This window comes from Giraffa tippelskirchi, chromosome 2 (genome assembly GCF_054371585.1).
Source record: "Giraffa tippelskirchi isolate mGirTip1 chromosome 2, T2T-mGirTip1v1.2.pri, whole genome shotgun sequence".
Taxonomy (NCBI): domain Eukaryota; kingdom Metazoa; phylum Chordata; class Mammalia; order Artiodactyla; family Giraffidae; genus Giraffa; species Giraffa tippelskirchi.
Window position 1 is genome coordinate 49,098,168 of NC_137276.1, and position 55,636 is coordinate 49,153,803.

Below are 55,636 nucleotides of genomic sequence, written 5' to 3' on the forward strand. Positions count from 1 at the left end.
AAATGGCAACCCACTCTAGTATTTTTGCCTGGAAAAAATCTCATATACAGAGGAGCCTGGTGGACTACAGTCCATGTGGCTGTAAAGAGTTGGACACAACTGAGCACAAGAAGTAGAGGAAGGGTAACAGAACTCTCCATTTTGTTCACCCCTATATTAGCCTCTGGTACCCATGCACATCCCACCTAGGTTGGACTAGAGTTGTAGAGTCCACTGGGTTGCCTGTTGGCTATTTGCCTGGGTTCAGCATCAGATTCAACTAAGATTCCATAAAGCAAGAGGCCTCCTCAAAGGTTGAATGCTGTATTAGCTACATCTGGGGAGCAGGATCCTTATACTGTAAAAGAATTCTTTTATACTTATAGTCATTTTTTCCAAACAGAATAAACTACTGATTTATTTAAATGGTTTTATTTTTTAAGTATTTATATGAAAAAATAATTGTAAATAATCAAATCAAAATCATAATGAAACTGAATATTTATTTGAATTTTTCCTGGTAATAGCACGCAACATAAGAAAAACAAACCAAGCTGTGAGATTTTGTTTTCAATATACTCATTTTTCAAAAAGTGAAAAGTTGGGTTCTCTATTTAATGGCAACAAGTGGGACTACCATTCAAAAAGCAATATTTTAAGAAATATATACTATGATTAACATGATGTGTTTTATATTGTAGAATGGATACATATCCAAATGCCAATCTGAATATAGAAGAAATATATGTGTTAAAACCACACTGGAAAACCAAATGTTCTTTTTTATAAAAAGCTTGACATAAAAAGGAACTTGCCAGTAAATTCAATGAACTTTCACGTATGGGTTATTTTCTTAAAATCCCCACCCACACCACCCCCACAAAAAAACTGTAGATTTGAGTAGAGCCATTACATGACAGCTCATTTCTGTACAACATGGAAACTGGTTACACAGTCAATGGTAACTTCCTAAAGTGCATCTTTTGAAGACTTGTTTAGTAAAATTGTAATATCAAATATAAAATACTTAACACAAGACATGTAATAACAAAGCTACATCATTATAAAGTTTTTAAAACTACTTTTAAAACTTTTTGATTCACCAAAGAATAAAGGTGTCAAATACAGTAGCTTCCTCATTCTCCAACAGTATGCATAACAAGCTTTTGTTATTTGGCAAGTCTTTTGGAGTCGAACAAAAATAACGCAGTCTAAACAGTATTTCTTCTGTTTTACGATTGTAATACGATTCCTTGTGCAGAACAGTTAGGCGCAGAGCAAGAGTTAGATTTTTGGAAGTTTTGGTGCATTAACTACAGGATTTGCCTCCTGTAAGTATCTCCTCCCTGCACTCTTGTAATCATAGGTGCAGCTGTGAGTTTCTGCATAGCGATGAGGTGCACAGAAGTTGTTTCCACATCTAAAGCACAAAAAAAGTTTATGTGAATAGTCACATTTCTATAAGAGCCTCCTCTCTTTGGAAGATCAAAGCTTGACTTCAGGTAGTCCAACAGGAGCCCTTTGGTTCTCTTTAGCAATTTCAGAATTGACATTTCCCTTCTACTTATAAACAAGCACAGGCACCCCTCCCCGCCCCCCGCCAAAAAGAACAATTGTCCATGAATGTGCAAGTGTATAATAAAGAATCTCCTCTGGAGTAAAAGAGGATGCAGACCTTTATGAAGTAGTAAAACTGAGAAAGCCAATAGACATGTGTACCACCTTCTTTCATATCTAGTAAGCCTAGGCAAACTGTGAATTTCTGAGAAATTCAGTCTAATAAGAAAATCAAATTATGTAAAACCTAACTATGCCATGAAAGGATTTTAAAGTATTTCAGCAACAAGGTAAGCTGTTTCCATTTGAACAGAATGCACTCTAAAAAGCAGCAGCTTTACTTAATGCCTGGCCTCAACCTAAGGACAGACACCATCCTTGGAGCATATTAATCAATACTACTAAATAGTTATTGGTAGTAAAAACTCATTATTTTTGTAAACATATTATTCATCTCTTTTGAAACAAAAGTGTATCATATAATTAACAGTACATTAACATTAAATTTAGTCAATTAAATTTAGTCAATTAAATTTATTCAATTTAAAATATAATCTTGGAAGAGGAGTTCTCCCAAGCTACATTCAAAGAAAAACCAAGTCTATCTATCATAAGACAAAGAGAACGCACTCTTCCACTGGTTTATATATCCTACTTTAGAGGGCAGGAGAGGATCTCAGGAGGTTGGAAATGCATAAGCTATCTATTTGCTCTTTACTTCAGCCAATAAGGAGTTCAGCTGAGGACTGCTATTTGAACATCATCTAAATGATATGAAGAGGCAATTTAAAGAACGTTTTCTATTGAATCCCTAAGCTGGCTCACCACAAAGAAAGCATCTCAACTTTTCAGCTAGCCAACCTGCCTGCATTCGTAGCTAGTAGCCAGTCCAGTTTTCTTTCCACAAAGAAAACAATGCTTTGTTGTTTTCTTCTTTGTTTGAATAGGGGCTTTTACAGGTGGGAGGTGATGAGTACATTCTCCTGTTCAGAGAAAGGACACCTTGATTAATACAGAAATAAAATTCTAAATGTGAAATACTATAAAACAAAACATTAAACACATTCCTGTCACAAGCAAACCTCTAAGCCATAAATATTAATTTGTGTTTTATATCTAAATTATTTACAGAGTCTGTAATAAAGATGAACTAGAACTGTTATTTCTCTTAAGACATGGTAATTTCTACTGACTAAGACATTTTTATACATACCAACACCTTTCTGATTATTTCTGAAAGCAATATGTATATTTGAAGTAGACTAAACTTTGACAGAGAATCAAGAAAAATGTCTGGCTCAAAACTGTATTTATGAAGTTTCTGAGGAACAACATAGTATATATTAAAATCACCCTGTTCTTTCACACCAAGAAGGAGCACGAGAATATCATAAAAGTGATCTCTTAGTAATAATTATACCATAGAAACTAAATGCATCAAACCATGAGCAAATTATTTAACTTTCAAACTTCAATTTGTTCATTTTTAAGATAACAGGACATGTATTTTTCTCCCTAAGTTTATAAGTGTTCAAAGGTCAACTCAGTTCTCACAATAAAAAGCATTCTGAATTTTTAAAATATTACAATTATATAAAATATAGTATTATCAATAGTGACTCATAGGGTGCACTGTTCAATTTCACAGTACTATAAGCGTTCCAAAAAATATTTACTAAATTCTGGGCTATAGCAACAGGTTGATTTTTTATCTTAAATATAAGAGCACATCTGCTATTATATGAGAAAGAATTAAATCAGTTTAATACTAAGTGAAATGCGTTTGAAACTGCACAAAACTCCAACAAACCCTACTCATGAGCAGAGAGGCTCAATGTCATCATCCATAGTTGTTACACTAAAAGTACAAGTACACAGTGCTTGGTGGCACCCAAAGGCCAAGAAGGAAGAAGCAAACAAAGCAAAAACAAAGGGAAGGAGTGAGAAGAAAAACAGTATAGAGTGTCAATGGAAATGGTACCCATTTTCTACTACCAAAAAAGGTTTGGGAGGCCTGGGCTTAATGCTATCTAGCAGCTAAAAGTAATCCTTCAAAGGTTCAAAAAGTTGGAATTAGTTAATTGGCAGTATGCCTTTTGCCACAATCCAGACTGGGTTCTGTATATACAAGCACAATAAAATTAATGCTTTATGACTAGTCTAAAATACACTCCCAGATCCTGCCCAAAAATAGAAAAAAAAAAAAAAAACTGCCCCAAACTGGAAACTAACTTATGACTCCTAATGGTGGTCAGGTACCAACTCAAGCTAATAAGCACTTTCTTCTTCAAGGGCACTTAAGAGTTATCAAGAACATTTCACAAAGGTGATGGGATACTTTCCTCTTCTTAAATAATAAAAATAAGACAGGCAGTTGCACAGGACACAGAAGAAAGGCACATACTACCAGATATCCTCTGAAGTTCATCTAATTGCAATTATCTTTGGAATTCAGGCTTAGGATATTGTTCCTTAAACAAAAGTTAAAAAAAAAAATCTGTTGACACAAATTTAGTTCAGTGTAGTCATATTTTCATGTTTTTCTTTCCTTGGGGTACTTAAGTTTCCCAACCCTTTATTCACTCAGGAACTCTTGTGAATGTGCAGAAACAGAGCACACAGTTGTGACCAGAATGAGGTGGCACAGAATCATAACTGCAGTCTTCTCCTATGACAATGGTTTCCATTTATCCTTCTCCCCACTAGAGAAAAAAAAATTTATTAGTCACATACCATGCTGGCAACCAGCCCCAATAGGTAAGTTCCCTCCTACAAAGAGGAAAATTTCAAATTCCATGGACTGACATTCAAGGACTTATGTGTCCAATGTGCCTTTATAACTTTACAGAATCATTTTCTATTATGTGCCACATCATTCCCACCCTGAATGATGCACCAGATCCATTTACAAGTGCCATCTCCTCTTCTAAAATGCTCAGTAACTTGGTTAACTTAGTAAAATTCTACTTATCCAGTAAGAAGATATCACCAATCATTAACTCTTCTCTGAAGCCTTCTCTCAAATATGTAATGAACATTTATGAAAAAAGAAAAAGTCAATAATGTCGATGTGAAGGGTTGCTTTTCAGAATGGGAGTAAAGATATTTGCATTAAGGCACTTGTTTGGCACTTCCTAGTTTAATATTTGATCTAACACGATGATCTATAAAAATTCACCCAACATAAAAGTCAGCCAGTAAAGTAACAAGGCAGTGTTTGTGATACAAGTCTGATAGTCATCTGCCTAAAAACGATAACTAAATCGATGAAGACGGGTACGATTTCCAAGAAAGACCTTACAGTGAAAAGCAAAGAGAACCAATGGAAAAACTTAAGTCAATTAAACAAAACTTATGCCAGAATTTTCACAAACTCTTCTAAGTAATTGAGAATGATACTGTTACTACTGTATGGCAGGAAGGAAATGGCAGTAAGTTACATAGCTCTAGTTTGGGGAATCACAAACTGCAGGTAGCAGTTGATGACTTGACCTAACTGAAATCATTCAAAAGAGTATATATGTGGGGACAAGCAGAGGGGCTGGTAAAACAAGTTCAAAAGAAACCTGACACAAAACCAAAAATCTACAAAAATGTAATAGCCCAGAATAAAAAAAGAAAGGAAAGAGAAAAACTCTTTTAAGAAGAAGGGCCATAATAATCAAGGTAAGTGTACAGAATCATCCACTGGATTGAAAATTATGAAGATCTTTTCAGCAACAGCAGTTTCAGAAGAAAGCACTGTAGCTTCTTGAATTAGAGTTTAGGGAGATAGAATAAGTACAACTCAAACTTCCAAGAGGCTGAGCTGTGCATTAGTACAAGACAGATTTAAATAGATGTCAAAAGAAAACTGACATCTATTTATGGCTTTCCAGGTGGCGCTAGTGGTAAAGAACCCACCTGCCAATGCAGGATATGTAAGAGATGCAGGTTCGATCCCTGGGTCAGGAAGATCCCCTGGAGAAGGGTATGGCAACACACACCAGTATTCTTGCCTGGAGAATCCCATAGACAGAGAAGCCTGGTGGGCTACAGTCCAGTGGGTCACAAAGAGTTGGACACAACTGAAGCAATTCAGCACACACGCACAAAGGAAAATAATTATAATATTAAAAGTAGATACTTAATCAAAAACAGCATGGCACTGGCATAAAGACAGACATAGACATCAATGGAACACAACAGGGAACTCTGAAATAAACCCTCACAAACATAATCAAATGACTTTTGACAAGGTGCTTTAATAAGACCATTCAATGGGGATAAGGACAGTTGTTTGTTTTTTTTTAACGAATGTAGCCTCAAAAACTGGATGAAAAATGAAAGTGAAAAGTCGCTCCGTTGTGTCAACTCTTTGTGACCCCGTGGACTATACAGTCCATGGAATTCTCCAGGCCAGAATACTGGAGTGGGCAGCCTTTCCCTTCTCCAGGGAATCTTCCCAACCCAAGGATCAAACCCAGGTCTCCCACATTGCAGGCAGATTCTTTACCAGCTGAGCTACAAGGGAAGCCCAAAAATACTGGAGTGAGCAGCCTATCTCTTCTCCAGCGGATCTCCCTGACCCAGGAATCGAACTGGGGTCTCCTGCATTGCAGGCAGATTCTTTACCAACTGAGCTATCAGGGAAGCCCCCAAAACTGAATATCCACATGGAAAAGAATGAAGTTGGACCCTTACATTACACCATATATAAAAATTAATTCAAATGTATTAAAGACCTAATCTAAGACCTAAAACTATAAAACTTCTAGAAGAAAATGGAAGGGAAAAGCTTCATTAACAGTGGATTTGGCAACAATTTGTTGAACACAATACCAGGCACAGGCAACAAAGAAAAAAAATAGACAAATTAAACTTTACGAAAATTAAAAACTGTTGAGCATCAAGACATAATCAACAGAGTAAAAAGGTGACCTATAGATGCGAGAAATATTTGCAAATCATACATAAGGAATTAATATCCAGAATATATGGAGACAAGAAAACCAAGAAACAAATTCAAAAATGGGCAAGGATTTTTTTTTTAATTTCCCGCCTCCAGGACAAGGAATTTGAACACACATTTTTCCAAAGAACTCCAAATAGCACAAGAGATACTCAACATAACTAATCATCAGGGAAATACCAACCTAAATCACAGTAAGATACCACCTCATATTTGTTAGGATGCCCACTATCAAAAAAAAACAGAAAATAAAAGTGTGGTGAGAAAGTAGAGAAATTGGAAACCTTGTACATTGCTGCTGGGAATGTGACATAGCACAGCTACTATGGAAAAGAATACAGTAATTCCTAAAAAAATTAAAAACAGAATACCATATGATCCAGCAATGCCACTTCTGGATATACACTCAAAAGAATTGCAATCAGAGTCTCAAAGAGATACTTGTACACTTGTGTTTGTAGTAACATTATTCACAGTAGCTAAAATGTGGAAGTGACACAAGTGTCCATCCATAGATGCATAGGTAAGCAAGATACTGTATATACATACAATGGAATATTATTCAGCTTAAAAAGTATGGGAATTTTGACACATGCTACAACATAGATGAACCTTGGGAACATTATGCTACATAAAGTAAGCCAGGCACAAAAAGACAAATACTGAATGATTTCACTTATGTGAGGTACTGAGAGTAGTTAAAATTATAGACAGAAAACAGAAGGTGGTTGCCAGGGTCTGAGGAGAGAGAGTAATGAGGAGTTAAAGTTTAATGGATACAGAGTTTCCATTCTGAAGATGAAATGAGTTCTGGAGATACATGGTGATATTGGTTAGCTAAAAATGCGAATGTACTTAATACCATTCAATTGTACACTTAAAAATGGTTAGGATAGTAAACTTTATTACAATAAAAAATTGAAAAAGTGGATATATTACAACTTTAGAACCTTGGGCTTTATACAGTAGCGGAAACAAACCTTAGTTATCTCTTTAAAGACATGATACTCACATGACAATCATAATAAATAATGTATCCTTTAGAACCTCGGGGCTACAAAGGTGGTACATATTTGTTAGAGTTTCCACCTCTGCTAACTGCTAAGTCACTTCAGTCGTGTCCGACCCTGTGCGACCCCATAGACGGCAGCCCACCAGGCTCCGCCATCCCTGGGATTCTCCAGGCAAGAACACTGGAGTGGATTGCCATTTCCTTCTCCAGTGCATGAAAGGGAAAAGTGAAAGTGAAGTTGCTCAGTCATGTCCGACTGTTAACGACCCCATGGACTGTAGCCTACCAGGCTCCTCCATCCATGGGGTTTTCCAGGCAAGAGTACTGGAGTGGGGTGCCATTGCCTTCTCTAGACTGGGTATTAGCACACAAAAGATAATAGTAATGGCTTCTTTGGAAGTATTTGGCCAGTATACCTTTAAGATAGTATTGGTAGAAGTAATGCTAATAATATAGTCATTTCTACTAGTATGCCTTGGAAACGGCTAGTCAAAGAGACCGTCCCTTTCTTTTATTCAGAAATAACCAGTTCATCAAATGGAGCTCTTACTATCCTTGATATTGGACCATGAGTTTAAGAAACACCTTTCTAGGGTGATTTCTCAAAACTCATCCTGTACCCAGCATGGCTCTAGAGTGGCCAGGGACTAGATAAATTGTGAAATACATGTTAATTTTTCATTCATCTTATCTTTTCACATAGACAATATCCTTTTCCAGACAATAGAGACCTCAATTTCAACTTTTGTTTTATTCTTCAAATATGCCCTACAGTCAGTTCTCTTAATCATTTTCTTCAGTGGAACAAAGTCTAAGGAAGTTTACTCTGTATATACCACAGAGAATGTTCTTCTCATTACTCTTTGAAAATTCAAATTCATAGTATGCATAATGCTATGATTATTAGCCTTATATTGTTTTCAAAATTATCTGTAGCTTACCTACTCTTTTCCCTGATGTTGTATTATTTCCATTCATTCCAATACCACGAGCAGACTACAATTAAAACACAAAACATCTATAGAGGTGAGTAAATGGAAAACAGAGGAGAGATCACCTAACATGAAATAATTATATTTTATGACAAAAATTTTGATGAACTTTCATTTTAAATTATTTAATCTATTTTTAAGTAAATTAACCTGGGACCTGGCTGTCACATCCATCAATATTGTACTTTTTCTTTATCTTCAAGAGAGTAAAAGTTGTCTATGGCCATATCACTCTGAACGTGCCTGATCCCATCTGATCTTGGAAGCTAAGCAAGGTCAGGTCTGGTTAGTACTTGGATGGAAGAGAGTAAAATTTCATGGCTTAAATAAAAGTTCTTATTAGGGAAAAACATTAATTAAAATATTTAGCATTTTTAAATATATGATAAATTGTTTAAAATTAAAATAATCTTAAGGCACTATAAAAAACTAGTATTAAATTACTCTCAAATTACAGTTCTAAATTTAGAACTAAAACATTATTTAAAATTCAACTGTCAAAAAATTTTCTATAAACTAGACAGACATTTTAAGAGGAAGTTATGAAAAGAATTCAACCTTAGACCTCTTTATTTAACATGTAAACAAAAAACAAAGTATTATGAATCACTACAAGGATAACTAATAGAACATATTGAAACGCAAATACTTACTAAAAAAAATTCTGTAGGTTCTAACTGAGGAGAACTTTTCCTACGGCTTTCTTCCTGAAAATGCTGGAGGTTTGTAGACAGCCCAATTCCAGAGGTCCGCAGCCTGCCTGCCCCACGTGCACTCTGTAAGCTGTCTCTGCTTGCGCTCCGAGCCAGCGAAGCAAGAAAACCTATATTATTTACAAAACCAAAAGGCTCTTTGGATGCCCTGTTAGCCATTTCTGTGATATCCCGAGCCTCAACTTTAGAAATAATATCAGGTCTTTTCCCAGGTGAATCAACTTTAACAGCTCGAAAGCGAGTAGTCCTAGAGAAAGAAGAATCAGTTATATTTCGAACATCCAATGACCGAAGCACGTTTTGTGAAGCAGAAGACTGGAGGCTCCCAGACTCAAAATATTTGGACTGTCTCTGTGGTTTCGCCAGAGAATTATGGAGTGACATTGGTGCAGAACAGTGAAGAGGTGATAAGAGTCTATTCTTGTGAGGACTTAATTCATGGTGGTTGAGAACTGAAGCCTCTACTGATTCACCATTCAACACTTTTGCAACATGTTTAAGATGCTGCTTTTTAGCTTTCAACCCTTTATCACCATTAATGAGAGAGAATTCTGGGTTTACCTTCCGTGTGCCTTCTACACCACTGCTCTGTTCATCAGCATTTCCTTCTGTAACGGAAGCAAATGAACCCACTTCAGGTAGAAGTGATTCTTCAGTTACACACTCTTCTGAAGTTGAAAATAAAACAGTGTCATCCTCATTGTTAGATGACAGATTTCCTGAAAAGTGCTTTGTCCGCCTAGGCAGGGATGATCCAAGATGGAGAATAGTATCAGCAAGCTCCTTGTCAGTTTCAAACTCCATATGAGGTATCTGAGATGGTAGTTTGAAGCCACTACTGGAATGAGACAGTGTGTAACTCTCCCAGTTATCATCTTCCTTAAGAAAATCACTAGTGATAGATGATATGGGTCTATCAGCAGGGGGCAGAGCTGCCAAACTTGAAACTGCATTGCTGGCCAAGTCAGGTAGATATGTGTTCCCAGGAGAAGATAAACAAGACTGCCCAATGTGGGGAAGAACTTTTAACAATCTATGGCGAGCAGCTGCTGTGGAACTACTAGAAGGTCGAGGAGCTATGGGTGGACGAGGTTTTACCTTGACAGCTTTCTTAGGCTAAAAGAAAGGAATGAATACATAATTCTTTACACAATCATTTTCTCTACCCATTAACAAAAATTATTGAAGTAAGAGAAGGTTACTTACATATTGGCATTTGGATTGCCTCAATCTAAAATATTTAAAAAGATTAAAATCTTAAGCTTATGATTGAGAAGAATTTTGCTATCTTTCTTCATTGAGTATAATTTCAGATAATGTTAAAGAAAACCAATTTTCTTTTTCATCACTATTGATTGTCAGTTTTGTTGATAAGAAAACTGATTATATTAGGTATGACACAGCTGACCTATTTCAGATCCCCAACAACTTTTCCTAGTAAAATGAGTGAAGTGTTTGGATAAGTAACTACTGCAGGAGAGAGTTAATAGATGACCTAAACTGTTACCCTTGAAAATGTCTGCTTGCAAGTCTGGCCCTTGGCTGGCTTCTAGAAATTTGTATTTCAAGAAGGTTCCTGCTACCCTAACTTGTAAGAGACACTCATTGTGCCTAACTTGTTTGTGCAAGCAATATGGTTTATGCTGAACATCGACTTTTCCTCTGGGAGTCTGGAATTTTGGTACTGCTAGGCAGAGGGTGCCTTCATTAAGAGCTCCTAATGAAATCCCTAGGCACAAAGTCTTTAATGAGCTTCCCTAGTAGACAACATTCCACATGTGCTGAAAAAACTCACTGACAACGTAATTATATACATCTTATGAGACTTCATTGGGAAAATTTGTACCTGATTTCCTCTACACCCATCACGCACCTTTTCCCTTTGCTGATTTTGCTTTGTACCCTTTTGCTAAAATAAATCTTAATCATGAGTAAAACAATATGCTAGTCCTATGAGTCCTTCAAGCAATTCATCAAATCTAGGAGTGGTCTAGGAGTTCCCAACATAGTTGATTTTAACAGAAGTGTCACAACAATTCATGATGTATGGTTAAAGTTGAAAATGAAAAATATGAAGCCTTAGCACTTATTTTTAAGATATGGGCTGATATGAGCATGACAAAGAATGGAATACCTGATGAAATACCAAAACTCCCAACCTAGAAATATAACAAAATGTAGATAATGTAATATCCAGCCAAAAATGTTTGACTTGCATCTAATCATGATGAAACAATAAGATAAATTCAAATTGAGGATATTCTACAAAACTAGCCAATTCTTCAAAACTATTGACATGAATGTTTAAAAAAAGGCTAAGAAATAATTCTACATAAAAAAGCAGACCAAGAAAACATTACAACTAAATACAACACATGATGCCTGATTGGATCTCAAACTGAAAAGAGAACAAAAAATCAAAATAAAACAAAATGCTACCAAATACATTATTGAGCAATGAAGAAATATGAATATAGATTATATAATGTGTATCAGTGATAAATTATGTGTATGATAACTGTATTGCAGTTATATAGGAGAAGACTCTATTCTTAGGAGTTATATACTGAATATTCAGGGGGAAATGTCATGATATTTGCAACTAACTCCCAAATGAATCAGGTAAAAAAAACAGAGAAAGCAAATGTGGAAAAAATGTTAATTGTTGAATCTAGGTAAAATTTCCATGGATGTTCACATGTATAACATTTCTGAAGGACTGAACATTTTTCAAAATAAAAAAGGCAAAGTAAGGGTTCAGACAAAGACTGAGAGATTTAATTGCCAAGAGTCATAAATGAAAAAAAAAAAGGCACTAAAAGATTCAGACAGAAGGAAAATAATCTTTAAAGGAAGCAAGTAATTGCAGGCAAGAATAAAGAGCAACAGAAAAGGTAAATATGTGGATAAATATAAATAATATTGGCAATATAAAACAACTTGAGGTGTTCAAAATACATGTAAATTAAAATGCATGACAGAAACGACACAAAATGTATAACTGGAGTTAGTGTTCTAAGATTCTAGCATTAAAAGGAAAGGGATAAAAATCATTTTTATTATACTATAGTCAAGAATGTACAAATAATATCTAGAGTAATCATTTGAAAAACCTAATAATAAATAACAGTTCAGTTCAGTTCAGTCGCTCAGTCGTATCCGACTCTTTGCGACCCCATGAATTGCAGCACGCCAGGCCTCTCTGTCCATATATATATATAAAGGATAAAAACTGAAAAACAAAAAGTCGACTAAAGAAAGGAAAAAAGAGAGGAAAAAGAAACAAAACAGGTGGTTAAATAGAAAACAAATAGTAAGATGATAAAAATCCACATGTATTGGTAATTATATTAAATGTTACAGAATGAAAAACTTAAGCTTGTCAGTTTGGATAAAAAATAATAAAAAATCCATCATCCACTGATGATAAGAAAAATTCTTAAATACAGAAACATAGAAGGAGTGAAAGTAATAAAATAGAAAGGATATACGATAGAAATATAAATCAAAAGAAAGCCAGCTTAGCTATACTAATTAGACAAAATAGCTTTTAAGACAAGTGCATTACAAGACAAACATTTTTATAATAATAAATAACAATATTTATAATAATACAAACTACAAGAAAGATACCATAATTCCTTGGATATCATACAAATCTGTACTAGATCATTTCACCTAGTTTGACAGTTTCAAAATATGTAAAGTAAAAATACACATACTAAAAGAAGAAACACACAAATTCACAATCAAAGGGGAGATTTCTAATAAACTTCTCTCAATAACTGATGGAAAACAGACACACACACAAATTAGAAAGGCTCCAGAAGACTGAACAACACAAATGACACTTATCTAACTGATATATACACAACACCACACACACACAAACACACACACATATAGTGACAGACTACAGTCTTTCCAAGTGGCATTTACCAACATGCTTAGTCACAAATCAATCTTCAACTTATTTCAAAGGTATGAAATCATTTAGAGTATGTTCTCTGACTACAGTGATATTAAACTACAAATGAATAAAAAAGATACATAATATTCCACATATTTGTAAACTAAGGAGTTCAAAGCCATGAGTCACATGGATCTAAAGATTAAATATAATCCCTATCAAAATCCCAATGGATTTTTTTTTTTGCAAAAATAGAATAATCCATCCTAAAATTCATAAGTGACCACAAGCAACTCCAAAGAGTCAAAATAATCTTGACAAGAACAAAGTTGCAGGTCTCACACTTGCTGATTTCAAAATCTACTGCAAAGCTCAGTAATCAAAAAAGTGTGGTACTGGCATAAAGACAGACATACTGGCCAATAGAACAGAATCAAGAGCCCAGAATTACTCTACAAGTCCATTCCTAGCTACATGCCCCACAGAAAAGAGTGCATGTGTCCACCAAAGATGTGTATAAAAGAATGCTCAAAGCAGCTTTGTTGATGAAAGCCAAAAATGTCAAAAGGAGAAAGAATAAACGAAGTACAGGCATACCTCGTTTTATTGCACTTTGTAGATATTGCTTTTTTACAAGTTGAAGGTCTGCTGCAACCCTGCATTGAGCAAGTCTATAATGATGCCATTTTTCCAACAGCATTTGCTCACTTTGCATCTCTGGGTCACATTTTGGTAATTCTTGTAGTATTTCAGGCTTTTTCATTATTATTATATTTCTTATGGTGATCTGTGATCAGTGATCTTTGATGTTACTACTAAAACTCACTGAAGGCTCAGATGATGCCTAGCATTTTTTAGCAATAAATATTTTCAATTAAGGTATGTACATTGTTTTTTAGACATAATGCTATTGTACACTTAACAGACTATAGTATAGTGTAAATATAAATTTTATATGCACTGGGAAACCAAAAAATTCGTGTGACTCACTTTATTGTGATATTCGCTTTATTGTGGCGGTCTGGAACCAAATCTGCAATATCTCCGAGGTATGCCTGTATAGTCATACAATGGATTAGTACACAGCAGTAAAAGAGAATGAACCGATACATGCAACAAATGGATGAACTGCAGAAGTATTATGTTGAGCAAAAGAAACCAGACCAAAAAAAAGAAAGTATATTACATATGATAGCATTTATACCAAGTTCAAGAACAGTAAAAACTAATTTGTGATGACACATGTAAGAATAGTAGTTATTTTGGGAGTAGGGAAAGGTAGGCATTGACTGGGAAAGTCTATAAAGAAATCTGGAGAGAAAAACAGGTCCTATTTTTAATTTGAGTTGTACCTACACAACTGTATATAAATGTAAAAATTCATCAAGCTATATTAAAGACTTGTGAATTTTATTTTATGTACATAGTACAATTCAATAAAGAAAAAGTTACCAACAGAGTGAAAAGCAAAGTTATAGAGTAGTGATATACATATGACAAAGAACTAATATACAGAATATATAAAAATCTCCAAAAAAAATCAGTAAGCAAAATGAACACAATCCAATTTTTTAAATGGGCAAAAATTTGAATACACATTTTTACAAAAAAGGATATCCAAATACCCAATAAATATATGAAAGGTGCTCAACTTCATTAATCAGAGAAATGAAAATTAAAATTATAATGTAATGCCACTACACACCAATGAGAATGACAAAAATAAAAAAGAAGAACCATATCAAATACTGGTAAGAATCCATGAAAACTATAACTCTCATTCACTATTGGAGAGAATTCATTCAATTATTTTGGAAAATTGACAATATCTAGAATAGCTAAACATTCCTTTTCAACACCCAGACAGATCTATCCATAATAAGTAAATATTAACAGCATTTTAAAAAGTAACTTACAAAATTAAGGTTAGACTCTCTTTTATTATCCTTCTTAGTTCTAGAACCATGAAATTTTTCAAAGCCATGAGTTATTTTGAGTGCAATATTATCACATTAAATACACTGCTGGCTGAAAAAAAATTAATTCTTTACAGTTAATATTTCAATAAATGAGGTCAGAAACTTGAGATGAATAATATTTTATATAAAATTTTTTCCCAACAATTACCAACAGACCTCAATGCTGTGAGCCCTGCAAGGATAAACTGAAGAAAGACCTGGCCAAGCTTCACCTTTTTGCTGAGATTCATGTTCTCCATCTTAGCCTTCAGCAGCTTCATCTTATTCATAGTTATTGAATTTTCAATTATCTGTTGCCCAGAAGGAGAAGGCTCTATTTCCTCATCTTCATCAGCATACAAACTATACACAGAACCACTACTGCAAAGAAAATGATAATTACTATTGAAATGCACCTGATACCTGCCCAATGACTAAAAATATTTAAGTACAATATAAAGCTATAGATGCTACTAATGATAAAAGTTCATTTTCTCAATGGAAATTCAAGGCAAATGTACTTCAAAAATGTATTTCTTATGAGAAAAAATAAATGGGGATAAACATCATGATTTAACATTATCGAAAATGTAGTACAACTGAGCTTTTCTAAAGTCAATATACCATAAGTGAAGATCTTTTATGTTTGGAAATGGAACCACTCAGAATAGCATAGATTTCACAATGAAAAGACACTTTGGTCAAGCCATGACACAAATTATTACAAATGTAAAACACCCTAATTACTGATCAATTACAATAACATTTATTCATATCTTATTATTTGGAATCCCTTCTGACTACATAATGCCATAATATAATGGTGCTATCACACTTTCCTACTATTATATGTGTATCTTTCCCTCTTACTCCTCTTTATGTAAGCAAGTTGAAAGCAGATATTAATACTGGGCTTTTTTCATCTTCCTAGTCTTAGCACCTGGCACAATTCTTGGCACAGATTTAATAAATGCTAGATTTATTAAACATTTAATAAATGTTTTCTAGAACACAAATAATTATAATTTCATTCAACTTTTTCAATAATGGTTAAACTTATATGGCTACATAATCTCAGTGTATTTGAAGAATGATTGAAATTTTAAATAGAGCAGAGCAAGAATGTGTATTAGTCACTGTGTCCAATTTACTATAGGAGAACTAAAGTATGTATGCTAAAGCAGTATAAGAATTAATAAGATTTCCTGTTCTATATGATTGTTAAGAAATGGAAACAATTTAAGATAACCCTAACAAGGCATATTCCATACCACTTCTGAAGGACATATTACTATCACACAAAGGTGAAGCTGAGAGTGGATATGTCCATTCCTAAAATTTACATTTAGGAAACTAAATGTGAAACTGGTGACAGTTTGAAATCATGCGTTAATTACACTACACAGCAACTATGGGTATCAGGAGGAATAATGATGGGAATTGGTCTCCATAATCAATTCAGTCCCTCTGCATGATCTGTGACTATCATTTCTACCTAAATACAAGAGATGTCTAGTATAATAAGAAAACTGACACAATGACATAAGACCAAATTAACACCACTACTATTTACTGAATGCCTAATCTGCCAGGCGCTTTCCACATAATATTCCTAATCCCCACAAAAATTACATAAAGTGATATTATATCCCATTTTTATAAATGAGGAACCTGCAGTTGAGAGAAGTTAAATGATTTTGTTCAATCATTAGTAAAATCAGAGCTTGTAAATGATGCATCTAAGATTAATATCCTTCATCTCTCTGGTTCCAAAGCCTATTGTTTATACTACTTCCTGTTGCTTCCCCAGGCACCAAACAACAGACCTTACACTGCATCATGCTTATGTATCCAAATAAGTGACAGAACTTATAGTCTGTGAAGGCTCTCATCTTAAGGTTAACTACACCTGAAAAAGAGGGTTGAGTGAGGATTTCTGCCAGTTCTCCCTTGGAGTTGGAAGGAACGACTCAAGTATATTCTATTCTTGCTCACCTTATAATACTTCAACTACTTATCATGGCATTTTAAATTTATCCATATTGAATACTGAAAGAGGTTTCTGATTCAATCTTCCTGTAATAAAACACTGGTCCTTTACCGTTTTCCCACAGAGATCAATGTGTTTCTGTGTGTGTGTATACACATACACACACACGTGAGAAATATTTCATGGGATGCATTTTAGCAGATAAAAAACACTTTTAAGTTCACCTAATTTTTTCAAGTGCCACATTATTGTGCTTTCTCTCACAAAGCATAGATTCATGATTCACTGAGAAGCCAATCTCAATTTTTTCCTAAATGGAAAAATGTAACTAGGATAACACATCAATTTATCAACTTAATCCAAGAATATTTTTCTTTATATTTAAATACTGTTAATATTTTCTTGAATGCTATATTTAACTTTTTCTAAATCCTTTAATCTAATAATATGATTAAAGAATAAGAGATGTGCAAATGCAATATTTATTTCAACAAGAATACTGTTCATCCTGAAGCCAAGTCCTCATGCGACTCTCACAGATAAGTTACCATTTAATTAACTTTTGCAATGCTTCCTTTTATTTCTTCCCACTTAAAAAAGCAGTAAGGTGGAAAGATTTGAGATTAATAGTGATGACTGATACTAGATGTTGCATCAAAACAAATCAAATAATTCTATTTGTTTTTTAGAGCAAGAACTGGCAAACTGAGACCAAGATCAAATTTAATTCACCACTTATTTCTTATTGGCCTATGAGCTAAGAATAGTCTTTATAACTTTAAATAGTTGAAAAAAATCAAAGTAATATTTCATAATGTGAAAATGTGAAATTCATATTTGTGTCCAACAAAGTTTTACTGGAATATAGTCACACTCGATCACACATTACACATACTGCATACTGCTATTGCACTACAATGGCAGAGTTGATAGCTACTACAGAAATTATATGTGGCTCCTTCATTGCTTTGTACTGTGGCTTAGCACTATAAATCACAGTGGCACAGTCATAATTCAACAGCATTTTGAGTGCCATGTGTATCACTGTACAATGATATTTTATTACTAGTACATACCCAACATGTCAAAACAAAGAGAAGAATGAATTTCAAAAGTTGCAGTTTTAAAGCAATGCAGAGAGTGCTCAGTCATGTCCAACTCTGCAACCCCATGGACTGTAGTCCATCAGGCTCCTCTGGCCATGGGACTTCCCAGGCAAGAGTAATGGAGCAGGTTGTCACTTTCTCCTCCAGGGGATCTTCCCAACCGAGGGACTGAACCGACGTCTCCTGCTTGGCAGGTGGATGCTTTACCACTGAGCCACCAGGGAAGATCATTTTGCTACCAATTAAGCAGCAGGGTATTGTGTTTATGATATAAGGACACTACAGGTATGCTAAAGAAAAACAACATATTTGGACATTATCAGATTAAGGAATCATGACAACATGCCCAACTTGCAGGAAAGCAATGTTAAGAAAAAGCAGAAAATTAAAAATGGAATATCTCATCACAGTATGAAAATGAAAATGAGAGTGCAACCAAAAGAAGTTTCGAAGTAGCTTATTTACTAGCCAAACAAGGAAATGTTTACCGATTATGAATTAAGCAGTTGATCTCAGCAGCTGAAAAAATGTGGCCAGAGAAAATAAACTTGTTTAAAGACTATTTTTTTGGCAAGAACAATTTCTAGAAGAGCTGAGAACAAAGGAAGCAACATTAATAGTCAGTTAAAAGATGAGGCAAATGAGTCACTTTCTTCCTTGGCTTTTGATGAGTTAATATAAGCCAGATGTTACTCAGTTGTTTTTGTTTATTCAGGGGATCAATACCAAATTTGAAGTGACTGAAGAACTAGACCCAGTGTACAGTCTGCATAAAACAACTACAGGTAAGAATATTTTCAAAGAAATTGCTAAAACACTAAGTACAACTTGAAGTGCAACAAGCGAAAGTGTTAGTCACTTCAGTCGTGTCCCACTCTTTGAAACCCCATGGACTAGCCCGCCAGGCTCCTCTCTCCATGGATTTCTCAGGCAAGAATACTGGGAGTGGGTTGCCATTCCCTTCTCCAGGGGATGTTCCCAACCCAGGGAAAGAATCCCAGGTTTTCTGCACTGTAGGCAGACTCTTTACCATCTGAGCCACCAAGAAGTGAAACCTGCTACAACTGATAGAACAGGAAAAAAAACTTTGTTGAACAAATTTACAAAGCTAATGAAAATGTGAGGTGTTTAAAACCTATGGTTATTTGTGTTATTCATCAGAAGGTATTCTGCAGTAATATTTGAATCTATCACATATTACTGAACCAACAGTGTCAATGGAAGTTAAAGGAAATCTGCATATTTCAAAAATCTATTTAAATGTGCAATTGAGAAGCTCCACCTATGTTCAACTGGAAGTGCAACATAGTGACATACTAAAGGCAAACAGCAAAAAATGACTCTAAGAGTATTCTATAAATGACTTCCTAGTGATGAAAGTGCTCAATTAAAATCATATGCTCATGGACTGCTACCAGTATTTGGAACTACAAATTTTTAAAGATAAAATATATAAAAACTCATTCCAGATCAATATTAACAAATAAATTTTCACAACTGATTCCACAAATTTGACAAGTAACGCTAGTTTTCACCCCAATTAACTAAACTATTACTCCCACAAAAAAGAACTCCATTCTTCTCACAGTAGACCTGAATTAGATATACACACACTCAATTATTATTATTATATTTTGAATTTTGTCTGTAAAAATTTTGTGAAAATTTGTTTTATCTGGTTATATAAGTACTTTTGGAGAAGGCAATGGCAACCCACTCCAGTACTCTTGCCTGGAAAATCCCATGGACAGAGGAGCCTGGTAGGCTGCAGTCCATGGGGTCGTGAAGAATCGGACACGACTGAGCGACTTCACTTTCACTTTTCACTTTCATGCATTGGAGAAGGAAACGGCAACCCACTCCAGTGTTCTTGCCTAGAGAATCCCAGGGACAGGGGAGCCTGGTGGGCTGCCATCTATGGGGTCGCACAGAGTCGGACACGACTGAGGCAACTTAGCAGCAGCAGCAGCATAAGTACTTTTACATGGTATCCTTAGCTTCATCTCTTGGCCTGAAAACCCTAAAATAGTTACTATCTGGCCCTTTACAGAAGCAGTTGCTGTCTCCTATTGTAAGAGTTAAGAAAGCCTCTCTCGGGATAGGAAAAGAGCTTTCTGCTCTGCTTCCTCATCCACCCTATCCCTTGTCCAATTCTGGTAAGTGAATAGAGAGGAAAAGAAAAAGAAACAAAGAATACATTAAGAGGAACAATAATACAATTTTAATTGAAATCCATAATAACATTTGGATTATGCTGCTGCTGCTGCTAAGTCGCTTCAGTCGCTTCAGTCGCGTCCGACTCTGTGTGACCCCATAGACGGCAGCCTACCAGGCTCCGCCGTCCCTGGGATTCTTGTCTTAAACACAAATAGAAGTTTTGTATTTACTCTTAGTAAAAGGAGTAAGTAATGTTTCAAGCAAATGAAGAAAGAAGTACAAAAGCATGGCATAATAAACAAGAGCTGTAAAAATGATAACAGGTTGTAAAGGGCCTTCCAGGCAAAGCTATGGAGCTTAGATTCTCTCCTTTGGGAAAGGATAGCCAAAAGAGGATGTCCTGAGGAAGAAAACCGAAACAACAGTAAACTAGCAAATAGAAAGACTGATATAAAGAAATTCTACTCATGGTCTAAAGCAAGAGATGCTGGATTAAAGCTGCAGCCTCATTGCTCCCTCTTCTCTACTTTTATGTTTAAGGCATGTTTGCAGTGCTAACCAGATTCTGACACATAGAGTCAACAATCAACACCATTCGTGATGTCTGCTCTCTGCCAACAGAATAAGTATAATCTCTCTTCCACATAACACACTGAGGTGAGGCAGAATCCTAAAGGAATTCCCTGATTCCCAATTCCAGGTGTTCACACCCTGTATATTCTCCTAGCCTTGAGTTTGGCATGACCTATGACTTGCTTCTATTCAACAGAATGTGGCAAAAGTAAAGGAATTTTTCAGATATAATTCAGGCTCCAAATCAGCTGATTTGGAGTTAATCAAAAGAGAACTGAAGGCACCCTCTACCCAAAAGTCAGCAAAAACCCCAGGGCCCTCAGTCATATGACTGTCAGGAAATAGGCCAACAAAGTGAATGAGCTTGAAAGCAGGTTATCTTCCCCACTGAAACTTCCAGGTGGGGGTGCACCTTTGCCAACACCTTAAGTGCAGTTTTGTGGAAACCTGAGCAGAGCACCTGGCTAAACTGTGCCTAGACTCCCAAGCCATGGAAACTGATTTCAGACTTCAAGTTAATTTTTGTATGAATGGTATTGCCACTAGGTTTTAATGCTGTGGAATTAAATTTTAGTTACCTGTAATACCTTTCCTTTGTTGCCTGTCCTACTCCTCTTTTACGGCCACTTTTTCTCAGAGGTTATTCCTAACTCCCCACCTTTCAGATAAAATGAAGGCCCTCTTATCTGCTTTTCCAGAGATTTTAATGTCTTTTTACAACAACTGACAAAATTATATTATAGATACAACTTATAGCAGATTTCATGTTCCATAAAGGAAGGAATATAATCTTTATAACTTAGTGTATAGTATAAAGACTGACTATAAAAGTTCAGTTAAATGTTTAGTGAATGTTTTAAAGTGAAATAAGGTTAAAAAAAATCATAGTAAGGCAGAGTGCACAGAAACTTAAAACTTACCTTATCCAATTTACTAACTTCTCTACTGCCTAGCCCAAGTACCTTTGTTTCCTTCTGACTTTAAAACAACCCTCCCTCCTTTTTTTTAAGGATTATACATTATATAATTGGTTATTTTATTTCTTTATTATTTTTTGAAGCTGTGCCCCACAGCTTGTGGGATCTTCGTTCCCAAACCAGGGATTGAATCTGGGCCCTTGTCAGTGAGAACACTGAGTCCTAACAACTGGACCACCAAGGAATTCCCCCTCCTTTTACAGAGTAGGGAAATAGGACTAGAGAAGTAAAGATTTATCCACCTTTAAGCAACAGTTAAATTTTGGGGGAAAAAAAGAGTAACTTTAGGCTTAATCCTTTATATTATGCCACAGCTATATTGATATAACATCACACTATAACAAAACTCAATAATCTAGTAGGCATCTTAGAGTTTTAATGACAAATATTTTTACAAAAAAATCCTACTCCATAAAGAAATTTCAGTTTTAGAAATTACTCCTATCAATCATAGGAAGGACAGTTTCAGAATTATATTACTGAGGTGGGATGGGGAGAAGGGAAGAATGCATAATATTTAGTTAATCTTGCGACTATAGTAAGATTCGGAGAAGGCAGTGGCAACCCACTCCAGTATTCTTGCCTGGAAAATCCCATGGACGGAGGAGCCTGATAGGCTGCAGTCCATGGGGTTGCAAAGAGTCAGACACGACTGAGCGACTTCACTTTCACTTTTCACTTTCACGCATTGGAGGAGGAAATGGCAACCCACTCCAGTGTTCTTGCCTGGAGAATCACTGGGACAGCTGGAGCCTGGTGGATTGCCATCTATGGGGTCGCACAGAGTCGGACACGACTAAAGCGACTTAGCAGCAGCAGCAGCATAGTAAGATTATTCTGACAACACAAGGTAAACATAAGGTTTATGGGTATATCATATAATGTTCTCCTTTTCTAAGTGAGACATGTAAATGAAAACCTATTTACCTTAAAGATTCAGATAATGGTGTTAGAGTGCCATCTCCCCTGTCTACTACACGGAAGAAATTCAATTGATCTCCTTCTTGGTATACCAAAAGTGTAACTTGCTTGTTGCAGGAGGTCTTCTCCCAGACCTCATCTCGACTGGAATCCATGTACTCAGCCATCTCCTTAAGTGGATCTTCCATAGGAACTGCAAATGGAAATACTAATAGATAAGCTTTCAATTTATATCAAGTTCAGTGCATTTTGGTACACCATCAGGATATAACATGTCAAATTTGAACAACAATCCTGTGCATACAATACATATATATTATATTCTTCAAGTAAGTTTTTGGTCTTTTTATAGTTAATACAACATTTTCTATGCTGTATTAATATGAAAGAAAAGAAATATGTTGTTATGTACAAAGGCAGGGTTTAACCAAATACATGAGGTTTTTCCTGTGCCACTGGAGTGTATATTGATTGATTCTATGACATAATTATCTGTAACTGTTTTTACTTCATATCTTCCAATCCCTATATGTTCCAGTATTGGTTTCAACAATCAATAATTAAAAATCAATGTAAATTCCACTTACTTTAGATTTGAAAAAACAAACACACACAACTGGGAGACATATTTTAGAAATTAGAAGTGAATCCCTTTTTTCTTTCTGGTTTTATATAAAGGCTGATTCTTCTCAGAGTTCCTTCTTGATGTGAAGACAGGTAATTTAAAAAAAAGTGAAAGTGCAGTCGCTCAGTCGTGTCCAACTCTTTGCCACCCCAGTAGTGTCCAACTCTTTGCAACCCAGTGAACTGTAGCCTACCAGGCTCCTCTGTCCATGGGGTTTTCCAGGCAAGAGTACTGGAATGCATTGCCATTTCAGTACATGGTAACTCAAGACCACAAGGGGGCCACTTATTATACAAAAACTGCTATGTCTGTAATGATTAATATGTTGTTACTTGAAAGCATCCTCCCAGGACCCCACTTGTTCTGGTATACATCTATGTGTCTAGTCAGCACATATAGCTAGTGGTTCAGAGTAGTCGTCAGGTTTGAATGATATTGCTACCATCATCTCAAGCCACTCTCATCCATAGCAACCACAGATTCTGCTCTTGTGGTGGGAACAAGCCTCAAGAGGTGGCTAGCTCACAGGCTGAATGTTCTAAAAGCCCCTGAACCCCAAATCAGGGGGTCTAAGTAATGGCTACAGCAAAAAAAAAAGTTTATTTCCAAAGACATTTTCATGTCAAGTTACACTGTTCTTTCTTAAAAGAGGCAACAATATCTCAAACTCCGTAACTTTCATTCAAGTAGCTTATTTATTAACAGAATCACAGTGCTGAACTACCCTTTAGAAAGTCACAACAATAATGAATATTAAACTCTGAAACCAATGAGGTAAAACCATTAAAGATGTTCCCATATCCTAAATTCAATACCACCACTATTAATAAAACACAGAAACTTCAGAAGCACAGTAAGATTTACCTTGTTTTTGATAAGACTCTCATAGACACAAAATGTCTTTATGCTACACTTTCCACATTACATTAACAAGAAACAAAAACTATGCTGCCGCCATTACTAAAACCACACGAAAGTCTTGTTTAAACCAACAGAGTGTGCCTTACTTCGGGAGCCATTGGCATTAAATATGTGTATGCACTTATGTCTATACACACACATCTCTTTTCGTAACAGAAAAATCATTTAGATTTCATCAAATATAAAATACTATGCATATAGTTTAGGATAAAATTTAGTTTTAGAAAGAAAAAGATTTTCCTTTTTTGGCTGTGCCATGCAGCTTGTGGGATCTTAGTTCCCACCAGGGATCAAAATCATGCCCCCTGCAGTGGAAGCACAGAGTCCAAACCACTGGACTGCCAAAGAAGTCCTTTTCTAGGTTGCTTTGATAATGTTTAATTCGAAAACAATTTTAAAAGCTAAGTACTACTAGAATTCACATGATAAAGATATTTTCTAAACCACAAATTTCAAGTAAGACTCAGTAGCTAAAAATAAGGTTTCTGATATACAATATGGAAAAGTTCCAGATTTGGGTAGTTTTTCCTTTTCACAAAGTTTTCAATGATGTAAAGTAGACAACTGGAGAAGGAAATGGTAACCCACTCCAGTATTTTTGCCTGGAGAACCTCATGGGGAAAGGAGACTAGCAGACAATAAAGATAGTCCATGAAGTTGCAGAGTCAGATACAACTTAGCAACCAAACGAACAAAGGCAGACAAAAGCAAGCTGTTAAATTTTAAAAGCTGATTCAATAAAGGCAAACTTATTAAAAACCTAATCTAGAATATCGAATAAGACAAGTTCTAGGGTCTGATTTTTTCAGTTACAAACAAGGCACAGGAAATTGTAGGAAAAAAGTATGACAACATTTCAACTACCAAAGGGTAGTGATAACTTTCACTTACTTTAAATTTAAAAAATACATATATTTTAAATTCAGAATCTGTGGTGCTCATACTCTTCCTCTCATATATAAGTGTAGTCCTAGTAAGAAAAGCAGGTAATAAATAATAATACAACATTTGCATTTAAAGACAATGCTGCTGCTGCTGCTGCTAAGTCACTTCAGTTGTGTCCGACTCTGTGTGACCCCATAGACGGCAGCCCACCAGGCTCCACTGTCTGTGAGATTCTCCAGGCAAGAACACTGGAGTGGGTTGCCGCTTCCTTCTCCAATGCGTGAAAGTGAAAAGTGAAAGTGAAGTCGCTCAGTCCGACTCTTCTCGACCCCTTGGACTGCAGCCTACCAGGCTCCTCCATCCATGGGATTTTCCAGGCAAGAATACTGGAGTGGGTTACCATTGCCTTCTCCAATACTATACACAAATATCAAACTTTGAAAATATAATACAATGGGATTCACATCTTATCATAGTTCAGTTCAGTTCAGTTCAGTCGCTCAGTCGTGTCCGACTCTTTGCGACCCCATGAATCGCAGCATGCCAGATGTCCCTGTCCATCACCAACTCCCGGAGTCTATCCAAACACAAGTCCATCGAGTCGGTGATGCCATTCAGCCATCTCATCCTCTGTCGTCCCCTTCTCCTCCTGCCCCATCTTATCATAACAGCTCAGTAAATGCATTAGGGTTGTTGTACTACTCTCAGAATCGGTAGTATAGACATCATATGTCACATGGGACAATTTAAGTCCAATTAATAGGAAGTCCCTGATATTACGCGTCTAGTTAATCAGCTCTCACATTATTATCTTTGTTTTTTTCTAACTTATCCATAAGAATTCAACAGGCACAGTAACCTATCTCAAAAAATCCTCTTGAAATAGCTAAGAAAAAGACAGTGATAACTCTATTTTCTAATCAAAATTAGGAAGCATAGAGATGAAATCTGACTTGTGGAAGAAGTATCAAGCCATCAGTGGAATCAATACTTAACATTCCACTTTCTGGTTAGTAAAGGATCAAATACAAAGACCTTCCCCAAAATGAGGTCTACAGAGCAGGACAGCTATGAGAAAGCAAAGGATGCCTCTACTTTGTGGGGATTCACATGACAAGCCCGAATCAGGGACAAAGGTGAACACTCCCAGTTTTTCCCATGCTTAGAACTTTCTTGTTAATCAAGTCTCTGCTCATTTCACCATCTCCAAGGGCTCTTCCACAACTGTCCTCCTACTACCCTACTTCCATAGACACTGTTATGCTACTACTGCCCCCAAAGCACTTACAACTACTTAAAGTAACATTAATTCTTCTCATGTCTATTGTGGGCACTGTAATGAAGCAGGAACATTTTCTCCCAAGAAACACTGCACTGAACATCTAGGAGATGCTCAAAATGTGCTTCCTGAATGAATGAATGAATGGATTCTAAGAGACACCCACATCCTGAAAAAAAGGCTTTAACAGGACCATGATAATATCTATAAAATCCAAATGCATCACAAACCAGGCTAAGAGGTATCTTTGGAATTTCCTATAACAATCATTACCCCAGGAGTTGAAGACTCAGGGGATTGAAAAAAGCAAGACCAGTAAACTGCATCTAAACACAGGGATAACAATGTAATATTTATACTATGCCATCCCATTGTCCCTTCCTATACTGGTGAGGTTTATATTTAAATCTTTCTGGATTGAACGAGGAATCATGAGATTTTCTGGAATATGAGTTCCTGCCTCTGTGCATTTAGGCTTTATAAAACAATGCTGAAGGACCTATACTTAGTATTTATAAGGAACTAAATATTTATATTTACAAGGAACTATACTTAATATTTTATAATAACCTATAAAGGAAAAGAATCTAAAGAAGATACATACATATACAAATAAACACACATATAAAACCTGAGGCTATAAGATCATCTGGCTTGAAGATTAGTACTGTAAAATTGCTTTAATATATGTAATTTTAACATATGCCTACCTCTACTAGTATTTATAGGTCCACCGCGCATAGCCAAAACCAGCTTCAAGGTACAACCTTCTGAAATGCTGTGGATAATTAAAACACAAAAAAAACCCACAAACATCAAAATACATTCAGTGTTAAATATACACATACTTATGTGTTGGTTTATCAGGCATAGTGCCTACTCTAAAAGATTTTTTAAAAGATATACCAATGTGCATAAATATAAAATGTTAACTTAATTACTTGCATAAATAATGAAAACATGAAGTTCTTGTAAGGCTTAAATATGAAATGAATAAAAAGTATGAAAAGGACCTCTGTGGTTTAGTCTCATTATTTCACATGTTAGGCCCTAAGAAGAAAAGAAGCTGTTAAGACCCAAAGTGTCAGAAATAACAGATCTAACTAATAAAATAAAAAAATTGCAAATCTACAAATTTCCTAATGCCCAGTGCTCTCCCAGCTATTTCACATGGCCTCTGACCTTTTTATTTTAGGAAAGAATGAAGAATTATATGAGAGAAGGGAGAAAGACGAAAGGTCAGACAGCATATCTGTAGTCACTGATGCACACAATGTCACTTAGTGTCACATCAGGAGAGCTTAAGAAAAATGAAAGACATGAAGAGCAATACTTTCTTACCCAGTACACTTATGACAATGAAAGAAAAGGAACGAAGCCAGGTAGTAGTAAGTCAATATTCAAAGAAAGGAGCAAAGAAGGTAAGACAAGAAGAGGAAGTCTAAAAATGCAGGGGTAAATAGCTTGGTATAAATAATGAAAAGGTAAAAAAAAGAATCAGAGGACAAGGATCAGGTAGTATGGGTATGGAGCCAATACATCTTAAAGTTTGGAATTCACACTGAAATTCAGGGTGAAGAATTATTCAGAAGAACAGACACGATGCAAGGATTCAGAAGAAAAACAATGGTAAATGGAGTCACAATTCTGAGCATCTGTAAAACATCTGATATGCAATTACACTCACTTGTAATAATTCAAGCAATAATCATCTTCAAGTTCCATGTTATTCCAAATTAAGTGCTGCTGACAGATGGGAATACCTTAGGGGAAGGTTATAAAGAAATTGGTTAAAAATTCAATAGAATCTTTGGAAGAGTATGATACAAATCTATTTCATTAACGAAATAATAATAAACACAATTCTAAACTGAATGATAGATGCTTAGCTAAAATGTACAGCATTGTAGGTAAAAGGCATGGCTAAAAGTACATATGGTTCTATCCACTCACTAGCAAAGAACAATGAGAACAGTATGTTTCAGTAACTCTCTGGCCTTGAAACAAAGTTTAAGAATAGGAAGTCATTTTAAAAAATATCTTGAAATCAGCTCTGAAGAGTTTAAGATCTAAGGCCTAGAGAACAGTTCTCAATATTGCAAAGTACTGCCTCCATTTAGTTATATTAAGTGTTAAAAGTGTATTATGAGTAGAAGGTGAGCAAAATGGGTGAAGGGGGTTAAATGTGTAAACTCCAAGCTATAAAGTAAGAAAGCCATGGGAATATAATGCACAACATGCAGACTATAGTTAATAAGGGTATGTTGTATATCTAAAAGTTGCTAAAGGAGTAGGTTCTTAAATTTTTCATCATTAAGAAAACAAAACTTTGTAACTGTATGGTGATGGATGTTAACTATTAACTAAACTTAGTGCATTGATTATTTTACAATACAGCAGCCCCTGGGTATCCAAGGGATGCTGGTTCCAGGTCCACCACAAATACCAAAATCCCTGGATGTCCAAGTACCTTATATATAAAATGACATAGCATTTATTTGTACATAACCTTATACTCATCCTCCTGTATACTCTAAGTCAACTCTAGACTACTTAAAGTAGTCTAATACAATACTTAAAGTAGTCTTAATGCAATATAAACACTATGTAAATAGTTGCTAATGATGAAAATTCAAGTTTTTCTTTTTGTAATTTTCTGTAATTTTTTCCCCAATATTTTCAATCCACAGTTGTCTAAATCCTCCAGAACCAGAGGGTATGAGGTGCCAACTTTATATACAAATATCAAATCATTATGCTGTATACCTCTGAAATAATATAATGTCAAATATATCTATATTTAAAAATACAACATTTAATTTACTTTACTTGGCCTTAAGCATTTGTATTCTAAAAGTCTGTTCCCAGAGCAGCGTGTACACATGGAATAATTACTGTTTATATGTGAGATTATTTAGTGATTCAGATGGCATCTTTCATACCTCTTCCAAATGGAAAGGTCAATAATCTTGCAACAGGGCACAGAATATAATTTTCCATAAAACATTAATATATTAGAAAATTCCTTCCACCTTGAATGTGATTATAGTCCATAACTGCATATTAACATGTCTTTTGTAGTCTGAACACTAAGTAAACAATAATTTAATCTTGAAAAAAAAGTGTATTATGGACTATTTTCAGGCTTCTCTGGTGGCTCAGATGATGAAGAATCCAACTGCAATGCAAGAGACCTGGGTTCGATCCCTGAGTCATGAACATACCCTGGAGAAGGGAATGACTCAGTTCAGTTCAGTCGCTCAGTTGTGTCCGACTCTTTGCAACCCCATGAATCGCAGCACGTCGGGCCTCCCTGTCCATCACCAACTCCTGGAGTTTACCCAAACTCATGTCCATCCAGTTGGTGATGCCATCCAGTCATTTCATCCTCTGTTGTCCCCTTCTCCTCCTGCCCCTAGTCCTTCCCAGAATCAGGGTCTTTTCCAACGAGTCAGTTCTTTGCATGAGGTGGCCAAAGTATTGGAGTTTCAGCTTCAACATCAGTCTTTCCAATGAACACCCAGGACTGATCTCCTTTAGCACAGACTGGTTGGATCTCCTTGCAGTCCAAGGGACTCTCAAGAGTCTTCTCCAACACCACAGCTCAAAAGCATCAATTCTGCGGCGCTCAGCTTTCTTCACCGTCCAACTCTCACATCCATACATGACCACTGGAAAAACCACAGCCTTGACTAAACGGACTTTTGTTGGCAAAGTAACGTCTCTGCTTTTTAATATGCTATCTAGGTTGGTCATAACCTTCCTTCCAAAGAGTAAGTGTCTTTTAATTTCATGGCTGCAATCGCCAACAGCAGTGGTTTTGGAACCCAAAAAAATAAAGTCTGACAATGTTTTCCACTGTTTCCCCATCTATTTCCCATGAAGTGATGGGACCAGATGCCATCCATGATCTTAGTTTTCTGAATGCTGAGCTTTAAGCCAACTTTTTCACTCTCCTCTTTCACTTTCATCAAGAGGCTTTTCAGTTCCTCTTCACTTTCTGCCATAAGAGTGGTGTCATCTGCATATCTGAGGTTATTGATATTTCTCCCAGCAATCTTGATTCCAGCTTGTGCTTCCTCCAGCCCAGCGTTTCTCATGATGTACTCTGCACATAAGTTAAATAAGCAGGGTGACAATATACAGCCTTGACGTACTCCTTTTCCTATTTGGAACCAGTCTGTTGTTCCATGTCCAGTTCTAACTGTTGCTTCCTGACCTGCATACAGGTTTCTCAAGAGGCAGGTCTGGTGGTCTGGTATCCCCTTCTCTTTAAGAATTTTCCACAGTTTACTGTGATCCACACAGTCAAAGGCTTTGGCATAGTCAATAAAGCAGAAATAGATATTTTTCTGGAACACTCTTGCTTTTTCGATGATCCAGCGGATGTTGGCAATTTGGTCTCTGGTTCCTCTGCCTTTTCTAAAACCAGCTTGAACATCTGGAAGTTCATGGTGCACGTATTGCTGAAGCCTGGCTTGGAGAATTTTGAGCATTACTTTACTAGCGTGTGAGATGAATGCAATTGTGCGGCAGTTTGAGCATTCTTTGGCATTGCCTTTCTTTGGGATTGGAATGAAAACTGACCTTTTCCAGTCCTGCGGCTACTGCTGAGTTTTCCAGATTTGCTGGCATATTGAGTGCAGCACTTTCACAGCATCATCTTTGAGGATTTGCAACAGGTCAACTGGAATTCTATCACCTCCACTAGCTTTGTTCGCAGTGATGCTTTCTAAGGCCCACTTGACTTCACATTCCAGGATGTCTGGCTCTAGGTGAGTGATTACACCACCATGATTATCTGGGTCATGAAGACCTTTTTTGTACAGTTCTTCTGTATATTCTTGCCACCTCTTCTTAATATCTTCTGCTTCTGTTAGGTCCCTACCATTTCTGTACTTTATCAAGCCCATCTTTGCATGAAATGTTCCCTTGGTATCTCTAATTTTCTTGAAGAGATCTCTAGTCTTTCCCATTCTATTGTTTTCCTCTATTTCTTTGCAATGATCGCTGAGGAAGGCTTTCTTATCTCTCCTTGCTATTCTTTGGAACTCTGCATTCAAATGGGAATATCTTTTCTTTCCTCCTTTGCTTTTCGCTTCTCTTCTTTTCACAGCTATTTGTAAGGCCTCTTCAGATAGCCATTTTGCTTTTTTGCATTTCTTTTCCATGGGGAAAATGACTACCCACTCCAGTATTCTTGCCTGGACAAGAATATCTGAAAAGAGTTGGACATGACTGAGCGACTAAGTATGCACACACATGGGCAATTTCCAATGCTGAAAATTATGGTCTACAAGACAGTTTCTTTGCATTTCCGTGATGTTAAAAGAATGTTAAGGTAGATTCCATGTCTGTGAGTGTGTGTGTGCATGTGCTCAATTTTGTCCAACCCTTTGGGACCCATGGACTGTAGCCCACCAGGCTTCTCTGTCCATTGTATTTTCCAGGCAATAATACTGGAGTGAGTTGCCATTTCCTACTTCAGGGGGTCTTCCCGACCCAGGGATCCAACCAGCATCTCTTGCATCTCCAGCACTGGCAGTTGGATTCTTTACCACTGCAGCACCCAGGAAACCCAGACTCCATACTTCAACATAAACTTTTTTTTCTGCAAACTCCACATTTGAATGCCTGAAGACTATACTAGCCAGAGTGAGCATTATACACAATAGAACATTTAATGGTTGATATGTCGATATCTTTTCCAAATATTTCACATATTGCCTTCTCAAGTTACTTTTGCTTATGATGCTACAAAATAAGGTGACTAGAATGATAGCACTAAGTGCAATATGTGTTAGTTTTTATTATTATAAGCTAGGCACTGTAACAAATGCTTGACCTGTATTATCATAATTTAACTGCAACAATAATAATCTTGTGAAGCAGGCAACACTACTATGTATATTTCACAAATGCTAAAATTGAAGCATTGAGAGATTAAGTGACACCTAGAGAGTGTAGATTAGAGATGTAAAGCCCCAACAGGCTAAATTCAGAGACTGCAGTCAACCTTTATGCTAATCAGTCTAAAGACAGTCTCCACAAAGCAAAAGTAGCTGTCTGGGTGTATGTTTAAATATTTAGTATTGCCTGTTAGTAGACCTGAACGTCTACTAAACATTCTTCAAATGTTCCAAAAGATCATCATGAAATACAGTGTATGGGCTCAGGAGGTGGATATACATGTATCTCCCAACTGGCAACAGTTCACCTTTTTTTGCTTCAAGTTAAAAAAGAATGCCAGTAAGGAAAGGCATTTAAGCTAGAAATTATTTTACGTTAAACGTACTTTAATATTTTAAAAAATTTAGTGCTTCCCTAGTGGCTCAGTGGTAAAGAATCTGCCTGCCAATGCAGGAAACAGGGCAGGTTCGATCCCCTGTCCAGAAAGATCCCACATGCCACGGGTAACTAAGCCAGTACACCGTAACTATTGAGTCTGTTCTAGAGCCCAGGAACTGCAACTGCTGAGCCCACATGCCCCAGAGCCCACATGTACCACAACAGAAGCCACTGCAATGAGAAGCCCATGTACCACAACTGGAGAGCAGCCCCCACTCAGCACAACCAGAGCAAAGCTCAAGCAGCAACAAAGACCCAGCACAGCCAAAAATAAAAAAATTAGTAATTTAAAAAAAAAAAATTGTTTAATATGCTGGGGTCATCTTTTCAACCTAAATTATAGGATTTCACCAGAATAGCTAGATAAAAGCAATATGGGTAGGTAGTGAAGTGAAGTGAAGTGAAGTGAAGTGAAGTGAAATGAAGTGAAAGTAGCTCAGTCGTGTCTGACTCTTTGCGACTCCACGGACTGTACAGTCCATGGAATCCTCCAGGCAAGAATACTGGAGTGCATAGCCATTCCCTTCTCCAGGGGATCTTCCCAACCCAGGGATCGAACCAAGGTTTCCCACACTGCACACATATTCTTTACCAGCTAAGCCACAAGGAAAGCCCAGGAATGCTGGAGTGAGTATCCTATCTCTTCTCCAGCGGATCTTCCTAACACAGGAATCAAACCAGGGTCTCCTGCATTGAAGCCGGATTCTTTACCAACTAAGCTATCAGGGAAGCCCATGGGTAGGTAAGACCATTATTTATTCAACCAACATTGTAGAGCATTATTGTGTTAAAGAAAAAAAAAAATTTTTAGAACAGGATTAAAGACAAAGTAACAACACTGCTTAGATTAACTCCTATAATCACTATTAGAATTTAGCTAGCAGCAAGCTAAAAATATAGAAGGTTGACAAGCAAGACAGGGTGGCAAGAACTGTCCAAGACCGAGTTGTGGTCCTGATGGCCACCTGAGTTGCTGGATGACCTTGAAGAAGTCATCAACCTCTGTGACCCTTAACCTCCTCACTTGCACATTAAAAAATATTATAGAGTTCTTTCTACCGTGAACACTTTTAGAATCTCAAATATACAAAGCAAATCATATTCCTTTAATATAGGGTTGTCAGATTTAGCAAACAGAAACATGGCATCCCTCTTTAAAGGTGGCCCTTTGCCTTTAAGCCTCAACTCTTAACTTCTTACAACTATATTCAGAAAAATTAATTCCTATTTAACAAACATGTCTTCCCAAAAGACAGATTCCATACATATGATTTTTCCATTCAGTGTTTTTAGAACTTTACACAAATGCAAATATTTGTTTATGATAAAAACAACAACTTACTAAAAAGATAACACAGAAATATACAAAAGAAAATTAAAACTACATGTAGTCCTAAGTCCAGTAAAATCTATATTCAATATTTGGGGTAAATTTCCTTTAAAAACTTATTCTTTTTAATAAAACAGGAGCATACTTTGAGCTGTTTTATAAACAGTTTTCACTTAATATACTGCATACATCTTTCATATCAATAAATGAAAATACACATTGTATACAATGACTAGACGGTATTCCAATATATGTTTCTGTCATAAGTTTTATTTACCCAGTCCTTTACTAAGATGTATTTTCACACATCCAAATTTTTTACTATTACCAAAAAAACTATAATAATATACAAGTGTACATGTATCTGTGAATGTGTGCGTCTGTGTGTGTGTGTGTCTGTGTGTGTGTGTGTCTTGGTCTACTTAGGCTACCATAACAAAATACAACAGACTGTGTGGTTTAAACAGCAGAAACTTATTTTTTCACAATTCTCAAGGCTGGGAAATCCAAGATCAAAGCATAAATTTCATTCTGAAACCACTTCTCTTAGCTTATAGGTGGCTGACATTTTTCTATGACCGTGCCCAGAAAAAAGAATTCTCAGGTAGCTCTTCTAAAAAGGGCACTATTTCCACTAAGGGGTGGGGGTCCCCACACTTAAAACCTCATCTAACTGTAATAATGACTCAAACGTGTTTCCTGTGTCTTTTTTAGAATTTTCACACAGATACTTGTATGTTTGAGAACATGTTCATATCTACATTTATAATATAAACTCAGAATCAATAGCACTTATGGATAATTAAAGACAGTGGTGGGCCATAGCTCCCCTCTTCCAAAATTTCTCCCAAAATAGTATAGAACAAAAAGAAGGGAAGTGAATCTACACAGAAACTATGCCCTCAGCCCTCATAATTTGAAGACTGAGAATGTCTAAACTTCAAAATGACTGGAAATAAAAAGGGGCAATCTCTCTGTCCCAGAGTGGGAAGTCTTATGCTCCTGCCCCTGCAAGGCTGATCAAGAAAAACTTTGGAGAAGTTAATGCTAATGGCTGTATACAAGTTCAATACAAAACCATCACAAGGAAGAGGAAGGCATTTTAAGTCTGAAAAGTCTACAAAAAGGACTCACACCAGAAAACTGCCTACAAGTAAAGGACTTTTAAGGCCAAACAATTTAAGAGAACTTCTATAGGAGGCAAAAAGCAAAAAAGGAAGAGCATCCATGAACTACTGGGTATAAACAACAATCGGATTGATCTTTCCAGAGTGCCAGGAATCAGTAAAGATTTGAGAGAGGTGGTCCTGTCTGCTGAAAATAATGAGTTCTATGCTAACAATATGTACCTGAACTTTGCTGAGATTGGTAGCAATATAAAGAATCTCATGGAAGACTTTCAGAAGAAGAAACCAAAAGAACAGCAAAAACTAGAATCAATAGCAGACATGAAGGCCTTTGTTGAGAATTACCCACAGTTCAAGAAGATGTCTGGGACTGTGTCAAAGCACGTGACAGTGGTTGGAGAATTGTCTCGGTTGGTCAGTGAGAGGAATCTGCTGGAGGTTTCAGAGGTTGAGCAAGAACTGGCCTGTCAAAATGACCATTCTAGTGCTCTCCAGAACGTAAAGAGGCTCCTGCAGAACCTCAGAGTGACAGAGTTTGATGCTGCCCGCCTGGTGATGCTTTATGCGCTACATTACAAGCGACACAGCAGCAATAGCCTACCAGGATTAATGATGGACCTTAGGAATAAAGGTGTTTCTGAGAAGTATCGGAAGCTTGTGTCTGCAGTTATTGAATATGGTGGTAAACGGGTCAGAGGAAGTGACCTCTTCAGCCCCAAAGATGCTGTGGCTATTACCAAACAGTTCCTCAAAGGATTAAAGGGAGTAGAAAATGTATATACTCAGCATCAACCTTTCTTACATGAGACCCTGGACCATCTCATCAAAGGAAAGCTTAAAGAAAACCTGTATCCTTATCTAGGCCCCAGCATACTCAGAGACAGACCTCAGGATATCATTGTGTTTATCATTGGAGGAGCCACCTACGAAGAGGCTCTAACAGTTTATAACCTGAACCGTACCACTCCTGGAGTGAGGATTGTCCTAGGAGGAACCACTGTGCACAACACGAAAAGTTTCCTAGAGGAAGTTCTGGCTTCTGGACTGCACAGCCGAAGCAAGGAAAGCTCTCAGGTTACATCACGGTCAGCAAGCAGAAGATGAAGTGGTGATGGAGAGGTGAGCCGAATGGTGCAACTTCCCCTCTTGCATCGCTGCAGGCTTTCTCCACTGACCAGAGGGGTGTTGGAGAAGAGTCTTGGGTTTTGAGCTTGTTGTTATAACCCACATCCAGGTAGCCTGCTGATTCCCGAACTGTTGGCACAGACACCAAGACTCCCAGTGATGAGTTGAGAATAAGTCTGAGCCCATTCCAATCCAGTTTTCTCATGGTTTCTTTATCAAATAAATAAATGTATTCCTTAATTAGGAGATTGGGATCAACTTATATACACTACTATGTATAAAACAGATAACTAATGAGGACCTGCTGTATACAGCTATAGCACGGGGAGCTCTACTCCATTCTCTGTGGTGACCTAAATGGGAAAGAAACTAAAAATGAAGGGATATATGTATACATATAGCTGATTGACTGCTGTACAGCAGAAACTAACACAACATTGTAAAGCGACTATACTTCAATAAAAATTAATTTTTTTTAAATAGCTCATGAACTCATACATACTTAATTTAGGCAAACTGAGTAGTAAGAACAAAAGTATGTATGTACAGATGTTTACAGTATTTGGAATTGATTAACAAAATTAAACCATTTGTATCAGTTCAAAAAAATGTATTCCTTGTATTTGATAGCACAATCACTTCAGTTTCTGATTAATTTTGTTGGGCTCTTACTTGAGTAAAGGATTAGAGCTTAAAGGAGTTTTAAAAATTAAAAATTAGATGCACATACTACAGACGCTCCTCTTGACCCCTTTTATTTTTCATTAACATCACATTTCTGCACAAATCATTTCTGAAAACTCATATTTCTATAAGAACCATCCAAAAATTATTTGTCCCTAAATTGCAGTTTTCTGTGGTACTGAGAAACCATGTATGAAGACAATAAAAATCCATTTTATGAAAAGATAAAAAAAAATAAAAAATAAAAAAAAATAAAAAATAAAAACACTAGGACTTTAAAAACACAATATTAAGAAAATAACTTAATTTTTAAAAATGGGCAAAGACTGAATAGAAACTTTACTAAAGAAGATGTAATCAACAGGCAAACAGAAATATGCTCAAAATCATTAGTTAGGAAGATGCAAATTAAAACCACAATGAGATATCACCAGTATTTATTAAAATGGCAAAAAAACAAAAACACCCAGACAATACCATGCTCTGATGATACAGAGCAACTAGACCTTTTAGACACTACTCACAGGAATACAAAATGTTACAGCCACTCTGGAAAAGTTTGGCAGTTTCATATTAAGTTAAAAAACCACTTTCAACACAACTCAGCAATTCAACTCCTAAATACTGACCCAGGTGAAATGAAAACTTATGCACCCATAAAAAACTGTCATGAAACTTAAAAATGGCTTTATTCAAAATCACCAAAAAGTGAATGGTCCCTCAACTTAGGAATGAATAAGTGTAGTATATCTATACAATGGAACACTATTCAGCCATAAACAGAATGAACTACTGATATACAGAACAATATGAATAAATCTCAAATGCATGTGTATTGCTACTGCTAAGTCGCTTCAGTCGTGTCCGACTCTGTGCAACCCCATAGACGGCAGCCCACCAGGCTCCCCCATCTCTGGGATTCTCCAGGCAAGAACACTGGAGTGGGTTGCCATTTTCTTCTCCAATGCATGAAAGTGAAAAGTGAAAGTGAAGTCGCTCAGTTGTGTCCAACTCTTCGCGACCCCATGGACTGCAGCCTATCAGGCTCCTCCGTCCATGGGATTTTCCATGCAAGAGTACTGGAGTGGGGTGCCAGTATACAATAGTATGTAACCTTTTGAGTCAGCTTTCTTTTGCTGACATGCCTTCTCCATGTGTATTACGTATAAGCAAAAGAAAGCTGACTCAAAAGGTTACATACTATTGTATACTGTTATACGAAATTTTGGAAAAGGTAAAATTATGAGGACAAAAACACATCAGTAGATGCCAGGTACCAGGTTTGAAGGAAAGTTGACTGCAAAGGCACAGAAGAATTTTGGTGGGTGATGGAGCTGTTCTATACCTTGATCATGGTGGTAGTTACAGGACAGTAACGTTTGTCAATACTGATAGAACTATTAATATAGACTAGTTATGGGATGAACTGTGTCCCCCCAACAGTTCATATGTTAAGTCCTAACCCTCAGAACCTCAGCATCTGACCTTACTTGTAGAGAGAGTCTTCACAAATTAATCAAGTTAAAATGAGGTCATTAGGGAGGGCCCTAATTCAGTATGATTGGTGTCATTATAAAAAGAGGAAATCTAGAGATAGACACAGACATACACAGGGAGATGTAAAGAGGCTGGGGTGATGCTTCTACAAGTTAAGGAACAAAAAAGACTGCCAGAAAACTAACAGAAGCTAGGCAAAAGGCATGTTATGGATTTTCTCTAACAGCCCTCAGAAGGAACTAATAATACCAACACCCTGATCTTGGACTTTAAGCCTCTGAAACTATGAGACAATAAATTGCTATTCTTTAAGCCACTTGGTTTGTGGTATCTTGTTATGGCAGCCCTAGAAAACAAATATAATACTAAAAATAGTGAATTTTACAATATGCAAAATTGTATATCATTTTATAATATATAAAATTGTATTTATATCTTCATTAAAAAGTGGAGCAAAAGAGTTTGCTAGATCTTGGAGACAAATGAAAACGTGTTATATTATTGGTCAGAATATTGGGAGTGAGTATAAACTACAAAAAGTGATCAAATCATATACAAGCAACTCATGCAGCTCAATACCAGAAAAATAAACAACCCAATCAAAAAACGGACCAAAGAACTAAACAGATATTTCTCCAATGAAGACATACAGATGGCTAACAAACACATGAAAAGATGCTCAACATCATTCATTATCAGAGAAATACAAATCAAAACCACAATGAGGTACCATCTCATGCTGGTCAGAATGGCTGCCATCAAAAAGTCTACAAACAATAAATGCTGGAGAGGGTGTGGAGAAAAGGCAACCCTCTTACACTGCTGGTGGGAATGCAAATTAGTACAGCCACTATGGAGAACAGTGTGGAGATTCCTTAAAAAACTGGAAATAGAACTGCCATATGACCCAGCAATCCCACTGTTGGGCATACACACCAAGGAAACCAGAATTGAAAGAGACATGTGTACCCCAATGTTCACTGCAGCACTGTTTACAACAGCTAGGACATGGAAGCAACCTAGATGTCCATCGGCAGAGGAATGGATAAGAAGTTGTGGTACATATACACAATGGAATATTACTCAGCTATTAAAAAAAATACATTTGAGTCAGTTCTAATGAAGTGGGTGAAACTGGAGCCTATTATACAGAGTGAAGTCAGTCAGAAAAAGAAACACCAATACAGTATATCAACACATATATATGGAATTTAGAAAGACAGTAATGATGAACCTATATGCAAAACAGCAAAAGAGACACAGATGTAAAAACAGACTTTTGGACTATGTGGGAGAAGGCGAGGTGGGACTATATGAGAGGATAGCATTGAAACATGTATATTACCATATGTAAAACAGAAGACCAGTGCAAGTTTGATGCATGAAGCAGAGCATTCAAAGCTGGCGCTCTGGGACAACTCTGAGGGATGGGGCAGGGAGGGAGAGGAGAGGGGGGTTCAGGATGGAGGGACCATGTACACCCATGGCTGATTCATGCAATGTACGGCAAAAACCACCACAATATTGTAAAGTAATTAGCCTCCAATTAAAATAAATAAATTATCTTTTAAAAAAAGTGATCAAATGTATCCAATCCTATATATAACTATGGTTACTGAACACCTAACATAATTTTTAAATAGTAAAATAAATATTTTTGGCAAAACAAACACTGAGAATTTAATGTTAACAAAATTCAACTTATGAAAACTTGTAGGATTTGGCTAACAGTTCTTGGAAGGAAATTTTAAATCATAAATGGTTACATTTAAAAGAAAGTTTAGACTTCCAGTTTTAGGTAAAACATGTAAAGGGCATGTAAGCTGCCACTCCCATCCTTACAATAAGAAAAAGGCTGAAGAAACTGAAATTCAACAACTTTTCTTGGAGCCACCAGAGAAATGAGGCAGCATGGCAAACCACCACCTCCAAATCTACAGATAGGAAAATCCAGAGAGTTACAGCCAAGATTTGCTTACCTGAAGCAGAAGCTTCCAGAGACATAAGCTGGAAGGAAATTTTAAATGGTAGTTTCATGATCTGGTAGAGGCTGAGTATGGGCTAGCATGGGACTGAGGAATCCCTGAAGTCACAGTCTTAGTGGAGCTATAACACTTTTGAGAGTTTTCTCTCTAGAAACTTCATGAGGTTCTTACTCAGAAGTCAAGAAAGATTCCCCTACAGCTCAGGCAGAGGGAGGGGGACATAAACATGAAAACTCCGAGAGCATTCTCCATAATGGAGGCCAACTCACTTTATTAGGGGCTGATCCCACCTGGTGCAAGGATATTTCAGTGATTCCAGACTCCTCTAGTCTTGCTTTTTCACCTAAGTGATTATATGGTGAGGAGCGGTAAGAAGCTAAGAAACACTTTGCCCCAGACACATGGGCCCACTAAAAGACTGAGATTTAATCATTAGACAGTAGACAGTTTCCCCTTCCCAATACCTTACCACCACACTAATAGGACTCTAGTACAAAACAGTAGATTACAACAGAAAGAGCTACGGCACACAGATTCTTTCTATGGAGGAGTTCTCAGGGAAACCCAAAGAGAACAGAGGAGGCAAAACAAGGAAACTAGAGGAACTTGAAGCCTTACAGAAAGACAGTGTAATACTGGCATAGGGAGACACATCAGGTGATTAAGAGTTGTGTATATATATAAAAATGTAATAGATAACAGGTATGAAATTAGTGAGAAGAGACTAAACTAATTCAGTAAGTGGTATTTGGATAATTATTTATAAAGTAAAAAAAAAAAAGGATGCCTACTTAATACTGTATGAGGCAAAATAAAGTAGGGTAAATTGAACTTATCCCAAACCAGGCCTAAAATGTCCCTGGTTTAAGTGGCATTTAACTTATTTTCTGCATACGTTACGTGTCTACTGCATGTCACGATGAGGGCTCTGCTCACTATAGCCACTCAGCGACTCAGACTGATGGAGACTTCCATTCATAGCTCACTGGTCAGAACTATTAACATGGTCCCATCTACTCATAAAACTGGCCAGGAAAACAATCCTATCCTATGAACAGAAATCTTTATTAGGAAGCAGTAATGCCAATGACTTGATGGCAAGCCCAGGGAATCCACTGCCCATGGCAATAAGAACCAGTTGACCATACTTCCTTACATTTCTTGGCACATTTTTTTCTTTCCAAATGCCTATCCTCTGAGTACTATGTACTCTTCTCTACAGATCACTGCTCTACGTAATGATAAGCTCCAAACAATTTCCCTTCTCTGGAAACTCAAGAGAACTAAATCACATCTCTTCCCAAGGACACAGCATTTATATTCCTCAGTACGTATCGCACTATCTCCATAGACTAAAAAGAGCACAGATGCTCTGCTAAGTGCTTTTCATTCAATTCATTCCATCCCGAGAACAATTCTTTGAGATAGGTATTATTATTATTCCCATTTTAAATTAGCACAACTGAGGTAAAGAGAGGGTAATTTATTCAGTTGGTAATCTGAAATCAAGCAGTGTGGCTTCAGTGCTCCTGTCCCATCAAGGCCCATTTAAATTTCCTTGTAGGTACTGCTCCTTTCTCATTAAGCCTCATCATTTCTATCCAGCACACTCCTTCAACCCTTTCTCTGCAGTCCTCTCCATCTACCCTCTAATCTTTTATGATGCTCTAGTGCCCAACTTCCCAAGGCTGCCCAATAGGAAAAGCAGTCCAGTAGAACAACCATTTTCCTGAATAATTAAACTGAGCAGTGTCACCTCTGCCCTCCAATCCTACCTATTCCATCTTCCTCTATCTTCGGAGAGACTGATCGGATGGGTCATGGTGGAGAGGTCTGACAGGAAGTGGTCTACTGGAGAAGGGCATGGCAAACCACTTCAGTATTCTTGCCTTGAGAACCCCATTAACAATATGAACCGGCAAAAGGATAGGACACTGAAAGATGAACTCCCCAGGTCAGTAGGTGCCCAATATGCTAATGGAGATCAGTGGAGAAATAACTCCAGAAAGAATGATGGGATGGAGCCAAAGCAAAAACGATACCCAACTGTGGATGTGACTTGTGATAGACGCAGAGTCCGATGCTGTAAAGAGCAATATTGCATAGGAACCTGGAATGTTAGGTCCATGCATCAAGGCAAACTGGAAGTGGTCAAACAGGAGATGGCAAGAGTGAACGTCGACATTCTAGGAATCAGCGAACTATGATGGACTGGAATGGGTGAATTTAACTCAGATGACCATTATATCTACTACTGTGGGCAAGAATCCCTTAGAAGAAATGGAGTAGCCATCATGGTCAACAAAAGAGTCCGAAATGCAGTACTTGGATGCAATCTCAAAAACGACAGAATGATCTCTGTTCGTTTCCAAGGCAAACCATTCAATATCACGGTAATCCAAGTCGATGCCCCGACCAGTAACGCTGAAGAAGCTGAAGTTGAATGGTTCTATGAAGACCTACAAGACCTCCTAGAACTAACACCCAAAAAAGATGTCCTTTTCATTATAGGGGACTGGAATGCAAAAGTAGGAAGTCAAGAAACACCTGACGTAACAGGCAAGTTTGGCCTTGGAGTACAGAATGAAGCAGGGCAAAGGCTAATAGAGTTTTGCCATGAGAACGCACTGGTAACAGCAAACACCCTATTCCAACAACACAAGAGAAGACTCTACACGTGGACATCACCAGATGGTCAACACCGAAATCAGATTGATTATATTCTTTGCAGCCAAAGATGGAGAAGCTCTATACAGTCAGCAAAAACAAGACCAGGAGCAGACTGTGGCTCAGATCATGAACTGCTTATTGCCAGATTCAGACTTAAATTGAAGAAAGTAGGGAAAACCACTAGACCATTCAGGTATGACCTAGATCAAATCCCTTATGAGTATACAGTGGAAGTGACAAATAGATTTAAGGGACTAGACCTGATAGACAGAGTGCCTGATGAACTATGGACAGAGGTTCGTGACATTGTACAGGAGACAGGGATCAAGAAAATCCCTATGGAAAAGAAATGCAAAAAAGCAAAATGGCTGTCTGAGGAGGCCTTACAGATAGCTGGGAAGAGAAGAGAAGCAAAAAGCAAAGGAGAAAAGGAAAGATATTCCCATCTGAATGCAGAGTTCCAAAGAATAGCAAGGAGAGATAAGAAAACCTTACTCAGCGATCAGTGCAAACAAATAGAGGAAAACAACAGATTGGGAAAGACTAGAGACCTCTTCAAGAAAATTAGAGATACCAAAGGAACATTTCATGCAAAGATAGGCTTGATAAAGGACAGAAATGGTATGGACCTAACAGAAGCAGAAGATACTAAGAAGAGATGGCAAGAATACACAGAAGAACTTTACAAAAAAGATCTTCATGACCCAGATAATCATGATGGTGTGATCAGTCACCTAGAGCCAGACATCCTGGAATGTGAAGTCAAGTGGGCCTTGAAAAGCATCACTATGAACAAAGCTAGTGGAGGTGATGGAATTCCAGTTGAGCTATTTCAAATCCTCAAAGGTGATGCTGTGAAAGTGCTGCACTCGATATGCCAGCAAATTTGGAAAACTCAGCAGTGGCCACAGGACTGGAAGAGGTCAGTTTTCATTCCAATCCCAAAGAAAGGCAATGCCAAAGAATGCTCAAACTACCGCACAATTGCACTCATCTCACATGCTAGTAAAGTAATGCTCAAAATTCTCCAAGCCAGGCTTCAGCAATACGTGAACTGTGAACTTCCAGATGTTCAAGCTGGTTTTAGAAAAGGCAGAGGAACCAGAGATCAAATTGCCGATATCCGCTGGATCATCGAAAAAGCAAGCGAGTTCCAGAAAAACATCTATTTCTGCTTTATTGCCTATGCCAAAGCCTTTGACTGTGTGGATCACAATAAACTGTGGAAAATTCTGAAAGAGATGGGAATACCAGACCATCTGACCTGTCTCTTGAGAAACCTGTATGCAGGTCAGGAAGCAACAGTTAGAACTGGACATGGAACAACAGACTGGTTCCAAATAGGAAAAGGAGTACGTCAAGGCTGTATATTGTCACCCTGCTTATTTAACTTATGTGCAGAGTACATCATGAGAAACGCTGGGCTGGAAGAAACACAAGCTGGAATCAAAATTGCCAGGAGAAATATCAATAACCTCAGATATGCGGATGACACCACCCTTATGGCAGAGAGTGAAGAAGAACTAAAGAATCTCTTGATGAAGGTGAAGGAGGAGAGTGAAAAAGTTGGCTTAAAGCTCAACGTTCAGAAAACTAAGATCATGGCATCTGGTCCCATCACTTCATGGGAAACAGATGGGGAAACAGTGGAAACAGTGTCAGACTTTATTTTTTTGGGCTCCAGAATCACTGCTGATGGTGACTGCAGCCATGAAATTAAGAGACGCTTACTCCTTGGAAGGAAGGTTATGGCCAACCTAGATAGCATATTTAAAAGCAGAGACATTACTTTGCCAACAAAAGTCCGTTTAGTCAAGGCTATGGTTTTTCCAGTGGTCATGTATGGATGTGAGAGTTGGACGGTGAAGAAAGCTGAGTGCCGAAGAATTGATGCTTTTGAGCTGTGGTGTTGGAGAAGACTCTTGAGAGTCCCTTGGACTGCAAGGAGATCCAATCAATCCATCCTAAAAGAGATCAATCCTGGGTGTTCATTGGAAGGTCTGATGTTGAAGCTGAAACTCCAATACTTTGGCCACCTCATGCGAAGGGTTGACTCATTGGAAAAGACCCTAATGCTGGGTAGGATTGGGGGTGGGAGGAGAAGGGGACGACAGAGGATGAGATGGTTGGATGGCATCACCGACTCGATGAACATGGGTTTGGGTAGACTCCAGGAGTTGGTGATGGACAGAGAGGCCTGGCGTGCTGCAATTCATGGGGTCGCAAAGAGTCGGACACGACTGAGTGACTCAACTGAACTGAACTGATCCAAAATGTTATTCTCAAATGTTGTCCTGGGTAGAAACAGAAAGATTACCTACTAAAGGATTAAAATATATTTTACATGAAGGAATCCCTCTTGAAGCCTCCTGAAGAAGAGTGACTGTCCCTGCCCACGTGCTACAAGGAGTTACCAAAGTTTAAAGAATAGGAAGGAAAGAAGGGGTGAGGACTATAAGGATGGGGAATGGGAACAGGAATTAAGATCTACTGACCACAGAGGTGCCTCCCACCTTTCCTTCCCTTGATGACAGTCCAACCCTTGGCAGAGAGAGTTGATCCTAGGTCTCCAGGTACCTGCGTGAATTGCTCACAAGTGGGTGAGTCTCAGGTGTGAGTTTTTCTTCTATGTTGCTTCTCTGATTGCTAAGCATGCTAATCCTGGTTTGAAGCCATTTCCAGCCTAAGTGAGGAACACAGTGGCATTTTCTGTAATAAGGATTATCTCTCCTCCCAGGTGGTGCAGTGGTAAAGAATCTGCTTGCCAATGCAGAAGACACAAGAGACTAACGTTTGATCCCTGGGTAGGGAAGATTCCATGGAGAAGGAAATGGCAATCCATTCCAGTATTCCTGCCTAGGAAATCCCATGGACAGAGGAGCCTGAAGGGCTACAGTCCATGGGGTTGCAAAGAGTGGGACATGGCTGAGCACAAAACGCACGGCCACTAGTGGTGAGTGCTCTGGGTGGAACTGTATCCCCCAAATTTACATCTTGAAGTCTAAACCCCCAAAGTGATGGCATCTGGAGATGTGACCTTTGGGAGATTATTAGGTTTAGATGAGGTCATGAGGGTGAGGCCCTTATGGCTGGATCCGCATCCTTGTAAGAACAGATGCCCATGTGAGAACTGAAAACAAACCTATCTACAGGTCAGGAAGAAAGCCTCACCAGAACCTGACCATGCTGGTACCCTGATCTCAGACTTTCAGCTTCTGGAACTGTGAGAAAATAAATTTCTGTCGTTTAAGCCTCCTACTCAATGGTATTTTGTTATGACAGCTCTAGCAGACAAAGACAGTAGAGATTTTACATTACCTCATTTAATCTCCCAATAAGTATATTTGTTTTGTATGTCTAAACTAGGATTCAACTGTCTAATAACTACAAAGTACACTGCTTTTATCCTGACAATGTCTCCTACATCTTGGCTCTTGTCCAACCCTGTCAGTAAATAGTTCCCTTGGACGAGTCCCTAATCTTCTCTAAGCCCAAATTTACTCTTCTGACATTAAGATAACTAAACAGGATTCTCTCTAGAGTGCTTTAGCTGCGCATAGATTATGCATGAAAGCAAGAAAATAATGTAGAGATTATTTAGAACAAAAGAGGTTTTTTTTTTTTTAAATCTTCCTGCTCCTTAAAAGTTACCATTACAACATCATATAAATAAAAAAGCAGAACAAAGTCAAAAATAAACTATTATCCAGAAGCTCAAATACCAAGATCCTTAACTTTACAAAGATAAAAAATTCCAATCCTCCTCATCTTTCTTTAATTCTGAACTTAAACTGGGCTGGAGGGCAATGCTAGTTTCTGCCTTAAATTATAAGCTAGTTCTAGCTGGCTCAAAATGCAAAGATCCATTTAGTGTTACATGGAGCAATTTTCTAGTCTTTACTGTATTTTAACAACTGTAAATGGCAAAAAAACACTTCTTTCAGAAATCTGCCAAAGAAAAAGACTAATTTTTAACACAAAGTAAATCATAACACTTTTCACAAATACACTAGTCAAAAAAGAGGTATTATACAACATACAGTATCCCTCTATACTGAGGAAACTTCAAATCTATGTAAATATACACCAAAAACTCTCCTCAGAAAATCTCCACATTAAAAAAAAAAAAAGTATTCACAAAGTACTGTAAAAAAGTAAAAAGAGTCACTAAATTATTACTATAAGGTAGTTATGGCAGAATCTGCACATCATCATAATCTGCTGAAAAACCATTTTAAAATATTGTTTCACACCATTAACATAATGCCAGGGATTTGCTTCAGAAGCATCTGGTAGAAAGGGAAGAGTGGGGGAAATGCAGGAATGGAAACAAGACAGTTCATGATAATTGCTGAGGCTGAATAGGGGGTATATAAGGATTCATTATCCAATTCTAATTCCATGTATGTTTGACATTTCTCCACAAGAAAAGCTAAAAAGGTATTACACAATCTTGAAGAACAAATTTAATCTTCATATCCTAACAATAAAAAAAAAAGACTAGTACCTTCCAATCTTTGAATTTTCGCTTTCACCGAAATAATAGCCTCAAAGGGTGAAACTCTCAGCTCAAAACAAGTTCCAGTCAGTGTTTCGATGAAGAGCTCCATGGTATCATAAAAAGGAAGTCTGTAGTAAAATGGTCCCACGTTATCTTCATCGAAGAATGGAGGATCTTTTCTGTTATCCATTACTTTGACTTTTCTAATTCCTCTGGAATATGCTGTAGGCAACTGTATTCCAGTTCTAGGCAAATCAGCTTTGAACACTGGTTATATATACGGTTGCTCATGTTTTGAGTTTTATACCTAAAAAACAAGAATAATTTTTTTAACAAGCCCATGTGAAAGTCTCATTCCTCCACAAACATTTTCTGAACAACTCTGGCCTATATCAATCTTCCAGACAGCCCAGAATTCATTTTAGTACTTACTATGTCTATTCCTAAACTATTCATGATTGTCTTTGAAAGCATTCTCTACCAGTTAGAATGTAAGATTATTAAGAATAGGTATATTTGCTATACTTTATAGCAGCTACTTATGTATACTGCATGCTGAACAATTATATGTCTTCTTGTTAACGATACTTAAATCAATGATTTCAACATGTAGGTATATATTTGCAAGACCTTGAATGTTATGCACATCCTTTCCTGAAATACACAAGTTACATTTATAACCCATATAAAGCATAATGTTATAGCCACTGTACATTTGAATCACACTGAATGGGTAAAACCTCTGAGTGGGAGAAGAATATCTGGAAGACTAGGTGAACAGAATGGGAACACAAGGGCAGTGCAAAAATCAAGAAGAAAAATGAATGATAAATTTTTTACAATTTTTTTTTTGCCAAAGCATATATCACTGAACTCACTGCAATTTTCATTAACAATGTGAGTAAGGGAGCACTTATTTTTTAAAACTTGTGGTTTAATTAATAACCTATATCTCCATTCTATAGACATGATTTCCACAGGCATCTGAAATCCAGATACTAGACAGACACCTGAAATCCAACACATCCAAAACTAACCATCTTTTCTACAAACGTCCTTCTTGTCCTAGTCTCCATCTTGGTAAAGAGTACCACCATTAACCTAGTCACTCAAGCCAGAAATCTAGGAATCATTTTAGATTTTTTTCACAATCCTCAAGGTATCCAGATGTGACCAATTCTAACATGACAACTTAACATTTCTATAATACACGACCCTCTCCAACCTCACTGATTAGGACTTAGTTCAGGCCATAATTAGCTCTTAATGGAGAAATTTTGATAGCCTAGTTATGATCTTTGACTCTTGCCCTTCATTCTTCTGATCCATTCTCTAGAATGTCAGTCATCTTTTTTTAAAAAAAGGAAAGTTTAATAAAAACTGGATTAAGGTATCATATCACACAGTTCAGAAATTATTTTACTCTTAATTATATTTAAGCAGGGGAAAAGGTCACACAAAATTTTTAAATTACTTAATATTTGACTTTAGAATGCACTGCAGTGAAACCACTCATTCAGACTAAATGAGGGAAATGAACCTAAGATGGCCTAAAGCCTGAATTTGTTTTCTGTTTAAATAAACTATTTTCAGAGCAGTTTTAGGTTCACAGCAAGATAAAGCAGAAAGTATAGAGTTCCTAGAAAGTACAGTCTCCAAGTACAGAGGAGAGTGAAAAAGCTGTTTTGAAACTCAACATTCAAAAAACTAAGATCATGGCATCCAGTCCCGTAACTTCACGGCAAACAGAAGGGGATAAAGTGGAAACAGTGACAGATTTTATTTTCTTGGGCTCTAAGATCACTGCAGACAGTGACCGCAGTCATGAAATTAAAACACGCTTGCTCCTTGGAAGGAAAGTTATGACAAACCTAGACAGCACATTAAAAAGCAGAGACATTACTTTACCAACAAAAGTCTGTATAGTCAAAGCAATGGTTTTTCCAGTAGTCGTGTACAGGTGTGAGAGTTGGACCATACAAAAAGCTGAGCGCCAAAGAACCGATGCTTTCAAATTGTGGTGCTAGAGAAGACTCTTGAGAGTCCCTTGGACTTCAAGGAGATCAAACCAATCAATACTAAAGCAAATCAACCCTGAATTTTCTTTGCGAGGACTGTTGCTGAAGCTGAAGCTCCAATACTTTGGCCACCTGATAAGAAAAGTCAACTCCCTGGAAAAGACCCAGATGCTGAGAAAGATTGAAGGCAAAAGGAGAAGCGGGCGGCAGAGGACGCAACGGTTACATAGGATTGCAGACTCAAAGGACATGAATTTGAGCAAACTCCGGGTGGCAGTGAAGGACAGGAAAGCCTGGAATGCTGGAGTCGATGGGTTGCAGAGTCAGACACGACTCAGCAATTGAACAACAGAGTTTCCATAACTCTTTGCCTGCACACACGCACAACCTCTCACTACCAACAACTTACATTAGAGTAGTGTATTTGTTACAATCGATGAACACGTTGACATAGCAGCATCACTCAAAGCCCACAGTTCACATTAGGGTTCACTCTTGGTATTACAAATTCTATTGATTGTAGTAACATCATTATAGTAACACACAGAACAGCTTCACTGCCCTACAAATCCTTTGCACTTTGCCTCTTTATCCTTCTTTCCCTTCAATCCCTGGCAACCACTGATCTACTGATCTTTTTACCATCCCTATAGTTTTCCCTTTTCCTAAATGTCATACAGTTGGAATCATACAGTATGTAGCCTTTTTAGATTGGCTTCCTTCATTTAGTGATTTGCATTTAAGTTTCCTCTACGTTTTTTCACGGGCTGATAGAGCCCATTTCTTTAGAGCACTGAAAAATATTCTGCTGCCTGAATGTACCAAAGTTTATCTATCCATTCACCTACTGAAGGACATCTCTTGGTTGATTCCAAGTTTTGTCAGTTATAAATAAAGCTGCTATAAACATCCATGTGCACGTTTTTGTATGGATGTCAGTTTTTGACTTACTGGGGTAAATATCAATGAGTATAACTGCTAGATCTCATGGTAAATATATGTTTAGTTTTTAAGAAACTGTCAAATTGTCTTCCAAAGTGGCTGTTCTATACTGTCTTCCCACCAGCAATGAATAATAGCTCCTACTGCTCTACTTTCTCATGAGCATTTGATGTTGTCAGTGATCTGGATTCTGACCATTCTAACAGGCATGTAATGGTATCTCACTGCTTTAATTTGCATTTCCCTAATAACATGCAATGTAGAGCCCAGTTATCTTTTTAAAATGTAGAACTGATCATGTTATTCCTTAGCTCAAGGTCCCACAATGGCTTCCCACTGTCTACAGATTTGACTCCTTAGAAAGGCTCCCAAGCCCTATTTCATTTATACACATACCTCATCCCATCCTGCAATATCTCTGGCATTCTCTGTTAATCATTTGCACCTGCAGTTTCAGAATACACTGGTCTCTATATCGTTGCTCCTGCTTTCCTCTCCTCACTGCCATCCCACACCTGGCCAGTTGACAAGCACCTATGACCTTTCAAGACTCAACTCAAATAGTAGCTAGTCCACAAAGCCTTTTACGGTTACTCCCCTTCACACTCTGACCTCCATAATACATTGCACCCATTACAATCAGTTTCATTTTTAAGATGGCTTTTCTACTCAACTGTAAGCTATTTAAGGGAAGGATTTACCGCCCCATCACTTAACACGGTATTTTGTACATATTGGTGCACATTAAAAGGTTGTTCAATAAGAGTATATAAATTTTCACCCTCTCAACTGATTTTTAGAGCAAAACTATAATACAGGGCTTCCCTTGTGGCTCAGCTGGTAAAGAATCCACCTGCAATGCAGGAGATCCTGGTTCGATCCCTGGGTTGGGAAGATCCTCTGGAGAAGGGATAGGCTACCCGCTCCAGTATTCTGGCCCATATTTAATATAATGAAGTACATTTAATATAATTAATTAACTAGGGAACCTAAATTGCATTGTGCATATACTGCAAAGGTCCTGAAGATATGATGGAAGAAAAGCTTTTGCTGGCAGTACAGCTGCTTCAAGTGCTGTTATACTGTCAAAATAATGAGTAATAAATATAATAACACAAAGTATTGTGCTAATGCTACTGCTGGTGATAGTGGTAAAAGACCATTACTTTCACGTAAAAGCCAAATAAATGGCTGTATTGCTCAGGCTGTGTTTCTCACTTCCTTAATACATTCACAGGCCTGTAGAAATAATGAATGTATAAAATTAACCCCTAACCCCTTTTTCCATCTCACTGAAATGACTGCTTTTGGATTCAAAATACAATTTTGGATAGAATGTGGATTCTTAAGAACATACTTATGCTATATCAAATAAGAACATACTACAGAATTATCAATGTCTGTACCCTCAAAGCCAAGAGCACTTCTATCTACATAGTAAGAGATCTAGTAGCAGAGGTCAGGGGTCAGGAATATTAAACTGAACATTAGAAAAATAAAGCCATGGGTGACCAGTGCCTGCCCAAGGAACTCAGAGACAAGACACAAAGAGCATTTCTTTCACCCCAGTAGTCCTCCACAGCAATACCCTGAATATAATAAACAAGGGGTGGGAGAAGGTAACATGAAGACAAATTTGGAAGCCCTTCATCTACAATGAGAATGGATACAGTAATTACGGTCTAAAAGAAAAAACAGCAACTTAGAAGAGCATTACTGGTACTAGAACACTACCACAAATTTGGGTCCTAATCATGCAGTAATTTCCAACATCCAAAAAGAAGCAAGATTGGTAATCATATTCGAAACTGAAATGTATGCCTCTAAGAAATAATTATACGTTTCCTCAGCAGTAGAAATCACTGCATCAGGACACCTTCTGAAAGTTGTGGGTGAATATGCTTGACTTGAGCTTATTATGGAACCCTAAGATGTTGGAAAACGAAGGGCAATGAAGAATCAAAAACAGGATGGAACATGATATGAGGACAGCTTAAGAAAGAAAAAAACAGAATAGGAAGAAGAAAGGAAGAATGCAGGGGGAAAAAAATTACTTCCAGAATTTTTACCAATAATTAAAAAAAAATGCTTAGCTATTAAGAGTAATGGCAGCAAACATTTCTATATCAATTTCCAAAACATTTCTCTCTTGTCTTCTGAAAAAGTTCTTAAAATACCACCACCACAGATGTAAGGGAAATGAAAGACAGGTAATGCAGGACCCGTGCTGAATAATTTCAGTAACTCAAAATTAGCTTTATCCTCTTTGTTCTAAAGAGTATTAGTCACATATAAGCAGTTCTTTTAAACTCTTCTCCCAACATGAGGAGATACAGCGTATTACGCAGCCCTAAATATACCAACTTTTAATGAACTATTTTTAGTAATGTCTGGAAATATCCGTAAGTTTTAAATATAAGCTTCAGAATTACATCCACCACATCACGCATCTGTGCCCTAAGCTCTGAAATCAATTTTCTAGCGGAATTGGGAAATTCTTCGGAGCCAAAGCCTTCTCGAGCCTTCAAAGTACAGACATTTGAAGAGGACGGAGTCACCTGCGCAGCCCGTGCTCCTACAGGATAAACTCCGGCTACCCACACGCACTGGCCCGATCAGGACCGCAGAGGTCAGGCTCCGCGTCAGAATCGGCGACTCGAAGGGCAGCACCTGTCCGGCGGGACGGGCACCCCGCGTCGCTCTCGCGGGGGGACGTAAAGTGGAAAGAGTCTCCTCCGCCAAAGCAGCCCACCGCGCCGGTCTCGGGGCAGCGGCGGCGGAGGGGGCGCAGCCAGGAGGCCAGCGACAACAGCGCGGCCCGGCTCAGCGGCCCGCGACCCTGGGCGCCCTCCCCATCCGGCCCGCTCGACCTCACCGGCTCTCTTCCACTCGCTCACCCGCCCGCAGGCCTTTAGGGAGGCGCGGCCCCACGAGCGACGCTGCTGCAGGCACCGACGAGCAACGCTCCGCCTCCGCCGCGACCCCGCCCCTTTGTGACACCGCTTACCAATCGCTTGCCGGCGCTCGCGTCGCCTTCCAATCAGTGGGGACGGGGGCGGGACCTGACCGCCGGATGCCGGCGGTTGCTCGGAAGCCCAGGCTTCCTTCGCGTTCGGTGGTGGTTGTCGGTTAGGAGAAGCCCGGATGTTAATCCTTGATTACTAACAGTGGCCGCCTGACTAGGGCCAAAGCGGGAGGCAAGAGACCAGTCGCACAGCCTTCTGGGAACAATAGGGTTGGCCTCTGGCCGGACGAGGGTGTGGACAGCACCTTTACCGAGACCAACCTAAGGCGCTCTTAGAGGTGCCTGACTTGCTGAAGCCATAGTCCCAGTCGATGGTCTTCCAAGAACCTGTGCACTTCTAGTGCGGCCCAGGAGGCATGCCTTAAACAGATCCTTCTCCACGTACTTCACTGTCCCCTAATGTTTCTAGTCCTGTCTACCTTATCTGAAACATAGGGCCATTGCCATGCCTGGCTGAAAGCAAGGGGAAAAGAAAACAAGTTCTGTAGGTCTTATCCATTTATTCCTCATCCAACCTACTGAGAATTGTGTAGAGTTGAAACTGAGTGGGTACTTCGGGTTGTTAAACTGCAGTGTTCGGTATGCCCAGACAGCCCCTTCTGTTTTCTAATTCTCAAGCTGTTGAGCTCAGTGTACACCATAACTGACAACACAAGCCTTTCAGGCTGACATGGGCCTCCATTGCTTTTCTCATTTCCCGTTAAGTGTTCTAAAGCCAACCCTTATGGTTTTCCAACCCTCCCGGCCTAGTTTTACTAGGTGGATTAGTTAGCTGACAATAAAAGTAATCCCCCTCTCACAGAAGCTTTTACTCATCATCTTGTGACTCAAAGGAACCAGTCTAAAATGAACTGCAGTATCTAATCTTTGTCACCCGTCCTTTCTCATTCTCTGAGACCCTACCCACCAGTTTATCTCCACAATTCAGAAAATTGAGACTACACTGAAGTTTATGAGAAGGTACTGGGCTTTCACACATCTTCAGGCTGTCTCGCCTGAAGAATGATTCCTTCTTAAATTCTAATATTGAGTAGATTGGAGCTCGTTGAGGACCAAGATAAGATTATTATCTTTGCATACAGCCTGTGTTGGAGTGAATCTTACTGAATCAAACTTTAGCTTCCAAACCTGCCTCCCCTCTCAGTCAGGAGAACTGAAAGAACAAGCTATAAAGTAAGGTGAATGAGTTGATGTCAATGTATGGCAATAACCACCACAATATTGTAATTAGCCTCCAATTAAAATAAAGAAAAAAGCCTTGGGTTCCAACGTTGGAAGCCAATTCATTATCATCGTCATCTACCAAGTTTCAAGTGCCAGATAGTTAATGAGGATCTTTGCATATTGTCTCCCATAACAATCCTCCAAGGTTGGTACTGAGGCCCCTCCTTGACAAAGAAGGAAATAACTAAGGTAAACAAGTTCCCTACACTCAAAACAGTTCTAAGTGGCAGATTTAAATCTAGGTCTCAATACAAAAATCCAAACTTGTTCCACTATTCTACTTTGCTTCCAGATTTTGCCTCATCTGTGAAATGAGGGCAATTTCTATCTGGTAGAGTTATGGAGACTGAAAGTGTGTGTGCATGCGTGCTCATCCAGGTCGGACTCTTTGCAACCCCATGGACTGTAGCCCTCCAGGCTCCTCTGTACCTGGAATTTTCCAAGCAAGAATAGTGGAGAAGGTTGCTATTTCCTCCTCCAGGGGATCTTCCCAACCCAGGGATCAAACCCACATCTCTTTCGTCTCCTGCACTGGCAGATCGATTCTTTACCACTTGAAAATAGCAGGAATAGTGCCAACCAGTGAACCAGTATGTGTTAAGTTCCCTTTCCCTTTCAAGCATCTCAAAATAGCAATTTGCATATTTTCTAACT

General features: G+C 37.8%; 1 protein-coding gene, 1 non-coding gene and 1 pseudogene across 52 annotated transcripts; 1 reads left to right on the forward strand and 2 right to left on the reverse strand.

Moving 5' to 3' along the window:
* Positions 1 to 462: 462 nt before the first annotated feature.
* On the reverse strand, positions 463 to 54,501 carry ZFAND4 (zinc finger AN1-type containing 4). 50 transcript variants are annotated; one of them, XM_081561161.1, is made up of 11 exons: positions 53,609 to 53,712; positions 47,780 to 48,080; positions 36,274 to 36,646; positions 28,194 to 28,269; positions 27,217 to 27,284; positions 22,803 to 22,989; positions 15,306 to 15,453; positions 9,145 to 10,320; positions 8,441 to 8,495; positions 2,402 to 2,519; positions 463 to 1,399 (listed from the first exon to the last, which is right to left on the reverse strand). In XM_081561161.1, the coding sequence occupies exons 4-11, from the start codon at positions 28,229 to 28,231 to the stop codon at positions 1,264 to 1,266; spliced, it is 1,926 nt and encodes a 641-aa protein (XP_081417287.1). In that variant the 5' UTR covers positions 28,232 to 28,269; positions 36,274 to 36,646; positions 47,780 to 48,080; positions 53,609 to 53,712; the 3' UTR covers positions 463 to 1,263. The 50 variants fall into 50 exon arrangements, 39 of the variants coding, with proteins under 39 accessions (XP_081417287.1, XP_081417323.1, XP_081417288.1 ...); XM_081561197.1 differs by having other exon boundaries at positions 2,398 to 2,519; XM_081561162.1 differs by having other exon boundaries at positions 15,306 to 15,450; positions 53,292 to 53,662.
* Positions 6,096 to 6,168, reverse strand: TRNAC-GCA (transfer RNA cysteine (anticodon GCA)). Its single transcript has one exon. It is a non-coding gene; the product is annotated as a tRNA-Cys (tRNA).
* On the forward strand, positions 35,447 to 36,915 carry LOC145533871 (vacuolar protein sorting-associated protein 45 pseudogene; annotated as a pseudogene). The gene has a single exon (XR_014074266.1). The product of XR_014074266.1 is annotated as a vacuolar protein sorting-associated protein 45 pseudogene (transcript).
* Positions 54,502 to 55,636: the final 1,135 nt, after the last annotated feature.

Bases quoted from the DNA above. Each gene is read 5' to 3' on its own strand.
- ZFAND4 (XM_081561068.1), bottom strand. From the start codon at position 47,963: ATGGATAACAGAAAAGATCCTCCATTCTTCGATGAAGATAACGTGGGA. The intron at 28,270-47,779 runs GTACTAGTCTTT...CCTTCCCCTAAG, and splicing joins GAAAATTCAAAGATTGGAAG to GTATTCCCATCTGTCAGCAG. The intron at 15,454-22,802 runs GTAAATAGGTTT...TTTTCTTTGCAG, and splicing joins CCATTATCTGAATCTTTAAG to TAGTGGTTCTGTGTATAGTT.